This window comes from Panthera uncia, unplaced genomic scaffold (assembly GCF_023721935.1).
Source record: "Panthera uncia isolate 11264 unplaced genomic scaffold, Puncia_PCG_1.0 HiC_scaffold_1568, whole genome shotgun sequence".
Taxonomy (NCBI): Eukaryota; Metazoa; Chordata; class Mammalia; order Carnivora; family Felidae; genus Panthera; species Panthera uncia.
Window position 1 is genome coordinate 1 of NW_026058215.1, and position 52,191 is coordinate 52,191.

General features: G+C 43.7%; 1 protein-coding gene, 1 long non-coding RNA gene and 1 pseudogene across 2 annotated transcripts; 1 reads left to right on the forward strand and 2 right to left on the reverse strand.

Moving 5' to 3' along the window:
* Window positions 1-456: 456 nt before the first annotated feature.
* LOC125917187 (uncharacterized) lies at window positions 457-4,930 on the forward strand. Its single transcript, XR_007456106.1, has 2 exons — window positions 457-2,268; window positions 4,735-4,930. It is a non-coding gene; the product is annotated as an uncharacterized LOC125917187 (long non-coding RNA).
* A 5,254-nt stretch (window positions 4,931-10,184) lies between these two features.
* On the reverse strand, window positions 10,185-23,514 carry LOC125917185 (transmembrane 4 L6 family member 20-like). The gene is made up of 4 exons (XM_049623448.1): window positions 23,332-23,514; window positions 17,349-17,414; window positions 13,993-14,144; window positions 10,185-11,805 (listed from the first exon to the last, which is right to left on the reverse strand). Exons 1-4 carry the CDS (start codon window positions 23,512-23,514, stop codon window positions 11,517-11,519), a joined length of 690 nt encoding a protein of 229 aa, XP_049479405.1. The 3' UTR covers window positions 10,185-11,516.
* A 562-nt stretch (window positions 23,515-24,076) lies between these two features.
* LOC125917186 (protein mago nashi homolog) lies at window positions 24,077-24,508 on the reverse strand (annotated as a pseudogene).
* Window positions 24,509-52,191: the final 27,683 nt, after the last annotated feature.

Consider the following 52,191-nt stretch of genomic DNA (forward strand, 5'->3'; position numbering starts at 1 on the left):
AGCTTTTTATATCTGATATATATAGCTCTTTTAATGTTTTTTTTTTTCTATTGTAAGTTGAATTATATACGTAAGGCCTTTTGCCATATCCTTAGATTCCTTTGCAAATGAAGATTTCCTTCACAGGTGTTTAACACCTTATTTAATTCAGGATTTAAAGTGAGTAATTCCCATCACTTATATTTCATTCTCTGTGTTCAGTCTGGGGTTCCTTTACCTTTGAAGCCATTGCTTCTTTTTTCCCCCCCAGTTTAAATTTTTTTTTAATGTTTATGTATTTTTGAGAGAGAGAGAGAGGGCCCGCGAGCGCAGGGGAAGGGCAGAGAGAGGGAGACACAGAATCCAAAGCAGTCTGCAGACTCTCAGCTGTCAGCGCAGAGCCCGACATGGGGCTCGAACTTGTGAACCGTGAGATCATGACCTGAGCCAAGGTCGGACGCCTAACCAGTTGAGCCACGCAGGCGCCCCTCTTGTCCCCCCAGTTTATATCTCATAGGCAATCTCAGGGAAATAGAAGTTTTATTTTCTTTAATGTTTATTTTTATTTTAGAGAGAGAGAGACAAGAGTACAAGCAGGGGAGGAGCAGAGAGAGGGAGACACAGACTCTGAAGCAGGCTCCAGGCTGTGAGCTGTTAGCACAGAGCCGGACACGAGGCTCAAACCCACCAACTGTGAGATTATGACCTGAGCTGAAGTCAGATACTTAACCGAGCCACCCACCCGAAAAGTTTTATTTTGACATAAAGTGTAGAGAAAAGGAATCTTCAACCCGTGTTTTTTTTTTCCAGTCATGTAATAATTCAGTCTTAATCTTCAAAAGAATAATTATCTCAGATATTTATAAACTCATTGTTCTACTCACATAGAAGCTTACTTCTCAGATGCAGTTAGTCTCAGTATTCGAGGATATTTCCTCTTGCAATGAAGAAAGGAGTGGTGAAATGCGAAAGCAAGTTCATTTAGTGATAAAAGGAACATGTAGACATTGTTCTAGAGTCGAGACGCACCATCAGCCATTGAAACTGCAACACGTATGGTTATCATCTGTGTTCAGAATGATGACCCTGGCTGGGAACACAGTGAATGATTATAAAATAAATCCTGTTCCACATACTTTATTAAGTTATTTTTGGATTATTTTCAACAGCATATGAAACAGGATTTTCTGAATAGACTTGTCTTGAACGTGCCTGGATGAAAACTATAATTTTCTTCATACCCCTTTGTGTGGTTATGTGCTTTTTGTAACGGGGACTTGCTTGAAAGATTAGAATAATGTAATCCATGTGCCAACTCTCTCTGGATGACAAAGGAGTGACTTTTTAATTCAGTTGATTTAGATTCTGCTCATTTGGGGAAGTTACTATGCCATTTTAGGGAAATAACCGTACAGGATTAAAATAGTGAGGATATAAACATGTGAGGTGAATTGTATGGTATGTAAATTATATCTCAATTAAGCTGTTAATTAAAATAAGCTTAAGAAGTGGAAATCCAGGCAAAGGGGAAGCATAGCATTTGTGTATATTTGTTTCTCAGAGGTTTATTGCCAGGCATTTAAAAGTCAGTGCTTGTTTAGAAGTAACTGTATTCGAAAAAGAAGTATTTTTTAATGTGCTTTCCCTGGGGTGGTTCTTCGTGGCTTTCCAGTATTATTTTATACACAGCCGCTTAATGATTAATCTTTGAGCCAATTCTGGATCTGAATGCAGTGACAAGATGTCCTCAGGTGATTTTATCATTGTTTCTGTGGGAGACACAGTAGAGAACAGGTAATTAGAAATAAGTAGAGAGTAGAAATGGTAAGAGGCGATGAGAAGAGGAGGAGAAATTTTAAAAAAATCTATGTTATTTTTTTTAGCTAAAGTTAGTGTTCCCGGCCAGTGAGTCTCGACAGAGACTCCTGTGGAGCTACATACGGACAGAAGTTTGTGGAAGAATTATGCGTTGTTCTGTTTCAGAGTGGCAGCTCCTAAATCATTGCTCAAACTACTTTTTGCTTCTTCCTCTGTTTTCCTTTGTTAGTACCAATTCCGATGGTAAAATATTTTAGTAATTCCTGTTGTTAAATATCAGTCTTCTGAACAGTTCTTTGAGCATTGCCCAGCACATGATGTGACTTACCCGGGTACTCTTAGTTCTGTTGTAATATTAAATTGCATTTTTATGTCTCATCTGCTAGGCATGGCATGTCACATATAGATGCAACAATTGAAGGAACTTCGGACGACATGACTGTTGTAGATGCGGCTTCGTTGAGACGGCAGGTATTTCATGTATAGACAAGAGAGAATCCTAAATTATATTCATACAGTATGTTACCGATACTTTTTAACATGTTACCATTTTCTCTCCTGTGGAACCCACGAATTATTTTATTTGTCCAGCTGTTTTTAATAAGCCATAATTGACTTTTCCATTTTGATTAAAGGTATGTTAAGCCACCATTTACACATTTTAATCAGCGTGAAACGGTGTTACCAAAATGGATGGGTACAATTCTGGCCACTAACAAAGACTCTCGGCATTTTAGCCAACGAGCATAGCCACTAGACTGCTCGTTTGACTTTTTGAGATGTGGAAGTCACTTTGGGGACCGGTGGTACGATGTTGGAGACTTCCGCTTTGGAAGTCACTGCTTCCGGTTTGCGCAGCGCGTCTATGAACGTGTTTCTCGTGTTCTGTCATAAGTCCTGCCTTGGCAGTGCAGTTGCATATGCACATTTTTAATATGCGGCCCCACGGCCTCTGGAATCACACAGACACACACACGTGGAGAAGGCGCAGGCAGCGTTGTAATTGTGTCTGTGCCGAACAGGCGTAGAGGAGACGTGAATGAAAGAAAGTATTTCTAAGATCAAGAAACTAAATATCTTGGCATTAGAATCAGTCAATATCGTTTTAAAGATTCAACATAACGATAATATGAAACAAATACTGCTTTTTTTCTCGTGAGTCTCGTTTATTTACTAAATGGATGCTGTGTCAGAAGGTCTCACGTATATTTATTTATACCTCGCCTGCTGAAGAAAGGGAGTTTCTCTGGCATTTGTCGTAGAATTCACAGTCAGACCAACAACCTTGCTTTCTGAGAGTACAGCAGGAGCTTCGGGGTTGTAACAACATCCATTCGATCCTTAGCTTAGAGGCTGAACTAGTAGCAGACAAAGATCGAGTCATTGTAAACAGGTCACACACGTCCTGTGACAAGTAGTAGAAAGCCAGGTGGGAAACCCAGCTTCCGAGACCAGGCGCAAGCACCGCATCTCGAGAAGATTCTACAGAGTTCACGTCTGTGACCCCGGCGGCAGGGGAAGCTCCCTCGGTCCGTTGCCAATTTGGAAACCCACCAGCCTGTACTCCATTCATCCTGGGATGGGGAACCCATGGGCCGCCTGGCTTCAAGAGAGAAAATGTAATCCACTCTCCATGTTAAAAAGCGGCCTTGGTGTTGCTGCTGCCCAGATAAAAATATCGTAACGACTCAAGATCAATGCCCCGTTTTTTTCATTGACGATAAGATGGATCGTTTAGTGTAAGAACATAGCATCCCGTGGCACCAAATAAGCCCCTCTCGTTGCGAGTGGTTGGGAAAAGGTGATTAACTCTAAGCACTATATTTATCTTTTTTTTACTGGCCCTAAGAGAAAAATGGCTCCTCAGCACTGATTAAAAAGTGACGTACCTTTCCAGGTTGTGAAAATGGTTATCTCTGCACCACTGTCCGTAGACTCCCATTCCCCCCCCCCCCCCCCCCCCCGCACCCCTCCAGGTTGGAGTTCTCGGTCCTCAAAATGCTAAGGATTCCACATTCTGTGAAAATCTCTTCCTTCACCTTCTCTAACATAATGATAGTAATCCCATAGAGCATTCATAGTGCTCTACAGAGCTCATTGTGTTTTTATACAGAAAGCAGATTGTGGGTTGCAGGTTGGCACGAAAGCCTGCCCCGGGAGTGCTCCCGCAGTTACCACCTGCAGGGGAAGGAGAGGAAGCAGGATGGGGCACGAGGGGAGTGTTGGGCTGCGGTGTCTGCACATGGCCAGCCTCACGAGGGGCCTGAGGCCGAGTGGAGCGGGGGGCCTGGGCCTTGAACCCCATTGTGAACCAGTTACTGGACGCACGCAGCTGCCCCAGGAAGGGAGCATGTGCTTAGGCAGGGCAGTCGTTCAGCCCAGGGCTGTCCGTGGTAGGGATCAGCAGCCGAGGGCAGTGCTGTCAACGAGAGAATTCCTAGCCTTTCAGCCCTTGAAGGGTCCGGGTGACAGAGCACAGGGCCCGCCACAATAGGCTGTTACGAGATCCCATCAGGAGCTCAGCGGACAGGGAAGGCAGTTAACGCAGGCTAAAGATGAGCAACTGAGGCCGAGTGACAGAAGCTTGTAGAAGGAGCAGAGACAGGAGCTCATCCTGCTGTGCTGCACCTGCCTCGGTGTGTGCTTGGTCCCCCCTGTCGGAATTAGCTGTCAGCGTGCCACGGTTTCCTCACCTCACACTTAATCGAGGAAGGACGGAAAGTACACTCTTTTCTGACTCAGAAATTTGGAGAAGGGAAAGGGAGAAGATTATCTCGGAATTGAAGCTGTCTTGGGTGACATTTTTTCTCTATAGGGTTCATTTTGCTCCAAGTGTTTATCAGAATTCTTTTGACAAGTCCTGCTACTTCCTGAGACTCTGATTGCTCCTTGCACTAAAGCTTCTATTTGGTTTGTTGTCGTTTGTTTTTCACTTAGATAATCAAACTAAATAGACGTCTACAGCTTCTAGAAGAGGAGAACAAAGAGCGCGCGAAGAGAGAAATGGTCATGTATTCGATTACTGTGGCGTTCTGGCTGCTTAACAGCTGGCTCTGGTTTCGCCGCTAGAGGTAACCTCGGCTCTGGAAAATTCTGTCTCAACAGCTGGAAACATAAAGAACTTGCAAACTTCTCTGTTTCTGTGTTTGCATTGTATGCCGTTTTATAGTCCGTGCCCTGCCCGTGTATTTCTTCCAGAAAGGAGGGGGGAAGGGCTGATAACTCGGGGAAGTAAAGGCCCATTGTCTCCCTCCGCTGTGGTCACTGTCGCGCAGTTCTGCAGTAACACGCGCACACTTCACATTCTCCCTTTGCATGTTTTGTAAATAGGCTCCAGTTTGTTTTTCTTTAAGGGAAATGATTTTTGCCTCATCAGTCCGCACAATTAATTCTCTGAATGGGAAAGAGAGTGCATAGTGAGTGGAGTTAGAGAAGTATCTGTAAAAGAAGACTAGTCCTTTATTTTGTCCTGTTTCTCAAACGCGATTAAGTGAAACAGTTCCGTCAATAGACATTTTTGCATCCACACTTCAGCGTCCGCGCTTCCATAGTCATGGTCTGGTGTCAGGTTTAATGAAGTCAAGGCGCCTCGTGTTTTACAGTCACCTTCGTTAAAATAATTCCTGACATTTCCAGCAGTTTATCTAATACATGTGTAAAATGTGCATTCTTATTTTTATTTTAATTTTGCAGATGGTTTTCTATAAAGTATGTTTTTACTAAGCCCCGTGTGAATGATTTAAAAAACCACAGAATAAGGTACAAATGTAGTGTATTTAATAAACTGTCAACGAAAGCAACGGTTGTCTGTCAAAAAGTTTTATTTCATCATGCTGTGCCGTGAGCGATGTCTTCTATCATATTACCGTTAATGAACGCAAGTCTTCCCGCCTCAGGAGCAGGAAATGCAAGTAATGACTTTGCAGGTAGCAAGGACCTCCCGTGCTTCCTTTCGGGTCTCCGTCCCGGCAGCGGGAGGCGCTGGTCGCATTACAGGTGGTTACGTAAGTCGAAGGATCTGTAAAGTGGTTCGGATGAAAACAACTTGAGTTGTGTCTGCTTTTTCTGTTGTAGTTTTTAGCCAAGATGCACGATCTCAGGGGATTTAAATGCACCAGTGAAACTAAATCCTGGGACCCTTTAGCTCTCCCAGTTTTTCATCCCTGTTTTGCATTCAGAAACAGATAGGATTTTAATTAGACGTGGGGCTCTCCACATGTCTTCAATATCTTTCTACCCAGGCCATCAATTTCAGGAAAGGCAGTTGAAGGAAATTCCTTAGATAGATGTATTTAATGTTTGTGTTCTTGTTTCTCCCCCGTCCTTCCAAAATAAAATACCTGGCGGGAGGGCACCTGACTTGGGAGGGCGCCTGGATGGCTCAGTCATCTAAGTATCCAACTCTTGATTTCAGCTCTGGTCATCATCTTGCAGTTCGTGAGTTTGAGCTCCACATCGGGCTCTGCGCTGACAGTGTGGAGCCTGCTTGGGATTCTCTGTGTCTCTGTCTGTCTCTGTCTCTGTCTCTCTCTCTCTCTCTCACTCAAAAACAAATAAACATTTATTTTTTTTTAAAAAATTTTTTTTTAACGATTTTATTTATTTTTGGGACAGAGAGAGACAGAGCATGAACAGGGGAGGGGCAGAGAGAGAGGGAGACACAGAATCGGAAGCAGGCTCCAGGCTCTGAGCCGTCAGCCTAGAGCCCGACGCGGGGCTCGAACTCACGGACCGCGAGATCGTGACCTGAGCTGAAGTCGGACGCTTAACCGACTGAGCCACCCAGGCACCCCAACAAATAAACATTTAAAACAAAAAACAAAACAAAAAGGTACTTGGAGGAAGCATTCTTCTCTTCCTAGAATTTATCATGAGTTTGATGACAAATTTTTTTTTAACCTATGAAAATCTTCTGACTTTTATAATAGCTTAATGATGTGATTATATTAATTCTAGCTGTGTGTGTGTGTGTGTGTGTGTGTGTCAGTCACAAGGTAATTTCTGAGTGATCCAGTTGAAACCACAAAAATGATAAAAAACGATGGATAAAATTAGTACTTCTTTTGCTGGACAGGCATGAAAAGGATTCTGCTTGGGCCAAAAATGAAATACAAGGAGGCATTCCAGGAGATCAGCACAAAAGCTGGGTTTTTTTCCCCTGTTGATTTTTACCAAATCCTGGAGACCTAGAACTTTCTCCTTTAGTGGCTGTGCAGGGGGCAGGAGATAACAGTTCCGTGTCTTGGGCACAGGATCCCTGCATGAAGCTGGGACCTCAAAAGACAACCTTCCCCCCCCCCCCCGCCAGGGAAAGGGAAGACGGGAAATCAACTTCCCATCCAGCTTTCGCCTTGTCACAGATCTAAAAACCAGAAGCGCTTGAATCAGTCCAAAGCCAAGCTCCATTATGCCAGCCTCCCTCGCCTGGAGGTTGCTCACCACTGTTAGAAGGTGGATTTGGAGTTGAGAGGAACAAATCCATTCCTGGTCAGGAGGGTCAAGAAACACTTCTTAGGTGTTTGAGCTGAGCCTCGAAATGCATGCATATACACGCAGTGATTTCAACAAGCAGAGAATGAGGAAAGGATTCCTGGTGCAGGGAAAGTGGCAGGAGTGTAGTCAGGCCAGGCGTACAGAGGTCAGCCCCACGCTCTAGTACAGTGAGCATGTTCCACTGCCTTCAGAGCACTGTTCGGAGGTGGGTGGTAGGTGGTGGTTGGGGTTTTTTTTCCTACTTCTGGGAATCCTTGTCGATGCAGTAGCGGGTTATTTACACTTTGAGGGGTAATTTTATGAAAATGTATTTGCCAGAGAGCTCTCCTTCCTTTCTTGAATGAATGTTTTGTAGCGTCTCAATTACAGTGATACTGAAATTGCACTGTCTTTCCTGGGCCTCAAACTCAAAAAAGGTTTAATTCACCATAACTGCTATTTACTTACAACGTGTTACTGTGTCACGAAGTAGACACTCGCGTGTGCACGCCCTGACCCCTGCGGTAAGCGGGTACAGCAGGAAGGCCGCAGGCTCTGACCGTCTGTAAGGAGTTGACCGTCCCGTGGAGAAGGAGGGGGTAAGCCTCTTTAAACAATTAGAGGATTATAAAATGATCTTCTGGAGGGGTGCCTGGGTGGCTCGGTTGGCTAAGCATCTGACTCTTGATTTCCTCTCAGGTCATGATCTCACGGTTTGGGAGTTCGAGGCCCACACCTGGCTCTGCCGTGGCAGCACAGAACCTGCTTGGGATTCTGTCTCCCACTCTCTGCCCCTCCCCTATTTGCTCGCTCTCTCTCTCTCTCTCTCTCTCTCTCAAAATATATTAAAAATAAGTAAAAAATAAAATTTTATTGAAGAGGAACTTGGGATATATGCTGAAGGATAAGGGAGAGGAGAGTGTTTTGCTGTGGATACAGCCAAAAAAAAGTTTAAAGACTCCGAAACAAGATTGAACATGGGATAAAGTGAAAAAGAATGGGTGAGCTTTGCGAGTGACTACGTGTGTGTGTTACATACATGCATGTGTAAGTGTAGGTACCAGAACAGAGATGCCATGGTCCCCAAAAGATGCTTAACCTCAGGTGGTCTTTGCTGTAGGCATGTAATCCAAGGGAGTCGTTCCCACAAGACTCAAATAGCCACGAGTACTGCCAACCATTCTTTCTTTTGCTCTCAAACGAGAGGCTTAAGTCTCTGTCTTCGTGTCCCTGTGGAGAACTGGGGTCATCCCACCCATCTCCGGGGTGATGAGAAGATTCTGCGCACCACCGCTGACCCTTGTACTGTCCGGTCCGGTGAGCGGTCACGTTCGTTTTACTTGTGTCCTAATTTTATGGCAATTAGCAGGTTGACGCTCATTCAGTCAGCATTGACTCTCCCCAAAAGCTGAGTACGAAAGGTGAGATCCACTCGTTCACTCAACAAAATATTTACAACGGCCCCACCTTGCATCAGGCACTGTACTTGCTACTGAGGATACCAGGAGTGAATAAAAGAGACATATCTCGGGTCCCATGGAGCATATGGTGTTGGGGGGCGGGGGGCGGGGGGGGGGCGGGGAGTGAAACGTAAAAAGCCACAAATAAAAGTGCTGTTGCCATCGTGATGAGTAGTATCGGTGACGGAATGCTAAAAGGGAGAGTCAAGGGAAATCTTCATTAGGTGGTGAGGGAAGGCCCCTGAGAACAAGTTGATGGTTGTGCAGAAATCTTTTTTTTTTTTTTCAAGTACAGTGATATTTTTTATTTATTTGTTTGTTTGTTTGTTTGTTTTTGGTTGTGCTGCAATCTTAAGAATGAAGAGGGTGCAGCCGGAGAATATATGAGTGGGGGCCGGGGGCTGGGCAGAGGACCGGCCCTGCTAAGGCTCCGAAGCGAGAAAGAGCTAACGAGAGCTAAGTGAGAGCTAAGAAAGAGCTAAGCGAGAAAGAGCTAAGTGGTTGAGAACGACACAGTTCCTGTCTCTTACATTTTCCGGCGGGAACACACACACAACATTTACGTTCTGTTGTGACAAGTATGATGACCGTGGTTTGATAAGTGCTACCTTGGTTGGAATCCTGTGCCCTGGGAAGGCTTTCTGGAGTAGGAGATACTAAAGCCAGACCTTAAGGATAAATAAGCATATGTGGGGGCGTGGGGAGAGGGTCTTTATGCAGCAGACAGAACCAGAAAGAAATGCCTGTGTGTTCTTGATGTTACCAGTTGGGGATGGGGACGGCTATAATATAGGTATTGAAAATTATTTCTAGAACCTGAAGCCCAGTAAACATACATAATTGAAATCAAATGCAGGAATGATCACATTCAGAAAATGGGATTTTTAGTTTTATCTGTCTTACAACATTTTAATATGGTACGTGCATGGTTTTGTTATCGTGTCTCTTAAAGACTGGCATATATAGAAAGCAGCTTTCGAAAGACTGGTTTTTTTCTAGGCATTTATTTTCAAGCGTGAAAGAATACAAACGGGAAAAGAGAAGAATGTAATGGATTGCGATACACCTGTCACCTAAATATAACAATTAACATTTTTCCATTGCTTCATTTTTTGGCTGAAGTATTTTAAAAACATGACATTTCGGGGCGCCTGGGTGGCTCAGTCGGTTAAGCGTCCGACTTCAGCTCAGGTCACGATCTCACGGTCCGTGAGTTCGAGCCCCGCTTCGGGCTCTGGGCTGATGGCTCAGAGCCTGGAGCCTGCTTCCGATTCTGTGTCTCCCTCTCTCTCTGCCCCTCCCCCGTTCATGCTCTGTCTCTCTCTGTCTCAAAAATAAATAAACGTTAAAAAAATTAAAAAAAAAACAAAAAAACAAAAAAACATGACAGTTCCCCCCAAACATGTACATATACATTTTTTAAAAAAATAACATTCACGGGGATACCTGGGTGGCTCAGTCAGTTACGCATCCAACTTTGGCTCAGGTCGTGATCTTGCGGTTTATGGGTTCAAGCCCGATATTGGATTCTGTACTGACAGCTCAGAGCCCGAAGCCTGCTTCAGATTCTGTGTCTCCCTCTCTCTCTCTGCCCCTCCCCTGCTCGTGCTCTCTCTCTCTCTCAAAAATGAATAAACATTTTAAAAAATAATAAAAATAAGAACACTCATGTAAATCTACATTTTTTCAAAAACAAGAACATTTTCTGTACAACCGTTAAACCATTGTCACACCTAAAAATATTAGCAATAATTGTTTAAGAACATCACTGAAACCAGTTCTTATTTATTTCTTTATCCATCCATCTACGTGTCTATTAATGTTTATTTTGAGAGACAGCATGAGTAGGGGAGGGGAGGGGTCAAGAGAGAGAGAATCCTAAGCAGCCTGTCCACGCAGAGCCTGGCATGGGGCTCACTCTCAAGAACCGTGTGATCATGACCTGAGCTGAAATCAAGAGTAGGAGGCTTAACCGACTGCACCACCCAGGTGCCCCCTATTTATTTTTTTAAGTAATCTCTATGCCCAACGTGGGTCTCGAACTCACAAGTCCCAGATCAAGAGTCGCACACTCACCGACTGAGCCCTCCAGGCATCGCCCCCCAAACCAATCCTTGTACACGTCTCCCCAGTTATCCCTGATAGAGTCCGCAAGATGCATTTCATTGAATCAGGCCTCTTAATCTAGAGTAGCACCCTCTGCCCATCACGCCTTTTATTCTCCCGTATATTTTCTTGTTGAAAACGGGGCTATTGTCTTTTCAATGCCCCACCTTTGGGGTTTGTCCTAGTGTGTCCTCTTCCCCATATTGTGAGCTAGAAATTAGGTCTAAAAACATTCAGGTTGTCTGTTTATTCTTTTTTTTATTTCAAGTATAAAGAAATATAGTAAAACAAGTTCTATATTTTCACTTCCAGGACAACTGTTCCTTCCTGTCCTCCCTCCCTCCCCACCCCCTTTCCTTCCCCCTCTTTCCCTTCTCCCTCCACACACAAGAATATAGTCCTTAAAAATTCAAATAGTACAGAAGTACCGAAAGCTACAAAACAAACTGAAAACTTCTCTCCGCCTTTCCTCCAAGTCAACCACTGATGATTGCTCTTGCTTGATACGTGAAAGGCTGATTTTTTTTTTCTTTTTTAACCACCTCAAAGGTGACTTTTGGCCTAAAAAGGTTGCTGTAGCTTCCTAGACGCATTCCGCTATTGAACTTCTGAAAGAGTGTCTTTCAAACGCAATCCCCAGATGATTCAAACTGCTAAGATTCCCACCTGATTGCCACAAAACTACACAATCCTGCTTCTCCGATTAGTGACTCCACACAGACAGCCGAGAAGACCGATGGCCATCTGACTGAGCCCACACATGAGCTCGAGAATCCCCACGAGCAGCAGGCCCAAGAACACTGAAAAATGGATCATCCTGTGTCTGTTTTCTTTAGAACTGAAGTTCAAGCTATAGCGTCCACCATCACTGGCCCTGGTGCCACTGAGGGTGGGATCAGTGACCTCAGCAGGAGCCACGCAGGACTCTCTGAAGAACCACTGTAGATCGAAGGATTCTGGATGGATGTTGCTGAAACGCAAGAAACGAGAGAAGATATTCAGGAATATCACCATGAAGAAAGAATGCAGCATCGTGCTGTTTCTTACACTCACAGAAAAGGACGAGTATAATAAAACACAAGTACCTCGAGGGGCACCTGGGTGGCTCGGTCGGTTAACCGTCGACTTTGGCTGAGGTCGTGATCTCATGGTTTGTGAGTTCAAGCCCCGCGTCGGGCTCTGTGCTGACAGCTCAGAGCCTGGAGCCTGCTTCCGATTCTGTGTCTCCCTCTCTCTCTGCCCCTCCCATGCTAATGCTCTGTCTGTCTCTCTCTCTCAATAATAAATAAACATTAAAACACACACACACACACACACACACACAACTACTTTGAAATACTGTGCCCAAAAACTATAGCTAAGTTTGAGGTTTCTGGTCATGAGTCCATGTACTGTGATAGCTACAAAACTTTCGTTGATTATATAGCCCATCATTCTATAGCGCCTGCTCTTAGGTTGAACCATATGAAATTTGCTATGTCAGAAATGGTTGAATATTCATCTCCTGTGGTTCAACCTAATTATACAGGCATTCTACTTGCTAAAGACATGCAAATCAAGGAGGCACCTCTTTCGTGGAGCTCAATCCTTCGTGCAAAACTGCAATGATGTATCTGCTCTTAAGCGAGATGTGCAACTTCTGCTGACAAAAGGCATGTTCAGTATGTCTGATTACCATCCATCCGTGCCCACTGTAACCAGGTCTGGAAAATGAGAGCTTCTAGCCCTACCACGAACCGTCCTAAGATGATGTTTCCTCAGTTTACTATGGAGTAAGGCTAAGTGTTCTTAGACAGTTTGCATTTCTGGATCCCAAAGCTGACATTTATCCGGGGAAGATGACAGTATTTTCAGCGCATAGAATAGGCGTGTGCTTTCTGCGGTTTGCCAGCAAGTGTAGGATCGCTCTTGTAACTGTTTACTCTCTGTAACTGTCTGTGTCCCCAACTAGAGTGACTCTTATCTGCAGAGCTTAGCCTGGTGTATGCTGACTTGTCCTCTCCGAAGGACTAAATGTGCACAGCACCTGTGCCTACAATCTCTGATTTTAAACTTCGGATCTATTAGGAAACGGAATGTTTTTGAATTTTGATTCACGGCAACTGCAGTCTGCAAATTTTGAGAGATTTTTATTTTTTATTTAAAAAAATTGTTAATGTTTATTTTGGAGAGAGAGACAGAGGGCAAGCAGGGGAGGGGCAAAGAGAGAGGGAGACACAAAATCTGAAGCAGGCTCCAGGCTCTGAGCTGTCAGCACGGAGCCTGATGTGGGGCTTGGAACTCATGAACTGTGAGATCATGACCTGAGCCGAAGTTGGAGGCTCAACCAACTAAGCCACGCAGGTGCCCCCGAGAGATCTTTATTTTTTAATGTAGCAAGATAAGAGGAAATGAGGGGGAAATTTTTTTTCACATAATTCCAAAAGCGAATTCTGATTATTTTCCAAACTGAGGAACCTATAGGTAACTGATGGATTAGGTTGTTCTGTTCTTCCAGTTTTACAAATTCAGTGCTTAGATTCAGGCACAGAACCATCTTACAAGACTGAAATGAGCCATTTACAAGTAACTTCAGTGTTGTGGCTGTAGGCGTTAAAGTGGATTCATTCCCGTGCCTACGGTATATTTATAGTAAGTGCATGAATCTTTTGACTGCTTTGTTTCTTTTAGGGCTTATAAGGAAGGTTCTAGATTTTATGTGTTGTGTTTTTAGTCAACTTTTTAAATTATAAAGGTAACATACGCTTAGGACTTAGACATTTAGTTAGTTCAGAAGTGTAGAAAGTCAATGCTCCCTTCACTTCCCCAGGGCATCTTCCGTTACCATTCTCCAAAGATCAAAGCTAAATTTCTGGCGTATATTTCTCGGAATTCTTGATACACATACACCTAGGCAGCCACGGATTTTTAAAAGACCAGGATGAGCCATCTGAGGCAACTACTCCTTTTAGACAGGATCACCCCCAAAGCATTCTGAACGTAGTGGTTCCTCCGTTTCTGTGAGATTGTGCCAATCGGGGAAAATGTGCTAAATCCCTAAGAGTGTGTGTCCCAGCCACGCCATCAAAGAACAACGTGGGCCCCATGTCAACACCACACTCTTCTCGTGTAACTAGCTGCAGCATGTAAGAGAATCCGTGAAGATCAGGTGACTCACCTTAAGTTGTTGAATGAAAATTCACAACTGGAAGTGCTGTTCACTTGAGAGTTACAAATGAGAGGGCCTTCCGAGAGAGCCCGGAGAGATACTAACATGCAGTACACAGCACCAATGACTGTGATCACATTCAGAAGTGATGACAGAAGCATCTGAAAAACAAAGGAGGTGCCGACCGGCATATGTTCTTACACGTTTGCTCCTGGTCTGTTTCAAGTCTCAGCATCACGTGCAGGCTTCGGTTCAACTGCTGCTGTTCCCCGGCCACCCCGCAGCCCCAGGTCTTAAGATCTCGGTTTGCTTAGGTCTGAATTATAAAAGAACAAAGAGGGTGACGTCCCTGCCATTTGATTAGACTCACGAAAAGGTTGTGGGGCTTGCCACTGTCTCTGGGAACTCTGCGCTTTTGTATACCGGAGGCTTTTCCGTTTCAAGGGACCACTGAAATCTGGTACCTTCTCCCCGTTCTGTGTACTTTCTACTTCACAGAACCTTGACTACATCTTAAGCACACACATTTTGGTGTCTGGTCTCCTGACTCCCAAATCTTTCATCCAGATTTGGTCCTGATGCTGTGAGTGGCCCTGCATTGTGCAGGGATCAGTCAACAGTGTGGTGTTCGAACAGGGTTTAGGTGCTAGTACCATTCCTCTCCCCTCCCCCCCGCCCCCTACCGCCCACCAACACCAACCCGGCTCCAAATTGTTGACAACCAAAGTGTCCTGGACATTGCCGAAGGTCACCTTGGCGGGGGCAGAACTGCCCCCCCCTTGGAGAACCATACTGTGTTTGAGACAAAGATTACAAGCCTTTAAGCATCTTTCATTTCATGAACGAGAGCCAGAGAAAGGAGAAAAAAGTGTGAAATTTGCCCATAGGAAATGTTACGGCCCAAGCGAAAGTTTGTATAGGTCTACCTTTTCCAAAAAGAAGCTCCATATTGTTTCAGTGATGTTGTTAGTCAATGATAATCACGACTTAAAGTCTACAGAAATGAAGGGAAGGGGTACATGTCCTTTTCCTTTGATGTGATAATATTGCCACTCCTAGAGGGTTTAGGAGACCTAATGCGTAAGCAGAATAAGCAGTTACCTACATAGTGTATGTTGTGGGATGTTGGGCTTTACATATATCATTTAGCCCTTTTAATAACCCCCCAAGAGATAGATACAATTATTCCCACTTCATGGATGAGAAAAGTATAATTCAGGGAGGTTGGTGAACTTGTCAGGATCTCACGGAAATGCTAGTGCTCGGGTTTTAATCACGACACCAAAATCCTTCCAGCCGAAAGCGAAGAATGATGGATTTGGAGTCTAATTCCAATCCGGATTCTTCTGTACTACTGTGGCCTGTGCAAGATGCTTCACTTGGTCATCAAGAAGTGCGCTGTTGATGTTTTAGGTCATTTATTATTTCTGACTTCTCATCGCTACAAAGGGGCCTGGCTTTAGAAAAGTGACTCTGGGGATCTGAATTTGCCCGAGTCGGGGTTCATTTAAATGACTCAGCAAAACCAAAGCATTTGGAAACAAAATCAAGAAGCGACAAAGGGAAGGAGCAAGGAACAGTTGAGTCGGGGGAGATAGTAGGAACAGTTAATACAGAAGCCAAGCCTTGGTGACCCCGTCTCCCACCCCAAGATCCAGCCTTTCTCACTTTTATGACGCTTTGGTCTTTTCTAGACTTGGAAGATGCCTGGTCTGACTTAAACGCAGGCTTCCCATAGCTGCCACCAAGTGAGAAAAGTGCTTAGGAACACTCTATTGCATCTAGTCAATATAAGCTGGAAATTTTAATTAAGTAGGCAGCCTCACTATCATTGATAGAACATGAGCAGTATTATTCAACACGCCCCTCCTCCACCACCGCCTTGGCACTCCAGAGTTCCTGCAGCTCGTTGGCACGTAATAATCTGTAATGTTGCTGAAGCATGACTTCCAGTGATTTTCAAGCACGGTGTGGGGGAGCAAAGCCTGGTGTGTTAAGCCCAACACCAGCGTGAAAGGCGTCTTGGTTATTCTGAACTCACTGCCCTCCAAGGACAAAGAAAAATGATCGTTGAAAAGATGACTAATTTGCCATTAAAGGATATGTCGGGGAACAAAAGATTCCTAATGGAAATATGATTGGAGAGAAAAATCTAGATAAGTGTTCTGACATTTTGGCGTTCAGGGATTTAGAAATATCTCAAGTGTCTTTCTTAAGAATGTAAGTACAATAGAGAGGTAATACAAAGTCAAACTGCAAATTATGATTTAAAAAGTACCAGAGGGGGGAAACTGAAAACTAATATATACTGAATACCTATAGTGTATCAGGAACAAAGATGGACTATAAACAATTAGAAAGTAATTATAAGCCTAGATAAATATCAAATGTCAAAAGGTAAATTTTAAAAATATAAATTTTCTGTTATGGATATAAATATGTAATACAGATATAGATATGTATGCTTTAAAAAACTGGTTCTCACCCCTGGGATCACAATTAGAATCACCTAGGGTATTTTTGAAAAATACTGAATCTCTGGGAGCCAGCTCAGCCAGGAATATTTACTGCGACTGCTTGTTTATTAATTGATCCCCCTTCCTTAGAGATTATTGGAAGCCCTCGGTGTTACTTAATAGCAATGGTCACGGCATAAATAGTGTAAAGATTGTGAAGTTTGGAGTCTGATGGATTTGGATGCAAATTCACCTACTGGCTACGCTGGCAAATTATTTCCTTTCTCTGAGGATCAATTTCTCGGTCAGTGAAACAGAGATCATAATACTTCCCACTTAGTGCCTTTGAGAGCATTAAATAAGAATATCGAGTTGGAAGTGTTCTGAGCGTAGTAACAGAAAGTTAATAAGTATTAACTTCCTTTACTTTTAACTTACCTACAATTTTGTATATAATAGGTACATACTACACGTTTGAGAAAATATCCCGTTATCTTCTTTATACTGGATAAGGACAATTCTCCCGATCGTAGCAAGCCAGTCTTTCACAGAACTGAGGATACACTTTCCCAAAGTATTTTATACGCGCCACAAAAAATAACAAATATTTGAGAATTATGAAATCGACTGGGGCTCTGGGTATGACTTACAAATCCCCTTTCTTTGAAAACCTTTAGTGACAACTGAAGATTGAGGAAAGGTCTGAAGACTGGACCTCAAAGGTAAATTTTTGTGGGGAGAGAAAAAAAAGAAACTGAAAAAGAAAAACTTCACACTTTCCATATTATCGTGTAATCGTTGCAAATGGCACTTCGCTAAGCCTGTGGTCCTGCCACTGACGGTTTGGGAAGCTTTGCTGCTGCATCAGCAACTGCTCATGCGCTTTGGCCCCGACGGGTCTGTACTCACTCCAATTCTGTTGTTGCAACACGCTCTCTTTCTTGCTGCCAAGGACATTGTTGTTGCCGGAATGACCTGGAAATCACATCAGCAGACAGGATGAGCATCGTGTCTTCTCATCAGATGAAAAAGCAGTAACCCCCACTCCCGCCAAGTTGTGGGAAATCAAGTCTCGAGAGAACCAACGGGGAAATTTGGCAACATCTCCTGATATCGGGGTCCCCGTTTCAACCACAAAGATGAGGGAGTTCAGGATAACGGCTTCAAACCCTCCCATCTACATTCTGGCTCTACTCTCATCTTTAGAGAGACTCGGATTTTAAATGGAATAGAATGAGTTATTTATCCATTATTTTGGAAGGAACGCTCCTGGAAGAATTGTTTGCACCATCCAAAATTCCCTTTTCTTCTCTTTTTTTTTTTTTCTTCTTCTTGTTTTAAGTTACTATAATCTACAACCACTTATCCGATTTCCCAAAAATCGCATGAGTTAATCTGGGAAGCGCCCAGAAAGGAAATTGTGGGGCTGGCAGTTGGGAAGTAAGAATTCTGTCACCACCCTCTCCCATTTCCTAAGTTTCCTCATACCCCCCGAGGTCACCACTGTCTAGCTAGTTACCAAGCTTATGATCCGAGCATTCTTTTTGGTTCCACATTCTCCTTTCTGCTCGTGTGTCCATGATGGGTAATGATCTCACTTTACACTGATGTTCAGGAATCCTGTCTATAATGCATTCTGTGTCGAGGGAGATACGCAATGCTGAGGAAAGCTGTAAGAAATGATGCCGCATTTTCGGGATGAGGCTTCAATTTTTAGGACTACCTAGTCAGCGGCTCTGACTAGAAATTCTTCCCGGAAAAAGTGTTGTATCATTGAAGAGCGACATGTGAATTACTTCCTTCTGCTTAAGAAATGTTAGCCATGAGGTTTTTCTGCCTTCTCAGCATAGCTGCCCTGAAAGTAGTTCTCTTTTTTCCTTCCACTCTTGCTTTCTAATGTTTCATTGAGTTCTAACAAGGGGCCATGTACCATTGTAGGTGCTGAACATGTTTTAGTTCATGCCAGCCTCATAACAATCCTCTGAGGTAGGAACTATTATTATTCCCATTCTACCCGTGAAAAAACTGAGACACAGAAAGTTCGAGTGACTTGCCTAAGAGAGTGGACGAGTTGGGAGCCAAAGCTGGACATTTGGGTTCCAGAGCCCAGACTCTTTATTTATTCTCTTATTCTGAGAGAGGCAGAGAGAGGGAGGGGTGGGCAGAGAGAGAGACAGAGAGAGAGAGAGAGAGAGAGAGAGAGAGAGAGAGAGAATCTCAAGCAGGCTTTGCGCTATCAATGCTGAAATCAAGAGTCGGACACTTAACCAACTGAGCCACCCAGATGCCCCCAGAGCCCAGACTCCACCACGATTCCACCCTGGCCAATCCTGACAATTCTCCTCTCTTCCTACAGAGACGCTGTCCATTCACCTCCTTCCCCCGCCCCCGTCCCACTTCATCCTTCCTCCCACACACCCCCTTGGCTCCTCCCACCCTCCTCTTCTAACTGTTCCTTCCCTGATGCTTCTTTTTAAGCCCCCATCCACCTTTGTCCTTTAAGAACAGGTTTAAGATTTACTTACACCTTACAAGGCAGCCTTCCTGACGAACTTCACCCCACCCTGACCAGGTGCTGACTCCACGTCACTTGTGGGGAATGCTGTATTGTTATCAAGCTTTGCTTGCCTATTGCCTTGAACACCAACACCCTTGTAATTCAGGAGGCATGTAGGTATGACAGCCAAGCCACTCAGGGGCATAGCTGAGAACCCCCAAAGGGAAAAGAAACTTCAGCTCCCAAATAGGTGTCAGCATTGATAGACTAAGCTTCTTCTGTTGTATTCATAAGCTATACTGTCTTCTGAACTTCAGGACAAATCATTTAGGACACAACCGGCACTGTGCCCCCCCCATCTTTTTTTATAAATAAAGTTTTATCAGAATACAGCCATGCCCATTCACTGACATATTTTGTGCGGCTGCTTTCACACATCAATGGTACAGTTGAGTAATTGTGAGAGACTGTCTGGCTCACAAAGCTTAAAATACTGTCTGGCTCCTTATAGAACAAAATTCCCAGCCCCTGATTTAGAAATGTAATGAATATGTTAAAGTTGGAACAACATTAAGTTACAACTTAAACGGATAAATCATTCCATTTTCCCTATCGATGTAAATTAAACTAACTTTCTTGAGTATTAATTTATTTCAGAGCTGCTGAACATCTTCTTTCGTAATTCTTTTCCCTTGCAAAGGTGTTTTATAACATAACAATGACTGACAATATGTGAATTCTCACCCAGTTGACTTCATGACATCTTTTTTTTTTTTTTTTTTTTTTTTTGAGAGGGAGAGCACAAGAGAGCATGAGACGGGGAGGGACAGAGAGAGAGAGAGAGGGAGAGAGAAAATCCCAAGCAGGCTCTTCACTGTCAGCAGAGCCCGATGCAAAACTCCATCTCACAACCCTGGGATCATGACCTGAGCCAAAATCGAGCCAGGGGCTCAACCGACTGAGCCACCCAGGCCCCCCAGCTTCATGACATCTTAACACATCTTTGTTACGTGATTATGGGTAACTTAATAACTCACTGTAGCTCAACCATTTTGCCCAGTCAGAGTTTTGGGAGTTGGAGGGGCTCTTTATGAAATGGACAGTAAAATGTGATTTGATTTGATTTTTGTTTAAGTAAAGTCTACATCCCATGTCAGGCTTGAACCCACAACCCTGAGATCAAGAGTTGCACGCTCCACCAGCTGAGCCAGCCAGGTGCCCATGGACAGTAAAATGTAAAAGTATATGTGTACATAGGTGACTGAATTATAAGTCTTCCAGATAATCTCCTGTGATCATTAGTAGTTATGAGAATACTCTTTCTCTTCAATTCCTAAGCATGAGTTTGTGTGAAATTAAAAATCTCGATAGATTTTTTGTTAATTTTTTAAGATGTTTATTTTTGACAGAGACCGAGCATGAGGAGGGGAGGGGCAGAGAGAAAGGAAGACACAGAAACTGAAGCAGCTCCAGGCTCCGAGCTGTCAGCACAGAGCCTGATGCGGGGCTTGAACTCACGAACCGCAAGATCATGACCTGAGTTGAAGTCAGACACTTAACCGACTGAGCTACCCAGGCACCACAATAGATTTTGTTTTTAGAAAGAAATAGTATTGTTCATTTTTTTTCTTACAGAAACACATACTTTTATCCAGTTTTAGAAGTAAGGTAGTATATGATTTGGTAAATGAAGTACAAGAGAGCTTTTAGATCATTGAAACTCTGATAAAATGCAAACTTTGGGGATTTTTCTATGTACTTGAATGTGAGAATAACACACAAAGCCATAGTTCAGCATAAATACAAAAATTATATTTTGAGAACTCTTGTTATATGTAATATTTCTAATGTGTTTAGCATTCAACAACTTGTTCTCTGTTAAGACTTGTTCTGTGTTAATTAATGATATTTAATATATTACCATTATGTAATAAGTACACTCAATGAGTAAGCATAATTAAGATGAGACTTCCAACTAACTCATATAAAATAAAATGGCCTTTCTATTTTTAGAGGATGGACTTCAAGTCTTTTTTTTTTTAGTACCTGAAAAAAATAACACGTATTGATTTTTCCACTTAGGAGATAATGGTTGGAAATAATTACGCAACATCTTTACTCTTGGTTATGGTTTCAAAAGATGAAAAAGTTCGCCTCTCTTTTGAGTAAATCATAAAACCATAAAATGAGTGTGTATTTTATGAAATAATCAATAATGAATTCCCCAGTTTTTATTATTAGCTACTTCCTGCAAAGTCCCATTTTTGAAAAAAGTTTAAAATACCTTAGCAATTTTAGAAAGATTTCAAGAACTAGGACAAAAGTGCTATCACAAGCAGTGAATTCTTCCTTATTAACGTTTCTTTGTATTTAGAAGTGTAGTAAGAGATCCACATTTTGAACGATTCCCTTTGAAAAAGATATTCTTCCAGGTCCTATATATAGCCAAGGATCAGGAAAATGTACCTGCATTCTGAGCCTTTCTATCATCCACCAGTTTGCTTGTGAGCCTAGCCTAGAGTTTGAAGCTCAGTCTGTAAGAGACATGTTGAAATTTTCAAGGAGCTGTTTGCTGCTTTGATGACCTTCTACAATGCTGCGCAACAGAGATAACCTTGTGTGATTCTGGTACCTCATTAATGTTTATTGAGGATGATAAAGTGCAATCGTAGAACCAGAAAGTCCAGATCCTCTGGAACTGTTTCACAGATTTTGTCACCTCTGTATCCTTCAGTTTCCTGGCCACTTAAATGTGTGAATTATGTTCTGGATTTCATCTTTCCCCTTTGTCAGTTGGAGACAGTCGTTGAGAATGATGGTGCTAATACTGGTGGAAAACAAACCTTTGGAATCAGCTACATCTGGGATTGAGTTTCACCCCTACTATGTGACCTTGTTAACATTCCTAACCTTCTGTGTGCTGATCTGTCAAAATACAAGTAATAATATCTACTTGGCCAGATCATCAGAGAGATGAAATGAACTAGTGTAAAGCATGACCCCCAGTAGCTGGTGCTTAACGGTACTCTCTGTGCGTCTTTCACTCTGTCTTCATCCCCTCTCTTCTTCCTCTCCCTCTCCCCCCACCAAAATAAGCATACATAGAACATAGCTGTGCACTATCACCACCTGAGGCTCCATTAATGCTAGCAAGAAATTCTTTTCAATGGGGGTGGGGTTTATAGTAGAACCAATTTATATTTAAAATTACATGAGTTACCCTAATGGATTAGGAACTTTTAGGGTTTTCATGGACATTGCCATCATTGATTAAACTTGGCCTGCTGTGGGCGCCTGTGTGGTTGGTTAAGTGTCCGACTTCAGCTCAGGTCATGATCTCATGGTTTGTGAGTTCGAGCCCCACGTCGGGCTCTGCGCTGACAGCAAGGAATCTGCTTGGGATTCCCTGTCTCTCCCTGTCTCTCTGTCTCTCTGTCTCTCTCTGCCCTTGGCACATGTTCTCTCACACACTCTCTCTCAAAGTAAATAAATAAGCTTAAAACAAACAAACAAACAACACTTGACCAGCTAGCTGCTCCTGGCTGCTGGTCTAAGCAGATGCAAGGAAGCTCATGACATTCAAGTGGAGAGAAACTTCTAGAAGGGCAGAAAGCAGACACAAGGATTGGCAGTTGCATCGCGGATGAGCGCTATTGATCACTTTCTCTCAGCCTGGAAGAGAAGTCCCATGGTGGTTGGAAGAAATAGCCCTTTGAGCAACTTTTTCTACCTAGAACAAGGTGAACAGATTGCTCACGATGTTAAAGGAAAAGAAACCATCAACTTTGGGCGGAATGCTTCCTAAAATGGCTTTCTGGTGCCAGAGTAGTCTCAAATCCAGCGTGCCAGCCAAAGGAGGATTTTTTATCTAAAGCTTAATATCTAATGACCCACGAGTGTTCTCATATAAGTCTGGGATAAGACCAGAAGCAGTAACATGATCATCATCATTCACACACACACAGACACACACACACACATCCAAACAAAAGCTCATTTCTCTGGCTTTAACCAGAGTCCCTTTATGGGTAGCATTTCCCACCCCATATTCCTGTGAATACTTAGAGACTAGCATTGGCAAAGGAAAGCTGAAGGAATGGATTCAAAACATCTTGAACACAATAAAGAACAGCGTTACATGTGAAGAAATATGATCCGTACGAACCCAACCAACGTTTATCAAATTATTAATTTTTTTGCCCGAGCCCCCTGGCCTGTACTCCAGTTTACTTAAATTGTCGGTCTTCACTTAATGCCAGTATAAATTAATACCATTCCACTCCTCCTGACAGCATCCCCAGCCAAGACGTGGCCCACCAGCAAGCTAAAAGTCTTTAGAAGCTGGGTAAAATAGACAGGCCTTTCCCGAAATCAGGCCAAGTAAACGTTACTCACCATCAGCCCTGCTCCTATAATTCCTGGGAACCACCACTCAAAGCAAGAGATGGGGTTTTGAAGAAACTGGCCTTCATCAACTAAGTTGACAATTAGAGGGATTGCGTTGAGGGTTATTCCCAGTAGAAGTAGAACCAGCAAGGTGAATCCATTACAGGATGTCCATCCTTCACAGCAGGTCATGGTCAGTGGTCAGTCCCCGGTTCAACGAGAAACCCTGTCAAAGTGGCTGTTTGGGTGGCGCTGCCTTGCCTTTTATCCTGAGCCTTCTAGTTAAAGTTTAGAACTTAAGAAAAATAATTGCGGGAAGTAGTTCAGAGTCCAGCAGGGCAGGACGTTATTATGAGAACTATTAAGGAAGTAAATTGGGGTTTATTTGCACTTCGTTATGTATTTGTTAAAAACAAGCTTTTATAGTTTATAATAAAATGTTTCCCTGATAGACACAAAAATTTCCTGATAATGATTAAAAACAGCCACTCCCACCCACCCCACACACAAACTTGTGTCCACCCCAGTATCCAATCTACACTGGCTTGATCTTTTTAAAAAGTTTACTTATTTAAAGAGCGAGAGCAAGTATCAGTAGGGGAGGGGAAGAGAGAAAGGGAGAGAAGCCCAAGCAGGCTCCTCGCTGTTAGCACAGATCTCGACATCGGGCTCCATATCACAACCTTGACTGAAATCATGAGCTGAGCCTAAATCAAGAGTCAGACGATTAACTGACTGAGCCACCCAGACGCCCCTACACTGGCTTAATCTTGAAGTGTCATCCAGTAAGACTGAAGACAAAACACTTCAGGTCCTGGGCAAGACAGTAAAGCACCAGGACGCCTTCTGGATCCTTGGATTGAATGACATCCATGAGAGCCAATCTTTGATGTGGTCAAAGAAACGTGTTCATCTGCAATGACAATTTCAAGCTCCTGCCAGCGCACCCTGTCAGCAGGAGGCCACAAAGCGTCGTCCTCTCAGGCTTTTTCATTGTCATTAGTTATTCTCCTCGGTTGCCGTATCACACATTTATGTACGTAAGCCTCTTTTTCTGATCATAACATTATTTGTATAATTGCTGTTGTTGGCACACCTCAATTTCCTGTCAGGTAGGAACCACAACTGCAGGAACTCTTGGTCGAACTTGCCCTTGTGACCCACATAATAACACAGATAAAGGTCACTCTCCGTGACTCCATAGGACAAGGAAAGTGGGGGGGGGGGGAGGGGAATCTGTAGTATGTGTTAGATACATTTATGCAAGAAAATAAAGAGATGAAAACTAAAAAAAAAAAAAAGATGGGTTTAAGGTATGCTTCTCTAATATATTTGACTAGTATGCCTTATAAAAAATAAAAACAAGAATATCCATTTTACATGATTTTTTTCTGTTGTATTGATATTATTACCACCTGTGGAAGTTCCTTATTTGGAAAACGTTCAATAATAAAATGAACATATATGGGATGCCTGGGTGGCTCAGTCGGTTAAGTGTCCGATTTCAGCTCCGGTCGTGATTTCACAGTTTGTGAGTTCCAGCCCCGTGTCAGGCTCTGTGCTGACAGCTCAGAGCCTGGAACCTGCCTTGGATTCTCCCTCTCTCCCTCTCTCTCTGCTCCTCCCCTGCTCATGCTCTCTCTCTCTCTCTTTCTCTCTCTGTCTCTCAAATAAACATTAAAAAAAATAATAATATGGATGGAACTGGAGTGTGTTATGCTAAGAGAAATTAGAGAAAGACAAATATCATATGACTTCACTCATGTGGAATTTAAGATACGAAACAGATGAACATAAGGGAAGGGAAGCAAAACTAATATAAAAACAGGGAGGGGGACAAAACACCAGAGACTCTTAAATATAGAGAACAAACTGAGGGTTGCTGGTGGATGGGGGGATGGGCTAAATGGTCAAGGAGCATTAAGGAGGACACTCGTTGGGATGAGCACTGGGCGTTATATGTAGGGGACGAATCATTGGATTCTACCCTGAAATCACTATTGCGCTATATGCTACGTAACTTGGATGCAAATTTAAATTTTTTTTAAAATATTAAAAAATAATAATAATAAATAAAATGAAATACAAAAGTTCTCGTGCTAATTGGCCATCCGTGGGTCTTCAAGAGGGCTCTGCTTGTGGTAATGACTGAGAGATTCAGGCTGACAGAGGCACAGCCATCTCTACCCCGGCTCTCACAACTATAGAGGCAGAGTAAAAAGATGCGGGGAGCCACATACGAGGTCTTAAGGTTTTTGTCCAGAAGAGATCCACATCACCTCTTGCCACATTTGCTTGGCCAAGAAATGCTTGCCACATTTGCTTGGCCAGTTATGCTTGAGTTCAAGTGGGTGATGAGATACAAACCAATGTGTGTCCGGAAGAGATTCAAACATTAGGCGGCTCTAATGCCTCCCATGCCTTCCTTCTGCACCCGAGTGGTCCCCATTCCGGCCCGGAGCAGGCATGCAGCGGATGCTGTTGGGAATGACGAATGGCTGAGTGAGTGCAGAAGGGGAGTCGGTGTCATCCACAAGCTCAGGCGTCATGGTCTCAGAGAGTGGCACCCCAACCTGCAGAAGCAGGAGGGCATGGGGCAGGTGTTACACTGGGCGTGTCTGGTAAGGGACGCCGAAGCGTTAGTTCCACGTTGGGGTCCAAACAGAAAATGACTCTTCGTACCAAATGGGTTAAGCATCCCCCACCCATCACCATAGCACACAAACCTCTGAAAATGACGGAAGGAACACCAGGACAGAGCACTACCCTTCAGTGGCGCTGTGAGAAGGGGGATAGTCCCGTTGAATGGTTTGTATACTTCTGCATGGTTGAGGTTATCTAGAATAATTTCATATTTATTTTATCAAAGTTCACTGCGAGAAACTACCATGCCGCTGAGTTATATAGATTATATGGCTACAGAATTATAATAATATATAAGTAAATTATGTATTTATTACTGAGATAACTGCATGGGAAGAGGTAGTTACTTATTTTAGCAGGCGGACTAGGCAACTTCACATGCTTTTCCATCCCCATAAGGAGTTGAATTACAGAACTCTTTAGGTATTGGGGTGTTCAAAGGGACCTGAACTTGTTGGACTCTACCTAACTTCTAGACTCTTTGCCAGAGGACCAAAACTAAGTAGCATGATTTGGTAGTGGCCATAACAAAGCCTACTTCCACTTGGCTTTGGTAGTCTTTCCACTTGTAGCTAAGAGTAGGTACCTGAAAAATTGTGTAAAAATGTAGAAATATAATCTGTATTATCAAGGGAAAGATATTTAGGGATAAAGCAGGAAAGGGAATCCACTTACAAATGAAGAGAAGCAATATAGCAGACAACTTTTTAAAATTTTATTTTTTATTTATTTATTTTTTTAACGTTTATTCATTTTGGAGAGACAGAGAGAGACAGAGTATGAGCAGGGAAGGGGCAGAGAGAGAGGGAGACACAGAATCTGAAGCAGGCTCCAGGCTTTGAGCTGTCAGCACAGAGCCCGACGCGGGGCTCGAAATCACAAACTGTGAGATCATGACCTGAGCGGAAGTTGGACGCTCAACCTGCTGAGCCACCCAGGCGCCCCTATTTTTTATTTTTAAAAATTTACATCCAAATTAGCATATAGTGAAACAATGATTTCAGGAGTAGAGTCCTTAATGCCCCTTACCCATTTATCCCATCCCCCCTCCCACAACCCCTCCAGCAACCCTCAGTTTGTTCTCCATATTTATGAGTCTCTTCTGTTTTGCCCCCTCCCTGTTTTTATATTATTTTTGTTTCCCTTCCCTTATGTTCATCTGTTTGGTCTCTTAAAGTCCTCATAGGGGTAAAGTCATATGATTTTTGTCTTTCTCTGACTGACTAATTTCACTTAGCATAATACCCTCCAGTTCCATCCACGTAGTTGCAAATGGCAAGATTTCATTCTTTTTGATTGCCGAGTAATACTCCATTGTATATATATACACCACATCTTCTTTATCCATTCGTCCATCAATGGACATTTGAGCTCTTTCCATACTTTGGCTGTTGTTGATAGTGCTGCTATAAACATGGGGGTGCATGTGTCCCTTCGAAACAGCACACCTGTATCCCTTGGATAAATGCCTAGTAGTGCAATTGCTGGGTTGTAGGGTAGATCTATTTTTAGGTTTTTGAGGAACCTCCATACTGTTTTCCAGAGTTGCTGCACCAGCTTGCATTCCCACCAACAATGCAAAACAGACCCTCTTTCTCTGCATCATCACCAACATCTGTTGTTGCCTGAGTTGTTCATGTTAGCCATTCTGACAGGTGTGAGGTGGTATCTCATTGTGGTTTTGATTTGTATTTCCTTGATGATGAGTGATGTTGAGCAACTGTTCATGTGTCGGTTGGCCATCTGGGTGTCTTCCTTGGAGAAGTGTCTATTCATGTCTTTTGCCCATTTCTTCACTGGATTGTTTTTTGGGGTGGTGAGTTTGATAAGTTCTTTATAGATTTTGGATACTAACCCTTTATCTAATATGTCATTTGCAAATATCTTCTGCCATTCCTTTGGTTGCCTTTTAGTTTTGCTGATGTTTCCTTCACTGTGCAGAAGCTTTTTATTTTGATGAGGTCCCAGTAGCTCATTTTTGCTTTTGTTTTCCTTGCCTCCAGAGACGTGTTGAGTAAAAAGTTGCTGCGGCAAGATCAAAGAGGTTTTTGCCTGCTTTCTCCTTGAGGATTTTGATGGCTTCCTGTCTTACATTGAGGTCTTTCATCCATGTTGAGTTTATTTTTGTGTATGGTGTAAGAAAGTGGTCCATGTTCATTCTTCTGCATGTTGTTGTCCAGTTTTCCCAGCACCACTTGCTGAAGAGACTGTCTTTATTCCATTGGATATTCTTTCCTGCTTTGTCAATGATTAGTTGGCCATACATTTGTGGGTCCATTTCTGGGTTCTCTATTCTGTTCCATTGATCTGAGTGTCTCTTCTTGTGCCAGTACCATACTGTCTTGATGATTACAGCTTTGTAGTATAGCTTGAAGTCTGGGATTGTGATGCCTCCTGCTTTGGTTTTCTTTTTCAAGATTGCTTTGGCTATTCGGGGTCTTTTCTGGTTCCGTACAAATGTTAGGATTATTTGTTCTAGCTCTGTGGAGAATGCTGGTGTTATTTTGATAGGCATTGCATTGGATATGTAGATTGCTTTGGGTAGTATCGACGTTTTAGCAATATTTGTTCTTCCTATCCAGGAGCATGGAATCTTTTTCCATTTTTTTGTGTCTTCAATTTCTTTCATAGGCTTTCTATAGTTTTCAGTGTATAGATTTTTTATCTCTTTGGTTAGATTTATTCCTAGGCATTTTATGGTTTTTGGTGAAACTGTAAATGGGATCAATTCCTTGATTTCTCTTTTTGTCACTTCATTGTTGGTGTATAGGAATACAACCTATTTCTGTGCGTTGATTTTATATCCTGCAACTTTGCTGAATTCATGAATCAATTCTAGCAGTTTTTTGGTGGAATCTTTTGGGTTTTCCATATAGAGTATCATGTCATCTGCAAAGAGTGAAAGTTTGACCTCCTCCTGGCTGATTTGGATGCCTTTTACTTCTTTGTGTTGTCTGATTGCAGAGACTAAGACTTCCAATACTATGTTGAATAACAACGGCGAGAGTGGACATCCCTGTCTTGTTCCTGACCTTAGGGGGAAAGCTCTCAGTTTTTCCACATTGAGGATATTAGCATTGGGTCATTCATATATGGCTTTTATGATCTCGAGGTATGCTGCTTCTATCCCCACTTTCTTGAGGGTTTTTATCAAGAAAGGATGCTGTATTTTGTCAAATGCTTTCTCTGCATCTATTGAGAGGATCATATGGTTCTTATCCTTTCTTTTGTTGATGTGATGAATCACATTAATTGTTTTGTGGATATTGAACCAGCCCTGCATCCCAGGTATAAATTCCACTTGGTCATGGTAAATAATTTTTTAATGTACTATTGGATCCGGTTGGCTAATATCTTGTTGAGGATTTTTGAATCCATGTTCATCAGCGAAATTGGTCTATAGGTCTCCTTTTTAATGGGGTCTCTGTCTGGTTTTGGAATCAAGGTAATGCTGGCTTCATAGAAAGTGTTTGGAAGTTTTCTTTCCATTTCTATTTTTTGGAACAGTTTCAAGAGAATAGGTGTTAACTCTTCCTGAAATGTTTGGTAGAATTCCCCTGGAAAGCCATCTGGCCCTGGACTCTTGTTTTTGGGCAGATTTTTGATTACTAATTCGATTTCCTTACTGGTTATAGGTTGTTCAAATTTTCTATTTCTTCCTGTTTCAGTTTTGGTAGTGTCTATGTTTCTAGGAATTTGTCCATTTCTTCCAGATTACCCATTTTATTGGCATATAATTGCTCATAATAGTCTCTTATTATTGTTTTTATTTCTGTTGTGTTGGTTGTGATCTCTCCTCTTTCATTCTTGATTTTATTTATTTGGGTCCTTTCCTTTTTCTTCTTGATCAAATGGGCTAGTGGTTTATCAATTTTGTTAATTCTTTCAAAGAATCAGTTTCTGGTTTCATTGATCTGTTCTACCATTTTTTTGGTTTCGATAGCATTAATTTCTGCTCTAATCTTTATTATTTCATGTCTTCTGCTGGTTTGGGGTTTTATTTGCTGTTCTTTTTCCAGCTTCTTAAGGTGTAAGGTTAGGTTGTGTATCTGAGATATTTCTTCCTTCTTTAGGAAGGCCTGGATTGCTATATACTTTCCTCTTATGACTGCCTTTGCTGTGTCCCAGAGATTTTGGGTTGTGGTGTTATCATTTTCATTAACTTCCATATACTTTTTAAATCCCTCTTTAGCTGCTTGGTTACCCCATTCAGTCTCCAAGTATTTGTTACCTCTCCAAGTATTTTCTTGTGGTTGATTTCAAGTTTCATAGCGTTGTGGTCTGAAAATATGCACGGTATGATCTCAATCTTTTTGCACTTACTTAGGGCTGATTTGTGTCCCAGTATATGGTCTGTTCTGGAGAACGTTCCATGTGCACTGGAGAAGAATGTATATTCTGCTGCTTTAGGATGAATTGTTCTGAATATATCTGTTAAGTCCATCTGGTCCAGTGTGTCATTCAAAGCCATTGTTTCCTTGTTGATTTTTTGATTAGATGATCTGTCCGTTGCTGTGAGTGGGGTGTTGAAGTCTCCTACTATTATGGTATTACTATTGATGAGTTTCTTTATGTTTGTGATTAATTGATTTATATATTTGGGTGCTGCCACATTTGGCGCATAAATGTTTACAACTGTTAGGTCTTCTTGGTCGATAGACCCCTTGATTATGATATAATGCCCTTCTGCATCTCTTGATACAGTCTTTATTTTAAAGTCTAGATTGTCTGATATAAGTATGGCTACTCCGGCTTTCTTTTGTTGACCATTAGCATGATAGATGGTTCTCTATCCCCTTACTGTCAATCCGAAGGTGTCTTTAGGTTTAAAGTGGGTCTCTTGTAAACAGCATATAGATGGATCTTGTTTTCTTATCCATTCTGTTACCCTATGTCTTTTGATTGGAACATTGAGTCCATTGACGTTTAGAGTGAGTACTGAAAGATAAGAATTTATTGCCATTATGATGCTTGTAGAGTTGGAGTTTCTGGTGATGTTCTCTGATCCTTTCTAATCTTTTGTTGCTTTTGGTATATATGTATATATATATTTTTTCATCTTTTCTCCCCTCAGAAAGTCCCCCTTAAAATTTCTTGCAGGGCTGGTTTAGTGGTCACAAACTCCTTTAATTTTTGTTTGTCTGGGAAACTTTTTATTTCTCCTTCTATTTTGAATGACAGCCTTGCTGGATAAAGAATTCTTGGCTGCATATGTTTCTAATTCAGCACACTGAATATATCCCACCACTCCTTTCTGGCCTGCCAAGTTTCTGTGGATAGGTCTGCTGCAAACCTGATCTGTCTTCCCTTGTAGGTTAGGGACTTTTTTTCCCTTGCTGCTTTCATGATTCTCTCCTTGCCTGAGTATTTTGGGCATTTGACTATGATATGCCTTGTTGATGGCCGGTTTTTGTTGAATCTAATGGGGGTCCTCTGTGCTTCCTGGATTTTGATGTCTGTGTCTTTCCCCAGGTTAGGAAAGTTTTCTGCTATGATTTGCTCACATAACCCTTCTACCCCTATTTCTCTCTGTTCCTCTTCTGGGACCCCTATGATTCTGATGTTATTCCTTTTTAATGAGTCACTGATTTCTCTAATTCTTAAATCGTGCTCTTTTGCCTTAATCCCCCTCTTTTTTCTGCTTCATTATTCTCTATAAGTTTGTCCTCTATGTTGCTGATTCTCTGTTCTGCCTCGTCCACCCTTGCCGCCACTGCATCCATCCGTGATTGCAGCTCAGTTATAGCATTTTTAATTTCATTCTGGCTATTTTTTACTTCTTTTATCTCTGCAGAAAGGGATTCTAATCTATTTTCGACTCCAGCTAGTATTCTTATTATTGCGATTCTAAATTCTGGTTCAGACACCTTGTTGTATCTGTGTTGGTTAAATCCCTGGCTATCATTTCTTCATGCTCTTTTTTTGGGGTGAATTCCTTCATTTTGTCATTTTGAAGGGAGAAAAGGAATTAATGAGGTAGAAACATTGAAATTAAACAATTAAAATTAAAAAATATTAAAATTAAAAATTAAACACACACACACAAATCGAATAGATGATGCTAGATCCTAGGTGTGTTTTGGTCTGGGTGTTGAAAGTCATTTGACAGATTAGAGGGGGAAAAAAAGGAGGGGGGGAGAGAAAAAAAAACGGAAATTGTTTGAGAATTTGAAAAAATGAATACACTGAAGTAGACTAAAATGAGATGATGGGGATAAAATAGAATTTGAAAAAATATACACAAAAGTAAAGAATATAGTAGAAAAAATTAAAGAAAAACATTTTTAATAATAATTAAAAATAAATATGAATTTTTCCATTTTCTGTACTTAAGAAAAAAGAAAAGAAACGAAAAAGAAAAAAAGAGAGAAAAAGAAAAGAAAAAAAGAAATCATTTGAAAATTTGAAAAAGTGAATACACTGTAGTAGACTAAATTAAATGATGGAAGTAAAAGAGAATTTGAAAAAATTTACATAAAAGCAAAAAATGTAGTAATAAAATTAAATAAAAATATTTTTAATGGAAATTGAAAGTAAAAATGAGGTTTTTCTCTTTCTGCATTCAAGAAAAAGAAAAGAAACAAAAAAGAGAAAAAAAGAAAAAGAAAGAAAAAAGAGGAAATTGTTTGAAAATTTGAAAAGGTGAGTACACGGAAGTAGACTAAAATAAAATGATGGAAATAAAGTAGAATTTGAAAAAAATTTACACAAAAGTAAAAAATATAGTAATAAAACTTAAAGAAAGATATTTTTAATAAAAATTGAAAATAAAAATGAATTTTTTCTCTTTCTGTATTCAAGAAAAAGAATTGTAAAAGAGAAAAAGGAAAAAGAAAAAAAAGAAAATTGAATAGATGAACCTGCTAACAGATTGAAGTAAGACTGAAATTGCTTCGTTTTCCCCTAGAAGTCAGTCTATGTAGCTCTTTATAGTCCATAAATTAAGCCAGCAGTGAGACTTGTGTTCTTGAAGAGCGAAGTTGGCCCAGTTGGGCGGGGCTCAGTGTAACAGCTCCGTTCTCCACTAGATGGCGCTGCTAGCCTCCTGGGGTGGATCGTTGCGGTGGTCGTAGGTGCATATGCGCATGTGCGGGAGCGGTGAAAATGCACAACCCAGATACCCAGTCTGTCCTCCATCTTCAGCTGTCGTCCACTCCCTGCTCTTTGACTCCCCGCGACCAGGCCACAGGCAGTACCTCTCTCTTTTCGTCTGGCTGTTTTCCCGGACCCTTACTTCCGAAGGACTGCGGCTTTGACCCGTTCTGTCCTTCTGCGGGAGGGTCTAACCCAGCAATGGCCGAATGAGCAGTGGCCAAATGTTGGCTGCACCCAGGAACACCCGCTGGACCCTGCTGCTGCCGGTGCCCCGAGACTGCCACCAGGTGCCAGCCCTCCCCAGAAAAAGTTCACGAGATAGTGTACCAGCAGTGTTTCAGGGATTATGGAAAATCACCACACACGTCTGGCACCAGGCTTCACCCTTAACGACCTTGTTCCAGCACCAGTGACTGTGGCCGTTTTCAGGGGTCTGCTGGGACCAGGTGGCTTCCACCGTCTCCACCAAACGTCCTTCCAGCAGTGGAACCGCTTTTCCCCGTGTGGCCCGAGAACCTCCCGGACCTCACTCTGCTCCTGGGGATTCGCCCTTCCCGCCAGAGCACCGCCAGGTAGGGAGCTGCGGAGTTGCAGCCGTTGCGCTCCCCTTGTTTACAGTCTTAATGGAATTTAAACCCTCTCCTTTCTCCTTTCTCCCTTCTTAGTTTAGTCCCTGCGGCCGTTTCCAATTTTCCACTTTCTCTCCAGCTGCTTTTGGGGAGGGCTGCTTTTCCCGTATTCTCCCCCCCTCCCCAGTCTCCGTCCTCTCTCCCCCTGCAAAAGTGGCTCCCTGCCTGCTGCCGGCTTCTCTCTCCCCAAGTTCACCTCTGCGCGCCGCGTACCTGCTGAATTCTGTGGTTCAGGTTGTGCAGATTGTTGTGTTAATCCTCCCATCGGTTCTCTAGGTGTGTAGGATGGTTTCGTGTTGGTCTGGGTGTATTTCATGGACGCGAGGCACACAAAAAGCTTCCATGCTGTTCCGCCATCTTGGCTCCTCCCAGCAGACAACTTTGAAGGTAGCTTTGTGACCCATATGCCTCCTTCTGTAAAAACAATCCCCACAGTTAACATGAGTAGACCTTCTGTACCTCATTTGTATTCTGGAACTTGGCTCCCACCAGTCATTGCTAATTGGAATACAAGTAGATACAGAAGCTAAGCTCTTCTAATCTCTCCTGAGATCTTAGAATTGAAGAAGACCCTAGTGCGGAGCCTGGATAACTCAGTTGGTTAAGCATCCAACCCTCAGTTTTGGCTCAGGTCACGATCTCACGGGTTTGTGAGTTGAGCCCCTCATTGGGCTCCGTGCTGACGGTACAGAGCCTGCTTGGGATTCTCTCTCTCTTTCTCTCTCTCTCTCTCTTTCTCTCTCTCTCTCTCTTTCTCTCTCTCTCTCTCTGCTCCTCCTCTACTCACGCTGTCTCTATCTCTCTCAAAATAAATAAGTAAATTTTTAAAAAAATTTTAAAAAAAGAAAAGGAAAAGGAAAAGACCGTAGTTATTGTCTGTTATGCATGAAATGGGGAGGACACACACCTCTCAATTAAGATTAGGCTTTAGGTGCACGTAAAAAGAAATTCAAGATAATAATGGCTTACATAAGACAGAAATTAGTTCTTCATAAGAAGTCTGGAGGTAAGTACTCAAGAGCCTGAATGATAGCTCCACTTCCTCAGAGACCCTTCCACCTTATGGACCCCACCACGTCTTTGATCCTTTCATTATCATGATGGAAATATGGCGGCCATAGCTCTAACCATCATATGTATTCTCCACTCAGAAGGATAAAGGAAGAGAAAGGCCCACCTTCTTTCTCTTAAAGAGCCGTCTCGTTGGGTAGAATGGAGCCATGTGACAACATTTAGCTGCAAGGGGGTCTGGGGATTACATAATATTTATTATATGTATTATTATTATTATTTTTATATTATTTCATCTGATTTGTGCCCAGGTAAAATGGCAGGGGGCAGAGCGAGTAGGCAACAGAGGGTACTGGGAGGGCAACTCACAGTCTCTACCAGGGCATATAAATTCATGAGTCATACCCCGAGGAAATAGAGAAACCAGTCGGCACAAAAGAAGGAAGCGGAGGAGGAGAAAATGCAGATGTGCAGAAAGAAGTGACAGACCATGTGGCTTTAGAGTGAGTCAGAGAAAGAGTAGCCATCTGGCTTCTCAAACGTTTTCTTCTTGATTCCTACCACATGAAGACTGACTGTAGGTTCTGTCTTTGTTTTCTGTCAGATGCCTCTATATTATAATCAGTCACCCCTTTGACACTATTTTAAATGGATTTCTATCTTTTTACAACTAAAAAAACCCCGAAAAAGGAATGTTACAAAAACCAAGGATAGAAAAGACAGAAGTGACTTCTCACGTGCCATGCTGAAGCAGCAAGTGTTCGGGAAAAGGAAGGATTCTATGGAGACAGGCAGGGAGCTGCGATTCCTCCCCGCTTTGGAGGGTGGCTGCAGTTTGACATAGAACGACGGTCGAGGGGCATTTCGTCTACCATTGTCAACTGCAGAAACTCCAAAGTCTCAGAGAGGTAATTGTGGAATTATGGGTACAAAATTGCTGGGGGCCTTGGTGACGGGGACGGGGGCAGGTTCCAGGCCGGCCTCCAGAAATGCTTCCTAGGACCCAACTGCCGAATGGGCCGCTGGGGTGCTGCTGCACCTGCCGTAGTTAGAAGTCATGGCAATCAAGAAGCCCCACGTGGAATAACTGAGTTCAAGCATGTACCGCTCCAGCTATGGTTCCAGGAAGCCACCCCCAGTGTTGCTGTCGGTGACCCTCCACAAACTCGAGGCTGGTGACCGGACCCTGGATCACTGAATTGGACTTCTGCAGTTTTATTTTTAAAAATATGTTTGGGTAAAGTCAGTTAAGCATCCGACTTCGGGTCAGGCCATGATCTCCCGGTTCATGAGTTCGAGCCCCACGTCCAGCTCTGTGCTGACAGCTCAGAGCCTGGAGCCTGCTTCGGATTCTGTCTCCTCTCTCTGCCCTCCCCCCCCCCCTCTCTCTCTCTCTCTCTCTCTCTCTCTCTCTCAAAAATAAATAAACATTTAAAAAAAATTAGGGGTGCCTGGGTGGCTCAGTTGGTTAAACGTCTGACCCTTGGTTTCGGCTCAGGTCATGATCTCACCATTCGTGAGTTCAAGCCCCACGTCAGGCTCTGTACTGACAGCTCAGAACCTGGAACCTACTTCGGATTCTGTGTCTCCCTCTCTCTCTCTGCCCCTCCCCCATTCACACTCCATCTCTCTCTCTCTCTCTCTTTCAAAAATAAATAAACGTTAAAAAAATTTTTTTTGAATATTTTAGGAAAATTTGAGAACACTAGAAATTGTAAGAAATATATAGTACATAACCATTAGTTTAAGTAGGAATATAAGTGCAGCAGAAGTTTCACAGGCAGAAAAGTAAATATTTCAAAAGAAGAAAAATATGAAAAAGCAGTGAGTTCATTAATGTGAGGTTTTGTAGCCTCAGGAGTGAGCTGTGGCCTTTTTTCTTTTTCTTTTTCTTCTTTTTTTTTTTTTTTTTTTTTTTTTAGTGTGGATTTTGTTTGCTAGATCATATTGGATTGAGAGTTTTTATATTTATATGCTGATACGTATGTTTATATTATGTGTGTGCATATATATATGTGCTGATACATGTGTTTTTATGTATGTGTATGTTTATATTTGTGTATGTGTATATATATACGCACAAACTTTAAGGTCCACCATACCCAAGGTAAATAAGGGAATCTGTGAGGTGGGGACATGGTGAATTTAGTTTTCAGAATTAATGGAGTCGTACGCTGCTAAAGCTGTAAAGGTCCTCAGAAATTCTTAGTTCAACCTTATTATTTTATAGACGAGTGAGGAAGGCAGTACGACTCAGGGAGGCTAAGATGATGTATTTGTCGTCAGGTTGCTGTGGCAGAGCGTGAACTTGAATTTGGGACTTCTGACTTCTAGTCAGGTATCTCTTCGATTCCAAGCTTGACATTTAGGTGGCCCAGAAGAGATGAAAGTTCAAAATGTGTCAAGATCTCGGCACGGGACCGAGCCCGTCCCCTGCAGCACCTGCCCAGAGGTTGGGCCGCTGGCCGCCAGGCGGGGCACTGCTTCTTCTAGCTCTTCTGCTGGCCGCTGCCCTTCCGCAGCCACAGCCACCGCCGCCAGCACGGCCACAGAACCCCATGGTGTCCGGAGAGAGGACTCAGGAGAAGGGAGGAGGGAGACTCAGGCGGCGAAGGGGGCCTTCCGCTGGGGGAGGCCCTTCCCTAACATCTTTGGCTTTGGCTGGACCCAAGCACCTGACTACCTCCCTGTTGTTTATTTCCATTTCCCTGGGCACATTTTGCAGGGCCTCTGGTTTACTTCCTTGAGAAAATTTGGCCTCATAACATAGCTTACTTCAGTTCCGAATTTATGTGTTCTAAAGACATCTTTACAAGAAGACGATGAGGGTCTGAAACATTTTACTGTCATCTTTCTTGTCCACACAGCCAATGCCAGTCTGACTCTGAAGTCTTGATCTGAATTATAGACCTTGACTAGAATTACGACATCTGGTCTTTTCCATTTTTATTCCATGTCCTCTCTGATAACCTTTCTCTTAAGAGAAAGGAAACACCTTCTGAGGCTGACGTGTTGACCAGTTTAGAAGCACCCAAACCTCCCACGTCCCGGATTCAAGGAGAAAATCCTGTGGGGCCTTGGCCACCCTTTGTCATGCTTCCTGCCAATAAACTAAGAGATATGAGGAGAGTCTCTCAAAAGTTAGTGAAAAGAAGTTAGGCAAAGGAAGACCAAATTGCAAGACTTTGGGCCATGGAGTCAAGCGTTGGAGCCTCTGGTGCTCCTCAAGCCATGGGCAGGGTCATAAGTGTGAGTGAGTCAATGTAGACAGGCCCACCCTAGGGGCTGTGCAGCCCAGGAATGTGGGCCATGAGTGTGGTGGCTCTCCCCAGAGCAAGGTGGGTTTCCCGAAAGCATGGTGCCTTTCCTTAGAGGATGGTGGCTTTCCCCAGAGGATGGTGGCTTTCCTTAGAGCATGGTGGCTTTTCCTAGAGCACGGTGGCTTTCCACCAAGGCATATAAACAGGATAATAGTAGTAGTTGGAAAAACTTACTCGATATAATTTTGTATTTGGCAAATTCAACACGTACTGCCTTCAAAATACGACAGAGTGAAGTACAAGCAAGTCTTGTTTGTCGGCTACAGGCCCTCAGGCAGCTGAGTGGGAGCACACAAGTCACTTTAGTGCGACGTGCTGAGCCCGGCTGTAAAGGCCCGGGGGATAGGCCCTCCTTCACAGAGGAGGTCTGGGGGTGGCGGGTGGGAGGGTTCCTCAGGAATCACAGCAGCCTTCCACGCACGAGGGGCAGCCTTAGATATGGGCAGGAGGCTCTCTGGGCCCCGCACGTTAGGGTCTCACGTGCCACCAGCACACAACAAGACATCTACTGAAGAACACAGGGGTCCCTCTGCCGCTTAGGGTCCAGAGCTCAGCCTGTGAGCCTAAGCTTGCGCTGCACGAGGTGACTAACCCTCTCAGGCCCCGGGACAGTGGGGTCCTCCTTCCTGCCCGGTGTCCCCGAAATGGGAGCTTGGATGCCTCTGTCACGGAGGTCTGTGGGCCGGTTGCTTCAGAGCGTGTGGAAGGAGGGTTCGTGCGACGGAAATACTTAGGCAAGAGGAAAGACAGATTTAGTTGCTAAATCTTTCTCGGCACAAATACAAAACAATCTCGTCTGGTAAAGCCTCACTTTAGGAGTGACGAGCATCCAGTGTCTGGCTTCTCCCGGGGTTCTAATTAGTTGCTCCCGGGGTGCTCCCGGTTGCTCCCGGGGTGCTCCTGTGTTAGTGTGGCGTTCGCAAGAGTTGCAGGAAGTCGCCGAGCAATGTTTACAATATTGCACAATACATATTCCTCTTAGATCTGTTTACATGCAGTTCTAGACGTAATGCACATGAAACAGGCTATTGATTCTTTCCTTGGGCAATGAATGGACGTTAAACACACCCTCTGCATATATTTGCGAAAATTTAATTACACTAAAACATTTTCAGCTTTATTTAAATAATTTTGATTTAGGGGCACCTGGGTGGCTCAGTCAGTTAAGCATCGGACTCTTGATTTCAGCTCAGGTCGTGATCTCATGGTTTGTGAGTTTGAGCCCTGTGTCAGGCTCTGCACTGACAGTGTGGAGCCAGCTTGAGATTTCTCTCTGTCTCCCTCTTTCTCTGCCCCCCCTCCCCGCTTGCTCTCTCTCTCTCTCTCTCTCAAAATAAATAAAAATAAACTTTAAAAAATAAATACATAATTTTTTATTTAAAATGTGGATGCTCAGGGTGCCTGGGTGGCTCAGTCGGTTGGGTGTTTGACTTCAGCTCAGGTCATGGTCTCGCGGTTTGTGAGTTCGAGCCCCACGTCGGGCTCTGTGCTGACAGCTGAGAGCCTGGAGCCTGCTTTGGATTCTGTGTCTCCCTCTCTCTGTGCCCCTCCTCCACTTGTGCTCTGTCTCTTTCTATCAAAAATAAAGTATGAAAAAATTTTTTTAATGCGGATATTCATTAATTATAATTTTTTTTGTCTTTTAGTTTTGTAGGTGATTTTGCAGAATTTTTTTTCAAGAAAGTTAACTTGTAAGCATGTGAAAAATACTTCAAAAATGTTTTACCTTTACAATTCCTATATTTTGTCCTGTTGGTGAGATAGATCCAAATTTTGTATAGTTGAAACACTGTTACATTTCATTTTTAATCCTTTAGACCATTCTGGAATGGTCTGGAAGGAAAACATTCTGGAATAAAGATATCATAATGTACGAATTATGAGTATCTCTATTTTACTACTCATCCAAACAGCCTGACCCATCAACAGAATACCCAGACATAATGCAATAGTGATTAACTTCAGAGGCCTTTGGTATTTTGCCAAAAATCACAGACTTACACATATTTTTTCATTTGGTTGTTATGAAGGTATATTTGGCAAGGCAGAAGGACAGAGCATATTTTAACAATCTGCTGGTGGGACTTATCACTTTTTAATACTGAGACAGGCAGCACGCAGGCTTTCATTTGCACTCACATCTTGGCCCTGCAAATTGAAGGGCTGGGCTTGCACACAAAGAGAAGTGGAGGGCGTCCACCAGCCCTGAGAGCAGGGTGTGCGCGGGGGACAGCCCTGGTATGATTGGAACACGGGCAGGGAGGACCTGGGATGGAGGAGATCAGTTAGGAATGTAGGGGCCACACTCCAGAGAGGCTTGAAAACCACTCTAGGCCCTTTGTGTTCATCCTCGGGGTGCTAGCAGCACTGGAAGGTGAGACAAGGGAGGAAGAAGTCACAGTAGTCCAGGGAACAGGTGACTTGTTCTTCCCACTGGGCAGTCAGTTACGATGCTCCGAACCATATCTTCTGGAAGGGTACCCCCAAGATGCTATTCCTCTTCGGTCAAAGGATGGGAGGCAGGGTTTGAATGGATCCATTTCAGATCTTGCTTTCATATGGAGTTACCCTCTTTTAGAAAGTGGGGCCTGGCCATTGTTCTTCCTGAAATAACCTGAGGTAAAAAACACCAAAAGAAACGAGAGCACCGTCTTTAACATGGAATATCTGGTCATTCACTGTTCATGGGATTCTTTAGGAGTGAGGAACTTTGGGGAGGAATGTTGTTGCATGTGAAATTAGAAGGGGGCCATGACGTATTAGGAAAATGCACTGGGGTGTGAGGTAGTCCATACCAGACATTTGGTTTGTACGGGTCCTTCCGGCTTCGTGGATCCCCACAGATAGTCTCTTCCCGTCTAATGTTGCCATTATGTGGTCATTTCCCTGATGCATCACATTCCGCACTTCACCCAGAACATTACTCTGAAGATAAACATCTTAACGATGTTGTTAACTTAATGGGATCCTGATTTTAGTCCACATTCAACATAATGTGAACCCTGGCATTCGTCTTCCTAAAATGCTCAGCTCTGCATCGGCTCAAAAAATAGCCTCAAAAAAAGGCTCAACCCAGAGCAATGAAACAGGAAATAGACAAGAGCACGCTTTGTCTATATTCTTGGTCCAGAGGGAAGAGAATACCCATCTGAGGGAAGGACATGGATTAGGGTGAAAGGGAAAGTGGGAACAAACACATGGTTCCTTTGGAGCCTTGCATGTTCTTTGGGGCAGAGCAATGATAAAAGCCTCCAGGAAAAGTTTGGAGTAGCAATTTTAATAGATTCATTTATTAGGTATCAACAGGAAATGATCATGAGTGAAATGACACTGAGTTGTCTTGCCCATGGAGGTCGCTTTCCATACACTCACTAATCCAATGACCATCATTGTTTAGATGCAGAGTATTTGACCTTGTAATTTGTAATGTGCCCAGAGAAGCACATACATCGATGTTTGCAGCATTGTTGAGAGTCATGAAAACTTATAAGTCATTGGGGGGTTGGTTAAAGGAGAGCTCATTAATTAGATTCTTTCAGCAAATATTTACTGAGAATCTACTGTGTCGGCTCTGTTTCTAAGCAAATGGGATAAATCAGTTAACAAACACAACACATATCCGTGCCCTACGAAGCTTCCACACTCACAGAGAGAAACAAAACATAAATATCATGGGTAAATATTGAGTACATTAGTGGTAGGTTCAATAGAAAAAGAAAGCAAAATAAGAAAAGTTATAAGTGTGGGGTGGTTTTGTACTTTGAAATTAAATAATATCTATAACATGCGTTTCATGCAGCTGTTTAAAAATGAGATAAATACAGGGGCGCCTGGGTGGCTCAGTCAGTTAAACATCTGACTCTTGATCTCAGCTCAGGTCATGATCTCACAGTTGTGGGATTGAGCCCCACATCAGGCTCTGCTCTGACAGTGCTTGGGATACTCTCTCTCCCTCTCTCTCTCTGCCCCTCCCCTGTGCTCATGCTATCTCTCTCTCAAAATAAATTTTTAAAAAATTATACTTTTAAAAAATGAGATAAATGCATAGAGTACACATTGAAAAATCTCTAAGACAAATTAAGAGGGAAAAAGCAAGTTACAGAACAATGTGGACTCATTTAGACAAGTACGTGTGTGTGTGTGTGTGTGTGTGTGCTGAAAATAACTGAAAGACACACAATGAAACATACATCTGCAAATCTCCCATTTTCCCACCACCCAAACTATAGCAGACACACTACATGTGTCACTTTGTCCCAGGAGGGTTTTTCCCAAACCCTCCTTTCATTGACAGGTACCCTCTGAGGGTCCACACTTCAGATCTCCCCTCACCCACTCAGTGTGCAGTCCTATCCCATTTCTTCCCATGTTCTAAGCGTTTTGTGGGGAGGGGAGACTTTTTGGCGTGGTCTAGTCAACCGTAATGCCAGAAATGGAAATGATCTGTAGAAATTTTTAGAAAGGTATATAAAGTTAACATTAAAGTGAAAAACAATGAGACTTGCTCGTTTCCTATCTGCTCTTGAAAGGAATGTATTGACAACTGGATCCCACATCATGGGGAAAGAATTCTTTGCCTATCGAGATGTTAGGAGAAACCCTCAGAAAAACTGGCAGAGCCCTCTGGCATGGAGAATGTTGTCTCAGGAAAACATGCCAGAAACCCTGCAATCACATCTGAGTCATTCATTGTTCTAGAAATTAGCACCTAGTTGGAATTATAACCTATGCTTCATTAACTCTAAAATAAAATAACTTATATGCATAATTTTTCGTTTCTTTTTTGTAGCCTAGCGATAATTTTTTTTTTCATTTTTATTTTAATTCCAGTGTATTTACCATGCAAGGTTACATTAGTTTCAGGCATGCAATACAGCGATTCAACAATTCTATATCTTAGTCATGCTCACCACGAGAAGTGTGCCCTTAATCCCCATCACCTCTTTCCCCCGTGCCCCCACTCCCTCCCCTCTGGTAACCATCAGTTTGTTCTCTACAGTTAAGAGTCTACTTCTTGGTTTGTCTCCCTTTTTCTTTGGTTGCTTATTTTGTTTCTTCTTCTTTGTTTTTAGTTGCATTTTTAAAGACAAGGTTGTAATCAAACTTGTGACTCAATTATTGCTGTGCAACTTTGGTGCCTATTTAAATTGGTTCACTTTGAGCTATATCTGCCTTCTGGACTAATTACTTCTGGATAATGAAGACTCCAGTCTTCCAATTTCAAGGTGAAATATTGAGACTCAAAGAGGTCGCGTACTTTGCCCAAGGTCCCCCAAGTGGTGACGTCAAGCTGGGATTCTGAGCCAGGTGCCGGTGACCTCAGCTAACAGGCTCTGTCCATTCCATGCACACGTGGCCTGTACCGGAGGCCTCACTCCAGCCCGCCTCTCATCTTGCCTGTTCCCTGCTTGTTTCTCAGTCCTCTCTCCCATATCTGAGCCTCCTGCTGCATTCAGCCCCAGGAAAGGGGGTCCAGTTTTAGGTTTCCTTTCCTGGCTTCCACCTTCAGGGCAAAAGCTCTCTGTCTTTTCGAGACCCTGCCCCTCGAAGCTCCAGGTAAGAGACCTATAGTCCGGTGGAACATGATTCTAATGGACCAGTCTCCCTCTGAGCCCAGAGCTGCTGAGAGATGAGGGGTGTTAGAGATCACGTCTTATGTCTTGTTCCTGAGATATTCTCATGATTAGCTGGAGCTGAAACCTTGACCTGGCCAGCTGGGTGTCTGGGTCAGTGGGAGAGCTGAGTCACTAATGGCCTGTTCCCTTTTATCATTCCCCGCCTATGGGTCCATTACCTGGGTTCCTGCCGCGGACCTATCACATGTTCCGTAAATAATTTATAATATGAATGACTGGTGACTCCTTATCCCTGTTGACATAGTTGATAACATACTCACGACAATGTTATGAGGTGTATTATTTCCAGATTATTCCTTAATGTGCACATGGTGTATTCTTCCCCTCCAGGAGCCTAGACTTTCTGAACACACAAAGGGTAATCAATACACAGCATTAAAATTGAGTCCCAGTTTTCACGGACTGGATGTACATACACATGAGATCAAATAACCAATAATCGTGTGGATCCAATTGCTAGGGACACTCAAACACTGGTTTAAACTAGATTTCTTCCATCCAAAAATCATTAGCTGTCTGCCTTATCCTTATAGATTCTTAGGAAAAGAGGTTATTTAACCACTCTCTGCAATCAAGGATTTTTCCCCCTGTGTAACTAACCTGAATGCTTGTATAGCTTGAGGCTGGTTCTCCGTCCACAGAATCATCTGGCAAAAATAAGATTTCTTATTGCCAGAAATCATCTGGCAAAAATGAAAAATCAAAGAGTCCTTCAGGTGTTAGCTAATAGTTGCCAGATTACCTTTTAGCCACTTTTTTCTTTACCAGAATATGTTATTCTAAGTTTCACTATTTTTATTATCATTATTATTATTACTATTATTATTATTATTTACACTTCCTTAGCTCTTTCTGTTTCTTCAGTCTGGTCCTGCCCATTTCTCCTCTTTCCTGTTCAATTCCCTCTCCTTCCTTAAACTTCCAGTCCTGCCCCAAACCTTCCAGGATAAAATCCAGACTTGTTAGGGTCCCTTACAAGGTCTTTCCTGGTTTGGGTGTGGATTGCCCTGTACCCCCGTCCTTCACCACTTTCTTCCTGAGAGGAGGAAGAGGGCCTTGTTGGCCTGCAGAACGTGGTTCCCAGCGGCCAGCGCCTGGTTGGCAGTGGAAAGGACCAACGGAGGGGCGCCTGGGTGGCCCAGTTGGCTGAGCGGTTGAGCGTCTGACTTCAGCTCAGATCATGATCTCACGGTTCGTGGGTTCAAGCCCCATGTTTGGCTCTGTGCTGACAGCTCGGAGCCTGGAGCCTGTTTCAGATTCTGTGTCTCCCTCTCTCTCTGCCCCTCCCCTGCTCATACTCTGTCTCTCTCTGTCTCAAACATTAAAAAAAAAAAAAAAAAAAAAAAAAAGAAAGGACCAACATACAGAACTGCTCCTTCTGCTTCAACCCTCCGGCCCCTCGTCTTCCAGAGGCTCTCTGTTCTCATCAAGATCCACTCTTTCTAAAGATCTTAGCCACTCCCCGCTGTGATGCTCTCACTCAGGTGACCTTCCTTCTTCAGGCACTTATTAGTACCTGGAATATGTTGTCTGTTTACTTGCTCATTGTCTGTCTTCCACTGCTGTAAGGTAATTGCAGTGAGAGCAAACACCTCACAGCTGTAGACCCTACCCTCAGAGCTGGAGACCCTGAACTCACAGGGCCAACCCTGGACTCACGCATTGACTCTGCATTCACAGTATAGACCTTGTACTCACAATGTACACCCTGCACTCAGTGTAGACCCAACACTCAGAGCTGAAGACCCTGAACCCACAAGGGAGGCCTCGCACTCACAACAGTGCCTTGGCACCTAGTAGAAACGTAATAAACGTTGTGTCTCTCCCCAGCCCCTCCCTTACTCCCAACCAAAGCTAGAAGGAGAGCTTTCTCTGGATTCTATAGGCGATAAGGGGCGCCTGGATGGCTCAGTGGGTTTGGCATCCAACTTCAGCTCCAGTCATGATCTCCTGATTCGTGAGTTTGAGCCTTGTGTCGGGCTCTGTGCTGACAGCTCAGAGCCTGGAGCCTGCTTCGATTTCTGTGTCTCCCTCTCTCTCTGCCCCTCCCCCACTTGTGTTCTGTCTCTCAAAAATGAATAAACGTTAAAGAAATTATAAGCAATAAAAATAATTATGAGCGACTTTACAAATGTGGGGAAAGCACCATGCACCCATCGCGAGAAGAGCACAGATTTTGAGTCCTTCCCTCCTGGTTCTCAGGAGTCCTTTGGATGATGGCTCACGTGTGAACCTTTTGCCTGTGCTACAGCGGTTGAGAGTCCCACTGGACCACCCTTTAAGGTCTGCTGGCATGCATCCCACAAAGAGTGGACCATCGTAAAGTCCACTTGACTAAATCTCTTGGCACAGAGATTTAGAACATGGTTCTGGAGTCAAGTGGCCAAGTTTGAATCTGGGCTCTGCATTTTCTTGTTCTGGAGTTGGAGGAGTTACTTAACCTCTCTGACCACCGCCCTCCATCTGATGCCTCCCCCTAAGGCCCCTAATGAGCACTCAGAAAGTGTCATTGAGTGTTCTCATTACTACTTCTCCTTACCTAAAGCAAGGGTCAGCTTGTCATCAGATCTGATATTGGTCTGGTTTTGTACCATCCCCAAGCTCAGGATGGTTTTTACATTGTTAAAGTATTGTCAAAATAAGAAAGAAAAGAATAAATTATGGGGCAGGAACAGCAGGTGGCCCTATTCAAAGGCAGAACTTCCTTCTGACTTCCTTTATTTGATTGATAAGAAAGAAACGTTTTTCTTTTTTTTTTTTTTTCAAGTTTATTTATTTATTTTGAGGGGGAGGGGCAGAGACAGGAGAGAGAGAATCCCAAGCAGGCTCTGTGCTACCAGTGCAGGGCCCTACCCGGGCCTCGAAGCTATGAACCATGAGATCTTGACCTGAGCCAAAATCAAGAGTCAGAAGCTCGTCCAACTGAGTCACCAAGGCGCCCCAAGAAACATTTTTCTTAATTAAGAAAATACTTACTATTATTCTGGGGAAATTTCAAAAAAAGTGATAAAAACAAAAACAAAAAAATCCAAGGGTGCCTAGGCCAGTCGATAGCTGCAGACCTTGAGGAACTGATGCCCAACTGGGTCTCACTGCACAGGTGCTGGATTGGCCTCTGTCTTGTCCTAGGATTTATTCCCACCCACGTGTGACTGGGAATACACAGATTAGCTATAAATGTGCCTTAAAGTCACCTCTTTGGAAACGATGAATGGATTACCAGCTAACGATTGACCTTGGGGAATTTCCAAGGTGACATTTGTAGCTTCTGCTGTCTGCCTGGGGGGCCAGCTCATTCTGAGAGAAGAGGAGGACGGGACGGAGGCTGCCCGCCTCCACCCGCACTGCCTCCACATCATCCCCTGTCTTCCTGAGTTCTGCCTCCTCCTGGAATCTGAGCCTAGACCCTTGCAGGTCAGGGTCCAGGTGTGGTGATGTCCAACGTCCCAGAGTCTGGCTTGACCCTGTCCACTCCTATAGACAGTTCTCTTACAGACAGCTCTCTGGCCATATGTGTCCTTGTTACTTGGAAGAGAAATTCTTCGTGAACTCATGTTCAATAGGAGCTGAGTCATCGAAGTGTTTTACATAGGTGCATCCGCTCCTAGAGTCCTGGGTAAACACAATGCTTTATTGTAAATGCTAACTCGGTTCTTCCACAAGGCTTTTTCCAGTCACTGCATTGGGTCCCTCTCCATACCGTTTGTTCCCCCAGCACTCACCCACTGCCCACCTTTGCTCACGTTTCTGGGATTGCTAGAGAAACCCGGTCTTGTTACTTCCTACCATTGTGTTCAGTAGAACATTTTATTTCTCCCATAGACATTCACAGGCAGATTCCTTAAGACGTTCAGCAGCCACTAGGTCCTTTGATTTCGTTGGAAAGCAGCGATTACAAAGAACTAAAGATATGTTCTGGTTACAGTGGTGAGGGGTGTTATGAAGGAGGGATGTATAGAAGAGGGATCTTAACCCAGCTTGTGGGTCAGGGAAGGTGCCCCTGGAGAAAATCGCTGATGTCTGACATGTGACCAGGACGTGGCCACAAACGTGGAGGAACGAGTGCAATCCAGGGAAAGGCAAGAACACGTTCAAAGAGTCCCGGGTAGGAAGGTTCTGGACTTAGAGGAACCGAAAGAAAGCTAGAGCTTGCGGCTGTGGACAAAGGAAGTGCGGAATGGCTTGCAATGCGACGTCAGGGTTTGGGGAGAACATTGTGGGACCTGTGGAATCCTGGACTCTCTCCTGAGAGCAGGGGGTACGCTCAGGGCAGGGGTAGGGGGTCCACCAGCCGCAGTGTGGAGACGGCTTGGGAAAGGCACGGAGATGGAAAAGGAGAGACAGTGAGGGCGATGTTGTGACCGGAGGAGAGTGGGACAGGCTGGATGTAGGCAGGGCAACGGCGGGGGAAAGAAGTCGAGGGGTTGAGCGTGTTCTTAGCAGGGACTTCAAGGTCGGTGAGGGAGGGGTGACAGCAAGACCTGCTCCCAGTTCTGAGTGACCCGGTGTGGGAGGAGCCGTTTTGCTGCTGGGTTGTTTTGGATGAAGACAAGATCTGGGCTCCGTTGTGAAGGATCGGAAATACCTGTGCAGCATGTCACGGAGATGCCATGTAGGCTGTGGATGTGCCCGAGACCCAGAGAAGAACCAGGTCAGGGGAGCCCCCGCAGGACCTGTGGTAGCAGAGGCAGAGCTCTGGTAGGAAAGCCAGGGAAGGTGCCAAGAAGAGAGAACGTTTCCGGAGAGAACGAGCAGCTCTGAGAAGGCAGGTCCTACAAAGAGCTTGAGGATGAGGAGGGCTGGACACGGTGCCCTGGATTTAGCCACGTGGGGACCCAAAAGAACCTTCTGGATGGTGTGATGGGCTCGGTTAGAACAAGGCTTGGGTGATAGCAGTTACATTTAGACTTCTCTTAGATTTTCCACCCGCGAACAGACCTCCCTCAGGTCTCAGAAAGAGGAAGGTGTCTTCAGGAATCACTTTGAAATGGTAATTGACTCATCCGGTTGAGCATCACCTTAGAAACTGGCCTGGAGAGGACAGAGTCGTTGTTAGGTTTTACAGTAGAAAACCGTGAATCCCAGAGTCCTGCCCTCCACCCTTAGCTTCTATTTACTTTAAAGAGAAGTCAGAAAAAAATTTCCCAGAAGAATTTAGTGCAGAACAAATCATACTTCTCCTGTGCCCATTACACAGATGTAATCCAGGCTTCCTGTCAGAGACCCTTGAGGCAAAGGTCAGATTTACGCTGTCACTGGGGCCAAGTGTCCTTTGGTCAGTGAGTCTGGGATAAGAAATAAAAAGAGAGAGGGTGTGGAGGGGGGCACCTGGGTGACTCAGTCGGTTAAGCATCCGACTCTTGATTTCAGCTCCAGTCATGATCTCACAGTTCATGAGTTCGAGCCCTGAGTCAGGTTCTGCACCGACAGCGTGGAACCTGCTTGGGATTCTCTGTCTCCTTCTCTCTCTGCCCCTCCCCTGCTGGCTCTCTCTCTCTCTCTCTCTCTCACTCAAAATAAATAAACATTAAAAAAATAAGCATTTAAAAGAGAGAGAGAGAGAGAGAGAGACTTCTTTTCACAGAGATAACAAAGACAGACATAGGAAGTGTGCTTAAAGGGGTATCAGAGATGTGCTACTCCAATATCTCCCTTATCTGCTGGTCATGAACATGGCCCGTGAGTTTGCCAGCAGAGCTCTGTTCCTCTGAAGCAAGGGATTTTGTCCCATTAAAAACAGGGTGCACCTCAAAGCACCTTCTCCTCAAAGGTGGAAGGGCGTACAGGTGAGTAGGAAGCACGCATGGTACTGATTGAATGGGAATCAAAAGGGGACGTAGGGAAGGCAAGCCTGACTTCTCGAATTTGCTGAGTGGCAGCCAAAATGGGGTTTTTAAAGGCATAGTCTGAGCATTCATGCTCTTTTGTCAATAAGGTATTTTACCAGGACTGCTTCAAAAGGATGTTCAGGTTGCGCACTGCACACGTACAGGAGCATTGTTCATACTGCATCCAGGGCCTCCTCCAGAGATTCTAATTGCAGTTTTCTGCCATTTTTGCACCCATATGAGGTGACCTGTAAAAAGTATGCTCCTTCAATGCAAAGTGTGTCTTTATTCTTTCTTTATCTATAGTATGTAACCCAGGACAACACATAATTGAGTGTTCAGAAGATGGTTTGTATAATGTTAATGGTGAAAGTGTCTTTGTTCTCGTGTCTTAAAAAAACCCAAAACAATAGAAGTTTTGGGCCACCAGTCTCCTCCAGGCCATGCTTGGGCCAGCGAATATGAGACTTTCAGCCTCTGGTGCTTGTCAGGCTGTGCCAGAAACCCACCTTGTACCTGCTTAAAGGGGTGGAGAGGAGGGGACGTCAGGGTTAGAGGTCCAAGGTCCTTCTCCCTCCATGAGAAGGTATGTGAGAAAGACAAGCAGTCTTAACATTGAGATTGAGAGTAACCCAGCGGATGGGTTTATTTCTGTGTATGTGAGTGTGTGTGTATGTGGTGTGTGAATGAGTGAACAACACAAAAAAGCATATGAAAGGTGATTCAAAAGGCAATACCTTGAGCATGAAAAAGCTGGAGGGACGTCCTCATGCTTCTACTTCATAGTCTAAAGTTCAGTTTATGGAGGGGCGCCGGGTGGCTCCGTCGGTTAAGCGTCTGGCTTCAGCTCAGGTCGTATCACGGTTTGTGAATTCAAGCTCTGCATCGGGCTCTGTGCTGACAGCTCAGAGCCTGGAGCCTGCTTGGGATTCCGTGTCTCCCTTTCTCTGCCCCTCCCCCGCTTGCTCTCTCTCTCTCTCTCTCTCTCAAAAGTATATAAACATTAAAAACATTTTAATTTCAGTTTACGGAAAATGTCCAACTCCATTACAAAGTAGAACTTTCTGTCTGAGAACCCTTGAATGTGGATTCTAACAAGGCTGCTTTTATGTTATTTCTTTTAATTTTCAAAGCTCTGGGTTGGATAGTCAGTGCCATCTTCACAGCATTCTGGACTATTCTGGGCAGACTGGCATGTTTGTTCTCCCTCCCCCATGAATGCTGAGATCTTTGTGCCTTGCGACCTGTTAGAAGACTTCACTTTCACGGGGCTTTAGCGGATGTTGGAAAGGATTTTGTCAAATGCGTGGCAAACGCTAGAGGGCGGTATGTGCTCAGACGTCAGCCGGGGCCAGGAAAAGGACTCCGCCTCCTCCTGGAATTCTTGGCTCACCTCCCGGAGCTAAAAGGAATGAATAAAATATGTTTGGGAGGGGCAAGCCTGGCCCTGAAGTCTAATCGAAGAGGCTGGATGTGAAGTCAGACTCTGCAGGCAGCCTATCAGGAGCCGGGAGGAATTCTTGTCCTTGAGTTCAGGGCAGTAGGGAAGTCTGTGCCGCAATCCTTGACTGTCATCAAGACTTGTCCTCTGTTGGGACATTCACACACAAAAAACAGACTTCAAGACTGCAGAGAATCAGCAGCTGTATCCATCACAGATCACAAAACTTTATTCTGAGAAAGCCCCTCATGCATTCGAGGAAAACGTGTATTTATTCGCCATGTGCCAGACGTCCAAGTCTAGGGGCTCGGCTGCAGTCCTGGGTCACCTAGCCCCAGCCCCCCGCCCTCCTGAAGTTCACTTTCTAGTAGGAGGGAAGGATGAATAAACAAGGACACAAATCAATAACCTCGGGCACATATTTTCATCTATTAGCTTCTTTTCTCTCGGAGCCAGGCCAACCAGCGCTGTCTTATATGATCTATTCTCACTCTGAAAGAGAATGCACGTCACATATTCGACTCTCCGATCGTGGCCACAGGCCACATTTTTAGAGAGACCATCTGGCTCTGGTGGATCCGACTGCACAGTGGAGAGCCGGGATGCCACGACCTTTTACCAAACGCAAGGGGATGCAGGGAAAGCGTGTGGTCTTGGCCCCCGAGATGATTTCTGGCTCGGCCTGCTTGCAATTCACTGACTTGGGGTTTATTCGACAAAGCGAACAATGCAAGCCCCTCTTTGCAGAACCTTCCCTAATCCTTTTAGCCAGAAGCCAACTCTGACTCCTCTAAATGCCATGTAACACAGCACTTCTGTGGGAGACCATGGCTACCTCAGATTCCTACCTGTAGCACCATGATTTGGCTCACTGCCAGCGTTTTTAAGTATTCTAGAAGCTGTTCTAGAAGCTTCTAGTATTCTGGAAGCCTTCTAGTATTCTAGAAGCTTTGAAGTATTGTAGAAGCCATTCTAGAAGCTGTTCTGTCACAAGTTGTTTTTTTTTTTAAGTGGGTTTTGAGGAAACAGGAACAGAAAGGCTATAACTGTGGCCACCCCTCCCCATACACATGTACCACTCATTAGATGGCAAGGCCCATAAACCTTCCCCAGAAAAGACTCCTTTATTATTTATTATTATTATTTTTGATGTTTATTTATTTTTGAGAGAGAGAGAGAGAGAGAGAGTGAGCAGGGCTGGGGGCGGAGGGGATGGGGCGCGGCAGAGAGAGAGGAAGACGCAGAATCCGAAGCCGGCTCCAGGCT

Excerpts from the sequence above, each read along its gene's own strand:
- LOC125917185 (XM_049623448.1), bottom strand. The coding sequence starts at position 23,514 with ATGACCTGCTGTGAAGGATGGACATCCTGTAATGGATTCACCTTGCTG. Across the intron at positions 17,415-23,331 it reads TTATAGGAGCAGGGCTGATG|GTCATTCCGGCAACAACAAT; the intron begins GTGAGTAACGTT and ends TGTGATTTCCAG. Across the intron at positions 11,806-13,992 it reads TTTTCATTCAACAACTTAAG|CAACATCCATCCAGAATCCT; the intron begins GTGAGTCACCTG and ends CTTGCGTTTCAG.